Raw genomic sequence first — 72,089 nt, 5'->3', positions numbered from 1 at the left:
GGCCCTACCAGCTCCAGGGCTTTGGCTCCATCAGCATAGCTCCATGAGGCTTGTCAACATGATTGTGTAGCAGAGAGGGAGTATGTCTCACCTCCAGGGAGGAAGACAGGAGTTCCCAGAATCCTCAGGAGAAGACCATGCCAACATAATGCATCATTGGCGATGACTTGATTGACAGACTAGACTCCACCACTTCCCTCAAATTGACAGGAGATTATGTAGCTACCACAGCCTCTTTCTCTCCTCCCCACCACCACTGGTGGTTATCAGAGCTGCTTCAGGGTATTGTGCTTACCTGTGTGGGCAGGAAGTGATGGCAAGTCTCATCCTAGCCTACCCAGGGAAGCCCGTCACAGAGCAACCCAACGTGGCAGAGGGGCTGCCTGGAAGGCCTGCTGTGGACAGCCTCACAGTGCAAGAAATTCAAGTTGCCACTTTATTAGACGCTCAGCTTCCTTGAACCTCCTTTCCCTTGACATCCTCCCCTATTGCCACGTCCCACCGCCCCAGCCCTCTACCCTCCAACCATGGCCCCAGCACCCGATGGCTAGATTCTTGTCCTTGCAGCCAAGGGCAGAAGCCAGGGGCATGTGTTCTGATCCTCGGGTTTACAAGCTACCTTTTTTATTTTAAAGTTTGAAATGAGTTTATAGGTCATTAAAGACTCCAAGTCCACTTCAGTTCTCCTTTCCCTCCTTTTGTAAACACTCAGACCAGTAAGTCAATTTGAGATGTGAGGATCCTGGAGGATTTCCATGAAGCAATTTTAATTATATTTACTTTAAAATTTTTATTTCCTTTTTTTTCATGATAAACCCTATATTTTCATCCGCTCCTCTCTCCCTTCCTGTTGCAACCCCTCTCCTGGCTTCTTCATAGTAGTCCTCAAAGTCTTGTCTATTGTGCATAAACCTTTCATTCTTTGTGTTTTTTCTGTATAACAATGGTGATATTAAATGTTTATCTTTGTAAGATTGACTTTGCTTGCTCAGTGCGATAATCTCCAGTTCTTGTGGTGTTTACGAGAGTTATCACTGTTTATTATTGAGGCATAAGGTCCCAGTGCATGACTCCCAGAGCTTGCTTGTCCATTACTCTGTAGTTGGGGTTTTCATTTGTTTCAATGTCTTTGTTATTTTGGAAATTGCTGAAATAAACATAGGTGTATATATGAAATAATAGAAATAGACAGCATAGTAAAAGCCCCGAGGAATAAAATGGAAGAAAAGGAAAATCAAATCAGTAAATCTGGAAAAAATGTTCTGGCTATAACCACTGAGAGAAAGAGTAATCCAAAAGACAAAAGTAATCTGAAGAAAGCCGGAGAGCGATGTGGAACACCATCAAGAGAAACAACCTACATCTCATCAGGATCCTTCAGGATATAAGAAGAAACAAGCAAAAATTCTACAGGGAGAATTGGGCAAGAATTCATAGAAGAAAATTTCCACACTATCTCAAAGGAAGAGAACACAGGTATTTAAGAAGCTGAGAGTACCCAAATTGGGGTGACTCAGAAGAAAACCTCCAGGTCCTATCCAATTATCCACCATCTAGGAAAATGAGTGACTCCCGAGGACTGCAGGGGGGAAAGCACGGTGAGTTACAGGGAAACAAATAAGGACAAGTTCAGACTTTTCTGTAGAAAGTACAGACAAGGTTACAATGCAGTGACCAGTACCACACTGTAAAGGCGGGGAAAAACTGCCAACCCAGAATCCTCTCTTCAACAAAATTATCACTCAAATATGACCAAGAACTAAAAGTATTTCCCAACACAGAAAAACGAAGGGAATTTGTGAAAATAAGAGCAGTATTACAAAAGAACAGGAACAAGATAACTGTGGTCCATGAATCAACAACAGAAGCACACAAAATCTGAGAGCGTGACAGCACAACACTGAGAAACCAATGCATCAAAAACAGCAACCCCAAACAGCCCAGAACTCGAGGAGGAACAGGGACACCAATCAGTCCACACACAAAAACAGACATATCAAACAGAAATAAAGCAAAAGAACAATAACAAATCCACAAAAATCAATAGAAACCCTGAATGCCAATGGAATAAACACACAAATCAAAAGAGTAGCATGCTAGATTTGAAATAAAAAACCATAAGTATGCTGCGTAAAAGACACATGTAAGACTCACAAACAAAAACAGACTAAAAACAAAGATGGTAAAAAATCTACGAACCCACTGGCAATTGAAAAATTCAGGGATGGCAATATTAATCTCTGATAAAATTTACTTCAGGTCAAATAATATAATTAGAGACAAGAATTGGCATTACATAATAATCAAAGGATCAATATACCAGGAACATATAGCCATAATTAATATATATACACCCAATGAAAGACCCTTGAAATACACAAACCAAATCCTAATATAATTGAAAAGGGAAATCAACAGCTTGACAATAACAGTAGGGGACTTCAATTCCTCACTGGAAAGGAACAATAGATCATAAAGAGGAAGCTCAATAAAGAACTAGAAGAGTCAACAGGACAATCAATCAGTTCAACCTAAATCTAAAGGGTACTCAAATGACCACCTCCTCACATTAACAGCTAATTCTGGTAGAGTAATTAGGGAACTTTGCTGGGAGATCAGATCGAGAGGACCAGGCTTATATTCGTATTAGACAGGGCATTTGCACCTCTGATGGTGAGCGGCTGAGTTGGAAGATGCTTCACATTGCTTATAGACAAAGGGAGATGTTGCCAGCATTATATTTCTAAGTGGACACTTTCGACCAACTTCCCCCCCCCCCTCACCCAGTGACCCAGGCAGTGTGCTACAGACAACTCAGACCTCGGACTCTTTTCTTCTGATTTATGAAGCACCCTTCACAGACCACACCAGAAGGACCAAATTGGAAACCCCACTAAACGAACTAGGTGAGGAAATTTAACAGCATAATCTCAGACAAAAAGCACTGTAAAGTGGATTTTATCAGCTATACTTAGGCTGGAATGTAACACTTGGTTATTTTATCTCCCTCTGGATCAAATGTGAATTTATTCTTAAAGTTTAATATTCTCTGCTTTCCCTTTGTTGAGGTCTTCACCTGTTTCCTACGGCCATTGTTGATGGGTCGTGCAAGGAAAGCAGGGTGGCTGGAATTATGAAGACGGTGGTGGATTGATAATTGCCTGAGAGCATGGAAGAGGATGGGGGGGGGGGATTCGGAGTCAATAAGTATAAGAAGAAAAGGCGCCACAGTTGATTGTAGAGATAAGTGCATGACCTTCCTTGATGAAAATTGTATGTATTTTAGTGATAGTTCAATAAAATTTTAAAAATCATTCCATTATTAATTTTTATTGAATACTGATAAAATTACAAAATAGTTATATTCAAATTTTAAGGTGAACATTTCAATCCATCAACTAAAAGTAGTAGTTTGTGATTTGAATGAATTGTATGAAACTTCATCTAAATTATATTCTTTAATTATTTGCAAATAAAAAGGAGAAATGAGAAAGACAGACTAACGTAGGTGATTTCTTTTGTAGTAGAACAATATTTGGAGGGTCTTTTTGCAAGAAAATAATTGTTCAATAAGTAAAATTGCTCAAAAGTTGAATAAACAAACAAATTTTAAGATGGAGTGGTTTGTGCTCCACTACTAGTCTAAAAGTTGGCAGTTTGAATGCAGTGTGCAGCACATGGATCCAAGCACAGTACTCTACCTCCATAAAGATTAAAGCCACACACAAGCACACGCCCATCTATGAAGCAGTGCTACTCTGTCACACATGCAACATAAGCCGGAATACTTTCAATGGTAACGCTCTTATAAAAATTAGTTACAGAGGAAAAAAGAACGCATGTGAGCAAGTGAAATAGGTGTGCTACAATTGAGGCGTTAAATGTTGTACTTCACAGTGTTGCCTGAAAACGCGAGTTCGCCTAATAGTCAAGCTGCTAATAGAGAGAGAGAGAGAGAAAATATGTACACTTTCCTTTATGATTTTTGCATCATAGCCTTATTTTTGCATGATTCCATTAATAATCCATAAAGACATTTCTATCGGTAGAATGCGTTATTTATTCATTTATTTATTTATTCTGCTAACTAACAATTTAGGTCTTTTTAGTCTTTCATTTCCTTTTATTTAACAACGGAGCTAAGTACATGTCCAATTTTACTCCTCGGCCATTTAAACAGATGCAATATGCCCCAAGAGAAAGGAAATTGAGAAACTCTTGGTGGCCTTCATTGTCACGGTAGGTGTTGTGGTTTTATGTCTGTGGGTTTGTCTGGAACACAAAGAAACACTACGCCACATGCTGTCCCCTGTGAAACGCCGGATGCGCTTTCCTCCCTGCGTCTCATTACCCTGCATTCCCAGTGTGTGATGCATCCTGGTCTCAGTTTCCAGGTATGTGGACTATTTGGGGTCATTTCCAAGAATTTAACATTCTAGGCACACAGCAGTGTTTTAATAGACTTTTTCAAGGCTACAAGGAAATGAAAGTTATTCTCATAATTAATTGCCTCATATTAAACTTCTATTAATCTGAAGACTGCATTTATCTCTAACAGCATGATTTGTTGACTTTGTTCTGTCCTTAAATATGGTCAAATTAACATTTTATTTTGTCAGAGACAATATTGTTGAATAGTGTACACAATGTGTTTTATTTTGTCAGAGACAAAATAAGCAGTTTATATAAGTATCTATATTACATATATACTCTTTATTCTATATTGAATTTTTCTAACTGTAGATGGGCAGGGTTTTGTTTTTAAACAATTCAGAGGAAGGCAAGAATTGTAATAAATTGTGTTTTTATACTCCACTTAGTTTATTTACACATGCCATTTATATTTTCTGTCTGTATAAATTTATGTTTGGATAGATAAGTGTGTTTAGGGAGTTGGAAAAATTTAGAACAATAATTCTATGATTCCTATGAAGTATGCCTAATGGATGCTAAAAACACTACCATTAGTTTTGCATAACCTCTAAATAGAGAAATGATCCACACATTAAATTATAGAAAAGATGTACTTCAGATAAGTAAGCATTATCTCAAATTCACTAAGTTGGTAAAATACTAAATAACACTGATAACACTCTTAAAAAGTAAATGTACAAGGGAACTTCAAAAACTTCTGGGAAAAAATCCATTTTCTTTTAATTCTATTTTCCATAAACTTTGAGACCTGTCCTCCTATGGGGAAATAGGTGTTTAATAAACTTTGCACTGGCTTAAGTACAATAGAATTCACTCCATGGCTAATAGTTTAGACCCATGTTGCAGTTGACATCTGTTTGGTGGCATACACATAGAAACATAATCATACAAGGAAGCTTATTTTACATGCAAAGGTTAAAGTGAATTAAATGATTTGGTATTGAAAAGTAGAAAATTCACTTGTATATAATTAAATGGTGTTTTATAATGATAAAGTATAAAATATGGCACAATACAATTTATTAACAACTTGAGTTTCTAATAAACAAACTATTTGAATTTTCAAACATCTTTATCTGAAAATACCATATTTTGGGATTACAAAGACATGGGTTGCCTTAAAATTAAGGTGAGATGCATTAAGCTTTAGTTTAGTTTAATGAAACTCACTATCAATTTCTTTAGAAGGGAATTTTTTATATGTTAGAGATAAAATATTTATCCCTGACTTGTTTTGATTATTAGTATGAAAATCCATGGTACATTGCCTAGTAACATGACTCAATAAGTGTCAATATCTTATGTAGAATTTCAAATATAGAGCAGGATAAATATGAATTACTTACATTGTAAGATAAAATACATTACAATTTTGATGTAAGAATTGTTTATGCTATTTAACAATATTTCAATTTCATATATAATTTCACTTGTACATGCTGTTATCCCTCTCTATACTAACAGAAAAAATATGAATGGCTAATACTATGCTGTCTATGATAGTTTACTATCTCTATATATGCAATTAAATCCAGTCAATATAAATGTTATTCAAATTTATAGACTAACCACTCAATCTAGTGATATCGAAATGGAAGAATTCTACCAACATTTCGGTCTGAAACTGATCAACCATGCAATCCAGATGTTATCGGTGTTTGGAATGCAAAAGTTAGAAATAAAGAGGAAGGGATAGTGGTTGGAAAATATGATCTTGGTGATAGAAACGAAGCTAGAGATCACAGGATACAATTCTGCAATACCACAGAAAATTTCTATTTTCAACAACACCAGTGGTGTCTATATACATGGATTTCTCTAGATGGAATACACAGAATTTCAATTAACTACATCTCTGGGAAGAAAATGGAGAAGCTCAATATCAGGAGATAAAACAAAGCCAAGGATTGACTGTAGAGTATACCATCAATTGCTCATCTGTAAGTTCAAGTTGATGCTGAAGACGATTAAAATATCTTCAAGAGCCAAAATTCAACCTTGAGTACAATCCCACCTGAATTTTGTGACCACTTAAGAACAGTGAACACTAACGACAGGAGCCATGAGGAGCCATGAGAGGACACCCAGAACATCATCCATGAAGCAAGCAAAAGGTCATGACAAAGACAGGCAGAGCCCTGGTGACATAGGGGTTGTGTGTGCTAGACCTAAGGCATTATTTTTTGTTTGCCTCACATGAATGTAGAAGTTGGAGATTGAATAAGGAAGATGAAAGAAGAATTGATGCATTTGAATTATGGTGCAGGTGAGAAATATCACAATCCATACATCCACCCATTGTGTCAAGCACATTTGTACATGTTGCCACCATCATTCTCAAAACATTTGCTTTCTACTTGAGCCCTTGGTATCAGCCTTTGGTATCCTCATCCCTCCCTCCCTCCCTCCCTCCCTCCCTCCCTCCCTCCCTCCCTCCCTCCCTCCCTCCCTCACTCCAAAACCCTTGATAATTTATGAATTATTATTATTTTTTCATATCTGACACTGTCCGATATCTCCCTTCCCCCACTTTTCTGTTGTCTGTCCCCCAAGCATGGGGTTATATGTAGATCATTGTGATTGGTTCCCCCTTTCTCCCTTCACCTTACCCTTACACTCCTGGTATCATTACTCTCATTATTGGTCCTGAGGGGTTTATCTTTCCTAGATTCCCTGAGTTTCCAGTTCTTATCAGTACCAGTGTACATCCTCTGGTCTAGCCAGACTTGTAAGGTAGAATTGAGATCATGATAGTGGTGGGGAGGAAGGATTAAAGAAGTAGAGGAAAGTTGTATGTTTCCTTGGTGCTGTATTGCACCCTGACTGGCTCATCTCCTCCCAGTGACCCTTCTGTAAAGAGATGTCCATTTGCTTACAAATGGCTATGTGTCTCCACCCCCCATTACCCCTCATTCACAATAATATGATTTTTTGTTTTTTGATGCCTGATACCTGATCCTATTGGCTCCTCATAAGCACAAAGGCTGGTGTGCTTCTTCCATGTGGACTTTGTTGCTTCTCAGCTAGATGGCTGCTTGTTTACCTTCAAGTCTTCTTTCCTTCCTGTGTAAGTACCTTTAAAATACTTAATGGACCAGCTCTCTACAAACATCAACTCCCTCAGTCCTCATAGTTTCAGCGCTATTATCTTTATTTTAGAGATTGCAATTTGTTTTAGTTATTTTGGGTAAAACCTAGTACTGTAATCAAAACAGAAGAAACCAGGGCCTGGATTAGAACAATGCATGCCCTGGGAGCAGTGGCCTGCCTTCATCTTGGTGTTATCTTATAGGAATGGACTCAAAGTGTTTGTCTTTTTGGGATGCCAGACATAAGTAGGTCAAAGCCTTTAATCTCTCTTTTGGCCCATCTTAAAGCGGTTTCAGTTAAAACAAACAAATGAACAACCAAACATGTGAAGGGGGAATGCACACGGATCAAGACCCTGACAAAGCCCTCTCACCAAGGACCAGGGCTGTGAATAGATTTGCGGTGACACAGAATACACTAGGAGGTGGATTGGTGCAGTGTCAGGTTGCACTTTAGCATCCTATCACTTGACCTCCCTTATGAACCATTTACATTTGTTCTAGTTTTTAATATTTCCTTCTTTCTTATCAGTTGAAGTTTTTATCTGTCTTACTTTCTTATTTTTGTTAGTTAGTGGTTACTTTGTTTGGTTTTTAATGTCTTTCTGTATATGTAATGCAGAGTAGGTAAATCTATGGAGACAATAGATAGATCAATGGGGGAGGGGATAGGAAGCAAATAAGGATCAGTATAAGAGTGAAGAAAGTGTTCTAAAACTGATGGTGGTGGTGACTGTACAACTCTTCTTAATGTGATTGAACAATTGAATTGTGTGCTACGTGAATTTTATTCCAATAAAACTGTTGGGGGGAAAGAAAAGAAATAAAGATATCAAGAACAACCAGCCTTTATTCAAATACTAATAAAAATGCCCTGATTTGACTTTTTCCCCTTATGTTGATAGACTGACTTACATGCTCCTTCCTGTATTAGGCCTTCCGCTTCCCACCCTTTCCCCGTTTCCTTTTCTCTTTCACTCTTTCTTCCCATCTGCACGTCTCCTCTCTTTTCCTTCCTTCCTGTCTTTGTTATCAGGTTGTTCTTTTTTTCATTGTAGAAATCCAGTTTCTTAATTAAGGCTAGGGTACAACTAGGTAAAGGTACAACCAATTGTGATTTTTTTCCTGATCACCTGAACTAAAATATTCCTCACTGCCATTGAATTGATTCCGACTCACAGCAACCCAACAGGACAAGGTAGAGCTGTCCCTGTGAGCTTCCCAGGCTGGAAATCTTTGCTGGAGGGAAGTCTGGACTTCTCCCATGAAGCGGCGCATGCTGACCTTGCAGTTAGCAACCTCATGTGCAGCGGATGTTTTTCTTTATAACCCAGAGCAACATTATCACATTCATCTTAACCTATTGGAGAAAATGGTAATATTTATATTTAATAAAAATATGATTTATGCAAAAAATTTTCTTCAGGGTAGATTTCCATTATTACTATAGAACCTCCTCTGTGCATCTATTTTTCATGATTTAGCCTGTATTACTTTTATTATAAAAACAATCAAATTTCAGTTGATGGATCTTAATGTTACAAATTTTAATTAGACTCTTTTATAACACTATCAAATACTATTTTCCCTATACTCAATGTCACACATTATGTAATCCATCATCTTTGCTTTCCAGGATAATAGACTATTTACCTCGCTAATATTACCGGTTTCCTTACTTTTTTTCTTCTGTGATCTATGCATATCATATCAATGTATATTGTATCGCTTCCTTAATTAAATACTCTAGTAATTTTCCACTGTGCTTAAGACAAAGGGCATATATAAGAAGAGTCTGTACAATCTTATATTATCTAGCACCTACTGAGCAATAATGATCTAGCACCTACCTGGCAATAATGACTCACCTTGAGACTCTTGCTTACCCTTCACACCATTGTGATGTGATGTTAGATTTTGTATTTCTAGCTTCAAACTGAAGAGTTAAGATAGCATAATTCTGAGCTTCTCAAATATCTTTTACTCTAAAAAATAAGAAGTCTTTTTGTATTATCATCAATTCATGACACATATTTCACTGAAATAAAACTTAAAAAAATTATGAGGTAATACCTACTCTGTTTTAGCTATTGCACTCTTTTATGATCTCTCATTCATTAAATTACTAAATTGAGTCCATGAATCTTTAATGCATCAGAAGCCCTAGTGATGTTGTGGGTCATGTTTTGAGTTGCTAACTACAAGGTTAGTAGTTTGAATCTGATAGTCTCTCCTTGGGTGGCTGTCTGTCTCATAAAGATTTACAGTCTAAAATATCCAGAAGGGCATTTCTATTCTATCCTTTCGATTGGGTATGAATCAGAATAGATCTGGGAGCATTGGTGTTTTGTTTTGTTTGTTTGTTTTCCCAATGAGTCAGGATTAAGAGTTAATATTCTAGAGTCAACAAAACTGGATTCATATGCTGAATTGATTTAGTGACTGAATGTATAATCTTGGGTGTATTTATCTCTAAATCTCAATTTTTCAGCTTGAGACATATCATTATTTTAAAAACATGATTTCTGTAATGCAGTTCTTTTTTACTAGAGTGATATTTTCCAATGTGTCACACTGATATTTTATTTTATGGTCAATTCAATGTCATTCTTCGTATTTTATATGTGGTGTACCTTTTTTGATGCTTGAGACTCAAGGTTCTAAGATTGCTTTGTTAGAACCTGAGGCACAAAAGAGATATAGGCAAAGTGCACACACATATGTGCACACACACACACACACTTCAGCTGGTCTACTCTCCCTGCCTGTGATTATATTCAATCATCTTTCTGTTGCTGTGTCTTTTAAATAACACTATTAAATTACAAATATTTGCTTACCATCTGCCTCTCCTGAATAACTTAACTATAAGCTGCATGTGGGTAAAATTATAATTGGCTAACTTACTTCGGTATTTCCCACCCCAATCACATTATCTATCAGATGCTATCTGGAATGAATTAAAATGGAATGAAGGAAAAAGGAAAGCATAGTAGTGATCTAGCCTAAGCCAAATTTGTACTTACATAAGGGTCTCAGCCACTTAGGGTACTCTGTTTTGAAAAGAATGCCTGGAGAGGTTCGAGGGCATTGGGTCTATCTGGAGTGGGGGAAGATTTCTGAGTCTAGCACACTAGATAATGGCGTTCTTGGTAATCATTGCCATCATGAACACTAGTATGACCTGGTCTTATGAATATGTGCTTAAAAGCTGGACAAAGAGTTCAGAGTTAGGGCATCTTACTGAAATCTTGGTGGGAGACTGAGAGTGTAAGTCAGCATTAGCAGTTTCAACAAAGTAGTCAGAAATTTTGACTACAATCAGAAATTGTGAGAGCTACAGTGACGGTGCCTTCTACTTCAGCTATTGATAGTTTGGGACAGCCTCAGTGGTGATCATGGCAGTACTAGATATGCACACATTGACGAGGGAGTGGGACTTTCTTTTTTTTAATTTAATCATTTTATTGGGGGCTCATACAATTCTTATCACAATCCATACATCCATCCACTGTGTCAAGAACATATGTAAATTTGTTGCCACCATCATTCTCAAAACATTTGCCTTCTCCTTGAGCCCTTAATATTGGCTGCTCATTCCCCCCTCCCTCCCCACTGCCCCCTACCTCTTGAACCCTTCATGATTCATAAATTATTATTATTTTGTCATATATTACACTGTCTGACGTCTCCCCCTGCCCTCTTCTCTGCTGTCCCTCCCCCAGGGAGGAGGCTATACGTAGATTCCTGTAATCAGTTCCCCCTTTCTACCCCACATTCTCTCCACCCTCCAGGCATTGCCACTCTCACCACTGGTCCTGAAGGGGTCATCTGTCCTGGATTCCCAGTGTTTCCAGTTGCTATCTGTACTAATGTACATCCTCTGGTCTAGCCAGATTTGCAAGGTAGAATTGGGATCATGATAGTGGGGGGGGGGTGGGAGGAAGTTTATCTTCAAGCCTTTAAGACCCCCGATGCTATATCTTTTGATAGTCTGGCACCATCAGCTTTCTTCATCACATTTACTTATGCACACTTTTTTCTTCAGCAATTGTGTCAGGAAGGTGTGCATACTGAAATGCCAATTTGATAGAACAAAGTGTTCTTGCATTGAGTAAGTGCTTGAGTGGAGGTCCAATGTCCATATGCTGCCTCAGTACTTAACCTATAAATATATGCAAATAGATATGTTTCCCTACACTCATATAAATATATTTGCATATGTACATTCCAATCTTTGGACCTCTATAAATACCCTTTGTCACCTACTTCTTTCCTCTATTTCCTTTTACTTTCCTCCTGTCCCACTATCATGCTCAGCCTTCATTTGGGTCTCAGTAATTTCTCTTGGTTACCGTGCCCTTGCTGAATCCCTACCAGGTCTCTCACATCCTCCTTGCTACTTATTTTGGATCAGTTATTGCTCCCCTGTTCCAGGGTTAGTCAGTACCACCTCCTTGCCCCCTTCTGCCCCTCTCCTGTGTTCCCCCGGACCCATTGGTCCCATTGTTTTCTCCTCCACAATATTCATCCAGTCTACCTTATCTAGATAGATCTGTAGAGATAATAATATGCACCCAAAAAATCAAGTCATAGCAAGATAGGCAATGAGTGAGAACACAGCTATGACAACAAAAAAGGAAACCAATTACCCTTAGAAGAATAAATTAATTAAAAGGAAAAAAAATTAAAGAATGCAAAAGGGAGTGGGACTTTCTAAAGCAGTGATCCACGCATAGACCAGAACAGGAGCTTCCATGTCTGTGCAGTATCCTAACATTATCAAGAGGACTAAGTTTCAACTTTGTGAGATCAATATGTGAGATCTCCTGCAGAGTCCCAGAATAAGTTGAAGAAGCGTTTGGAAGTAAAATTGGACTGAAATACTACAAAATATGGAAGACAACAGAGTAGAATAAATATACTTTGGGGAGATATTAAGAAACAGAAAAACCATAATGGCGAGTAGTCAATTGGAAAAATGGGTAATATTTCTTTGCTTTGTTTTCTGAATATTCTGTGCTGTTTCACTTTTTTCTAAAGTAAAACAGAAATTAAGAAATAATGCTAGTTTTCATATTATTTCAGAGTGAGTTATTCACATAGTTGAACGTGTTGTATACAATGTATATACACAAACAAACGTGATGAAGTAATTTCAAAAAGTTCACGAAAAGATGGAGTTAAAATAGAGAATTTTCTTATGATATTTTGAAGCCCACCAGCCAACCCCCATGTGTGTGTGCACTTGTTTACACATACATATATGCGCTTTCCATATGTCTGTCAAAGAGTTCAAGATATATAACTAAATCAAAAGAGTTGTTGAAATATGTTCACCACAAAGGGAACCTAAAAATTGTCCTTTGACAAGATTTGCTCCTAAAAGCAGAAACCAGGGAAGGATAGAACCATCAGCCCTCTAATAACTAGTGTTTAGCATCAAGAAAATATGCTTCCAAATTCAGCAGGGGGAAAATATCTCAATATAAAGGAAAGCTAATGTGTTTTGTTTGTTTTTCTGTGACAAGAAGAACTTGAAACTACTTATTGAGCCAGCTAGGAGCAGAAAGGAAATGTTAAAAGATTAGAAGTTAGCACAACAGGGTATAAAAGTATCCTCGACTTCCCCACCCCTGAAGAAATTATCCAAGTGTTTTATAATTATCCTGATTTTCGCTTTCTTCTAAATTATTGCTTAGTAAAAGGCAAATACTGCAGCAATCTTTTATGCCATACCAATCACTAGAAAAGAGAGCATTTATACATTGCCTGTAAACCACAAGGGGTCAAAGCACATGATACCCATCGACTTGTCAAATTGATTTCACAAATGTTTTCCCAGTTAAAATGGAAGTAACGTGTTTATTTGAAACCCATACATCTAGCAATAATAATTTTGTGAGTTATTAAAACTTTGTCAATTTTTTAAAAGAGCATTTTAAAGAATTCTGTTGCCACTCTTCTCATTTTTAGACTTGCCATCAAATTGGTTCCGACTCGTGGCAATCCCATATGTGCCACATGATTGTTCTTCGCTGCCATCCAGTCAGTTCCTGCTCATAGAGTATATACTATCAAGAGAAGGAAGCACCGCCGAGGCCTGTAACCCCCTCACAGGTTTCCTTGCGTTGAGCCTGCTATTGCAGGCACCGGGTCAATGCATCTGTTCGATGGTCTTTCTCTTTGTTGCTTCTCCTCTACTTTACCAAGCAGGGGGTCCTTTTCCAAGGACTGATCTCATGCACAACGCATGTGAAATGAAAATAAAGTCTCTCCACTCTTGCATCTAAAGAGCATTCTGGCTACACTGCTTTAAAGACCGATCTGTAGATGATTTCTATGTGCGAAACAGAACTTCTCAATGAACTTGACTTTTATGGCTGTGACCGTTCGGTCGGTCACCAGGATTTTCTCCCAGAGTGTCTCTGGATGAATTGGAACTGCTAACACCCTTTGGCAATCCATGGTACTTTCCACATATTTTTGCCAGCACCATAATTCAAATGCATAGATTCTTCTTTGGCCTTCCTTATTCAATGTCCACTTCTCACATGAGGCGATTCAAAGACCACGGCTTGGGCCCGGTGCACCCTATTCCTAAAAGTGACATTCCTACTTTTCAACACTTTAAAGTGGTCCTGTGAAGCAGATTTAGCCAATGTAGTGTGTCTTTCGATCTCTTGACTGTGGCTTCCATCAGCATTGATTGGGGGTCCAATCATGACAAAATCTTTGACAACTTCAAACTTTTCTCTCTATTATGATGGTTCGTATTTGTCCCGGTGTGAAGATTTTGGTTTTCTTTACATTGAGTCACAGCCCACATGGAAGGCTGCAATCCTTGATCTTCATCAGCAATTGCTTCGTCTCCGCACTTCTAGCAGCCATGTCACCTGCATATGGCCTGTGGTTAATAAGCCTTACTCAGATCCTGAAGCTGAGTTCTTTTTCTATGAAGAAGAATGTCCAGGATAGAACTGCTCAAAACACGTGAGTTTTCATGACTGTGACCTTTCAGTAGGGGGTCACAGAGACTCTCTACCATGGTGTCTCTGGGTGGATTTGAACTGCCAGCCTTTTAGTTAGAAGCCAAGCTTGCAACTCTTTGCAGCACCCAGGGACTCCATTCCATTCTTATTACAGGAAGCACATGCACGCGTGTGCAGTCTCTTAAATTTGGCAGCAGCAGAATCCCTATTGCAAGACTAAAAAGATAGCTGACACTGGGACAGGAAAACGATTATTTTGGATAAATGTATTGAAAAACAAAGAAAGATAATCTGAAAATTCTTCTCATTCCATTTTCTTTGAATGTGAGTGACTTTATACATGCATTTACCTACAGTAATTATATTTTTATGAACTCTCAGAGGAAACAAAGCAAATGACACACAATCAACCTGTTCAAATAAATTCTATCTAGAATAATTCAGTAATTGCTCTCTGGCTCTTAAAGAATAGCCTCCAAACCCATGTAATCAACTGTAGGAAAATCACTGATGTGCCCCATAGGACAGCCGTCATCAGTTTCTGCGCGGACGTCCTTTTGCCATTCCTCTGGGGGATGCAGGGCAGTCACGCAGAGTATAGTCTTTCATTCTGGCTCTTTAAGCCGGCTGGATGTAAACTCATCACACTTTCGGTTGACTCTGATAAATGGGAGCTACATTTGGGAGTAGTGGTGGGAGAGAAGGGCGCTTACACATTTCTCCAGTGCAAAGAATGTGCTAAATCGTGCTCCGTGTAGCACAAAACCTGGGAGTTACTGGCACATTAAAAAAAAGAAGAAGAAAGAAAAGTAACAACTATAAATCAGCTTTTATGAAAGCTGAATTTTAAGCTGCTTAAGAATATTTTAGTTCTTGTTGCAAATAGAAACAGTGAGAGAAGTATGAAGTACACTAGATGACGTACAGCTTGCATACCGTATATAACCGAGTATAAGCCAATGTGAATACCGGCCAAGGCACCAAATATTACCACAAAAACTGCATTAAAAATGTGCTGTAAAACTTGGCTTATGCATGAGTAAATGTGGTATGTTGGTATGAATAAGAATGCTGTCATACATGTATGCTTGACCCTAAAGATTCAGGTGTCCAACTACCTGCAGTCCTCCTCTCAAAGTAAAAATTAAGCAATAATTATTATTCAGTCATAACATGTGTTTATTATCATTAAGTGTTAGTCAACTACGGGTAAATAAAAATTATCTTAATGTGTCAAATATACATTAATAGTCATATTAACTCTTTAGGTGTTATATAATTAAAATGTTAAGTGGCACATATATCTATATCTGATGGTTTTATTAATCCCATTTTATAGGTATTATTATCTTTGTTGTGATAGGTAGGTTTATTGTGCCAACCTTACTCATAGGAACACGTTGAATTAATCAGGTCATTAGAGTTTGATTAGAGGGAAAAGAGATAAAGGGCATGGCAAGGCTCGCCCCTCTCTCTTGTGCTCTGCTTTAGTTAGTTCTCTGTGAGCTACACTACCTGTGGGACAAGCCAACTCATGGATCATGTGGGTAGAGCTTGAGGTTCCTTCGAAACCTGCTTCACCACGCTGCTGGGGTGTACGTTGCTTGAGCTTGAGGCTGGTGGATCCTGTCACCTCGCACTGCATGAGTTCGATAGCCCATCTGGGCCTGCTTCACTAATCTGAGCTGCTGAGTGCGGGTGACCCGCCCTGCTGTTTGCTGCCTGCATTGCAGAGTCAGCTGTCTGCTTCCTTGACCTTGGACCCAGAAGCCTTCATGAGTTGAAGGACTTTCAGTATATTAACCATTCCACAAAAGGGAGTTGAGCTGAGCCCTCTGTACTGCTATGTGGACTAATTAGCTATTATATTCCTTTGTCCTGAATATATGTATATAATCGTAAGTGTCCTGGTTTAGTTTCTCTAAAGGACCCTGCCTAACACACTTGCTTTCTAATAAGAACATCAAGTAGTGGAGGGTCTGCGGCTTACCAAGAGAGCACAGCCAGCACACAGAAGACATGGGTTAGGAGTCAGATTTCGTACTGAAAAGCATTGTCTTTCATATGGTCTCTGGCTGTAGAGACCAAGGGAAAGAGGCCATCAGTTTTTAGGTCATTTTGGCCATAGGAATTCTTTGAATCTATTTGATGTTAAATAGGTTGGCTGACTCAGTTCCAACACTGCCATGTTCTCTTGCTGTTAATACAATTTCAGAATGACATAGCTAGGAAAATGGATGTTAGAAATTAAAGTAATATTTTCATTATTTCATATATTCAACTTGCTGAGATTTAAAGCAAATATTCTTCTTTCTTTTTTCTACATCATCCAGTCTTCAATATTCTCAACTTTTCTTTATTTTTTAAAAATCAAATCATTTTATTGGGGGCTTGTACATCTCTTATCACAATCCATAGCTCCAGCCATTGGGTCAAGCACATTTGTACATATGTTGCCATCGCTATTTTCAAAACATTGTCTTTCTACTTGAGCCCTTGGTATCAGCTCGTTCTCCCCCACCCTTTTACCCTCATGATCCCTTGATAATTTATAAATTATTATCTTTTTTCATGTCTTACACTGACTACTATCTCATTTCACCCACTAGTTCTTAAAGAAGAAGAATTATGTTATTTACCAATGTTGCTTATGTTTCTGCTACTTCACTTTTGGGCCCTAAAATAGCATGCACTCTTTTAAAATCTATTTTAGCTATCTGTTACATGTAACCTGGTTTTTCACCTTCATTCCCAATGTATTTTAGCCACAAAAAGTTTACACACTACACCTAAATATTTACCCAAATTTTACTCTATCTACATTCATTTTTAGGCTTTTGAGACTGAGACCTTTATGTTTGCTTGTTTGCTCAGCCATTCCTGGATGTGTATTTTATGAGTGGTAGCTCAAAAGCTATTTTCTTCAAAACTGCCAGATAGTCCCAGTTTGAGGTAGGTGGGTTTCACCCCATAGGCATCAGTTGCTTAAAAAATTACTATTACATAAACAAACACTCAGATTTTCTGTTTGTTCTTTTCAAAATCACCCATTGATTTATATTTTATATTCACACATTTTGACTTTCCTGACATCTTCGAAAATTCACCGGAAGGGAACCCTAGAGCTAATATCTGCATATGGGGTATTTGGAAAGAGTTAAGTTCTAAGTAAATTCAGGATTCAAAGGGAGAGAGCAGGAAGTTAGGTAACAGAAGATTGAATGTTACGGTATGAGTCTCTAAAGGCTGAACTAATAGGAAATTGATGAAAGGGAGTAGATGGAATTTCAGGGTAAAAACAGCATTACAATGGAGAGGCACAATTGAGAATATACCATGTGAAAACTATACCAGTATTGTTAAATCTATCTTGTCCAGTTTTACAAAGATTTAGAAAGTGTGCAGTGTAGAGGATATATATTCTGGTAAGTTTCAGCAAAAGAATGGTTAACAAGAAAAGAGTGGTGAATAATGAATTGCAACTAAGAATTCACAGTGGATAACTCTGAATGCACTTCAGAATCATCGACGTGCTATGATGTAAAAGGAGGACTGAGGAAAACGATTACTGCAGTAACGTACTGAGGTAGGAGTCCGGCTTATTTGTCATTTCCATGGGTACATGTTTCAATTCTTTTTATTCTGGGAAGATAAAAATACAGACTAGCAGTAATTGGTATTGGCCATAAATTTCTTTTAATAGATTTGAATCCCACATTGTTATATTTGAAATAATAGTAAATCAGATTGTTGCAATGTTTCTGCATGCATCACTGCCTTCCACATACAGTTTTAAGGAAATTAAGGGAAGTCTATATGTTTACAGTGAAATTTATGTGACCAAATTATAAAACAAAATTACTCATTTTAAATTGATATATGAAATTAATTGTTATCTTTATGCGTATACATATAAAAGTGAAAATGAAGAGAAATGATAGAACTAAGAAGTCTAAACAGCTTTCAGATTTAGATGTATTATAGTTCAAAAGCATTATATTAATATATTAATATCTTAAAGATATTAAGTATATTAAAATATATAGATATAACTAGAAATATACACTATATATCCCTATATAGTATATATAATATATGTGGTATAAATAAATATTAGAAATATAAGACATTATATTTTGATTTACTTTATATTATTTGCACTTACTATAGATTTATAGAATACTTTAAATATTTTAGTAAATATTAAAAATGAATAGTCTTAACAAATATTTAAAACATCAGAAACATTGTTGAGCATATTTGTGATTAAGAAGTTTATGCTGGGTTGGCTGATTTACAAATTGTGGCAATATATAGGATGTGTCATAAAATTAATGTGACAGATGATTTTTATGAGTCTAAAAGGGGATTTCACTGCACACAACATTAACCAAAAGGGAATCATAGGCACTTGTGATTTTCCTTTTTATATTTTTACTGTTTCCTAATCTTTATATCAAATTTTAATAAATTCACACATGGATATACATGTTTCTTTATATTCACAATTATTAAGAAATTATTAATTCACAATTATTAAGAAAAACAATGAGAAATTAGGGAAATAACTGGGTTTTAAAGGAATGTAAATCCTCAGAGATTGGGAAAACCCTGTATCTTATTAATTCAACAATGATTATCTGAGAATTTTTTATGTTTCTAGGGCTGCTGCAGAATGTGTCCAGTTTCCAAAATCATTGGGATCTAGTTCCCCCAACTAAGTATTTAAGACACATCCCTAATTAGCTATAATAGAAGATGGCATGTCATCAATTATTAAGATGGGTATAAGATACAGAAACATGGAAAGTTATTTCCTGATAAGCGTGAAAGGATTTCATGTTTCTGTATGCTTTATGAAACTTGTCAAAACTACCAAAAATATTGACTATCTGAGGAAGTACCATATCAAGAGAAGTGGACAGGTAAGCAGGCAGATGTATTTGGGGAAAGGAAAATTTGGCAAACGGGTGTACAATTCACTGCTCCCACGTTGATTCTGACTCTTAGAATCCTATAGGACGGGGTAGAACTGTCCCTGTGTTTGTCCACAACAAGCCTGTAACACTTTAGCGGTATATAAAGCTACTCTTTCCTCCTGATAAACCACTAGTGGTTTTGAACTGCTGACCTTGTGGTTTGCAGCCAATGAAGAACCACTATGCCACAGAGCTCCTCTGTGCACAATAGGATACAGGAAAAGTGTTCAATCCAAGAGATGCATCGAAGGACCCAGTTTATGTAGCGCCTAGCAAGTTAGTCCAAGGAATTTCAATTGTACATAAGTACAGAAAAGTGACCAGTAAATTTTGAGCCTGGTTGAGGATGTCAAGGTTTTCAGGGAGTGGAGAAGATAAAACATATTGTTTTGAGTAAACTGGGCTTGGGATACCTCTTATTGTACATCTCAGAAATGAGCATGAGACTGTGCTGTTTTGGGAAGAATGAAAATGCCTGCGATACTTTTGTAAAAGCAGTAATTGGAACCATTGTCATTGATGAGATTCTTTATAGAAATGATTGTGAATGAAGGCTTAGACTTTAGTAATCTAGGCAATATAACTTCCAATAAAGAAAGAACAGGGAGGGGGGAAGAGTCCAGTTAAGAAGTGCCTTTAGATCTATGTGCATATATTTTTAGGTTTAGTATTAAGGTAGCAGATAGACATTGGGCCTCCACCCAAGTACATTCTCAGTGCAAGAACTGTTTATTTTATTAAACTGGCATTCCATGGTGTTCATCTTCCCGACATGATCGCTGAAGACAAAGCAGGTACAAAGTCATATGTGGTGAAGAAAGCTGATGGTGCCAGCTATCAAAAGATACAGCATCTGGGGTCTTAAAGGCTTGAAGATAATAAGCAAGTGGCCATCTAGCTGAGAAGAAACAAAGCCCACATGGAAGAAGCACACCCACTTGTGTGATCATGAGGTGTTGAAGGGACAAGTTATCAGGCATCAAAGAACAAAAAATCCTATCATTGTGAATGAGGGGGAGTGCGGGATGGAGACACATAGCCATTTGTAGGCAAATGGACATCCCTTTACAGAAGGGTCAAAGGGAGGAGATGAGCCAGTCAGGAACCAGTATAGCAAGGATGAAAAATACAACTTTCCTCTAGTTCTTTAATACTTCCTCCCCTCTACTATCATGATCCCAGTTCTAACTTACAAATCTAGCTAGAACAGAGGATGTACACCGGTACAGATAGGAACTGGAAACACAGGGAATCCAGGAAAGATAAACCCCTCAGGACCAATAATGAGAGTAGCAAGACCAGGAGGATAAGGGGAAGGTGGGGGTAGAAAGGGGGAACATATCACAAAGACCTACATATAACCCCTCCCTAGGAAATGGACAACAGAAAAATGGGTGAAGGGATGCATCAGACAGTGTAAGACATGACAAAATAATAATAACTTATAAATTATCAAGGGTCCGTGCGGGACAGGGGTGGGGAAGGAGGGGAAAAGAGAGGAGCTGATACCAAGGGCTCAAGTAGAAAGCAAATGTTTTGAGATGATGATAACAAATGTATAAATGTGCTTGACACAATGGATGTATATATGGATTGTGATAAGAGTTGTACAAGCCCCCAATAAAATGATTTTTAAAAAATAAGTGTATATATAAAAAATGAAGCACCTGTAAAAATTAGGTTGTATGACAATAAAGTTCCAATATGTCCGCATGGTAAAAAAAATTGGTACAAATAGAAGGCAATAAAGGGACATCTCTCTATATCATCATTCTTTTTATCCTGCTTTGATATAAAATAAGATTTACCAATATGAGTTGTTGCTGTTGCTGTGTTCATAAAACAAAACAAAATTCAGTTCAATTCTATGTCGCCCTGACATTTATTACGCTTGAGGCCATTGTTGCCACCAATGTCATTTGATTCCTTGACTGCTCTTTCCACGAACATTGATTATGGATTTTAGTACAATAAAACCGGGGCAACCTCCATCTTTTCTTCAGTCTTCAGGAGACATTGTCTAGTGTTCCACTTGGGAGGATTTTGGTTCTCTTTTTGTTGAGTTATAATTTATATAGAAATATGTAACCCTTGATCTTCACACATCAGTGCTTCAAATACTTATTTTAAGCAAGCACTATTGTATTATCTGTACATAGAAGCTGTTAATAAGTCTTTCTCCAATCCAGATGCTCTGTTCCTCTTCATATAATCCAGTTGCTTAGATTATTTACTCAGCATACACATTGAATACATAAGGGGGGAGGCTACAAGGCTGAAGCACACACATGCCTTTCCCGATTTGAAACCACAGGACAATCCATTCTTCTGTTCAATAGATTGCTTCTTGGTTCATGTGCTAGTTGCTCATGAGCAGAATGGAGTGTGCCAGAATTCTTATTCTTCTCAGTTGTATCCAGAGTTTGCTATGTTCCACACAGTTGAGGGTTTTTGCTTTATCAATAAAACACAAGTAAACACCTTTCTGATATTCTCTGCTTTCAGTCAAGTTCCATTTAACATAGTCACTTCTTCATCTCAGTACTCTTTGAGTTTCTAGAAATGCCCTGTTGGTGTACTGTTGCAACCATTTTAAAATTATCTTCAGCAAAATTTTGCTTGTATGTAAAATAAATATTGTTTGATAATTTCCACATTCTGTTGGGTCACCTTTCTTGGAATGGGCACAAATGGTATAGTTGTTGGTGGGTTTTTTTTTTGTTGTTGTTGTTGTTGTTGTTGTCTTTTTTGGCTTGGCAGCGTGAGTGTTTGCAGTGCTTCATTAGTTTGTTGAAACATTTTAGTTGGAATTCCATCAGTTTCTGAAGCATAATTTTTCACAAATGCCTTCACTGCAGTTTGTACTACTTTGAGCACCATTTCCTCTTTCCCATATGCTACCTCTTGATATGGTTAAAATTCCACCAATTCTTTTGTATAGAGTGACTCTGTATATCCCTTACATATTATTTTGATTCTTCCATCATTGTTCATGTTTGACCCTCAGGATCATTCCATATTACATCTCAAGACTTGAACTTTTTCTACAATGCCTTTCGATGGAGGCAGAGTGAGTAGGTTCCTCCCTTTCGTCATTGGAATGCTAGGTCGCTGCACCTTGTATTCTAATACCATGCCAGGGTTCTCAGGCTCTTTTTCACAGTTTCTGGTCAAGCTTTTTATTTCATTATTTTTTTCCATCTACTTCAGCTACTGTACATAGAAGAATACGTTTGAGTCCCTTCTGATGTTGCTTTGCTCTTTTCTTCCTTTCTTATCTTGGGAATGGACTTTTTCTTTCTCCGTGTAGGTTGTTCTTGATGTTACATCACCGCTCATAGGATCATTGATTATCACCTTTCACTGGGTCTAACTGCTGAGATGTTCTCAAAACTCAGATGGTGTGTATTCACGTTTGTCTGTTGGCACTTGCGAACTTAGTTTGATCTTCTTCAGCTCCAAGTTGAACCGAAATGAACAACACAATATGTACCCGTGATGTCACAAACAACTGCTGAATTGCTTCTCCTCATTTTCCCCAATATTCCATGCAAAGTAGGTATCATTTCTGTACAATGTGAAAAACAATAATGGCTCCCTGCCATTCTAAATAAAGATACTAACAACAAAACGAGGTCTTTATTGTTGCTTTTGTCACTAAAATTCATTGAACAACCTCATCACTCTTCACTGAATTTACAAATGAAGGTTTACTTAATGAGGAACAAGAGATATGGTCATAACAATTTTTTCTTAGAATACAATTTTAATAATATTTAAATTGACTATTAAAATATAATTATTTGAAACTAACTAGAAAGGTTATATCAATGGTTAATTAAAATCCATCGAGTCACATCTGTATTGGTTTTCATAAGCATAATCTATCTTAGAACAAATAGGTGTAAAAAAACTTGTTAGATGCTTTCTAAAGTTAGAAATAATACAATTACATATGCTTAATTTTCACCACAATGTAAACATACAATTAGTAACGGCTAGAAATTCAATCTGCCACATTTGCTACCAATGTCTGATTACAACCTTTTTTCATCTCTGCTCACCAATATTCAGCTACCCTACTGTGCTTTTATGACAGGCTTATTTTTACAAATTTATTCTGATCCTCAAGGGACTATGCTTTAATATTATGAAATTGGCATGAGTTTCTTTGAATTATTTTGAAATTGTCAAAGAGAAAGCTTCTTGAAGGAGAATTTGAAAATAGGGTCACCTCTTCCATCATGCTTTTTCTTTCTTGAAGACGGTCGGCTTTATTTCCCTCTCACTGCAGTCTTTATCAGCTTAATTTTGAAGAACTTCAGAATTTCAAAGAACTGCACTATAAAAACGGTATTTATGGACGGCAGAGAAGCGGGGGAAGGGAGACCCCGGATAGGGCAAGATATGACAAAATAACAATCTATAAATTATCACGGGCTCATGAGGGAGGGGGGAGCGAAGAGGGAGGGGAAAAAAAGAGGACCTGATGCAAAGGGCTTAAGTGGAGAGCAAATGCTTTGAAAATGATGAGGGCAAAGAATGTACAGATGTGCTTTATACAATTGATGTATGTATACGTATGGACTGTGATAAGAGTTGTAGGAGCCCCTAATAAAATGTAAAATAATGGTATTTAAATCCCATCCTGTAGCTTACTTGTGCATGTTTCTGGTCTATGATATTGCGGGACACTGAGACTTTCTCTCTGAAGTCGTCTGGAAAGGGATTTTACGAGGTCCTCTAGGAGATTATTCTATTAAGTTATTTGGCATTGGAAGTGTTAGCCAGTGCTTCCTCATCAGCAGGCAGCCTGCCCCCTCTCCTGTGCCTTCTAGCTTCCTGCCCTGAGTTTTAATTATAGCCTCTGCATCAAGTGGAGTAAAATGAAGCAGATCTAGATTGAGTCATTTTTCCCTCTTTTATGAAGTGTTCTGTAGCATACAAACAAAAAAATCACAAGGATCTATGTGTCTTGGGATTTTCTGTTTTACTAAATATTCTATATCGCTGGAAATGTTTGATGTATTTTCATAACTCCCCGTAGGTTGCACATAATAAACTTTACCTTCTAAGTGAGTATATGAACTCTTGCCAGAATTTGAGTCTAGGTAGAACTTCTGTCAATTGTAACGTTTCATGGTTTTGGAAAAGGTGCTGCAAATAAATAAATAAATAATAAATAAATAAATAAATACTGTTGTGAACTGGCTCCTTTGACTCAATTTCCTGAAAACAATAGTTTTTAGTGTGAACGACGATACTACAGAGGTATGCGCCCCTAGAACAGTCAGCCACTTAAGATCCTAGGAGCAGCAGTTACCTGAGGACAAACCTCACAAGAAGGAAAGAAAGAACAATGGAAGTAGGAAACACAGATGAAAGTGGGATATTAATATAACAAACCTACTATGCTTATCATGCAGCTTCAACAAGAGTTTTCACTACTTGCTTCAAACCTCTTTCTTGTTCATTTTCCCTTATTGTTGCTTTTAGGAGGATTAAAGGATTCAGAAAGCATCACATTTTCATGCTAAGTATAATTATAGTTCCAGATGTAAAGTAAATGCTGAATATTTTATTCTCTGCAGTTTCTTCTGTTTCTCATCTCAAACATATTATTATCTAACATGGGTATTTTTAAAAGATGAAATTACTTTTTGGAAAAGTGGAAGTGACAGTGGCTTTTCATTTTTGTAACCTGAGAAATAAAACAAAATTGTAAAGGTAATTTGTATCATCATGAAGACTTTTTAATCACAAAGAAGGAGAAGCAAGTGTTATTGTTCCTAGGTGTCTGCAGCAACGAGGGTGTGTTCTGCTACTAATGCAGAGAAGAGCCAAGAAATTCCACACAGAAAACTTGGACGGTCCAAAGACAATTAGCCATGGCCTATCATTGAATAGAGTTGATTCTAAGAGGTGGAACTTGGTGAATCCTGCTATTCGGATAAAAACAAACAAACAAATCAATAAACTCACTGCCATCAAGTCAATTCCGACTCCTAGTGACTCTATAGGACAAAAGAGAATGGCCCCTGTAAGTTTCTGGGACAGTAAATGTTTATGGGAGTAGAAAGGCTTATCTTTTTCTCACAGACTAGCTGGTAGTTTCAAACTGCTGCCCTTGAGGTTGGCAGACCAACGCATAACCACTACACCATCAGGTTCCTTGTCCTTACCATTGAGCTAAAAACACCAGATTCCTTACCATTGAGATAAAAACACCAGAAACAAAAAGCATAGCTTGCATATTTAAAATTAATTATTACTATTGACTGAATTGAATGAATGCAACCATAGAAGTAGGTCAATCTTGACTGTTGGAGTTCAACATTTATTCCTGTTTTCCTTCATCTTTTAGAACTCCCACCCACAAGACTGGCAGTTCAGACCAGCCACTGTTCAAGAGAGAGATGTGGCAATCTGCTTCTGTAAAGATTTACATCCCAGAAAACCCTAGACAGGATCTGTAGGCGTCAGGATCGTCTCGACGGCAGTGGTGGGGTGGGTACCCTGACCCGTGAAAGCATGTAAGGATGACACTGATCACCACAGAGCCCCTGCCCCAACTCCCAGATTGGCTTAAAACAGGGTTTGAACTGATTCCTTCCGGTTTAAAGCCTGGTGAGAATTACAATGTCTACTCCAGATATATAGATTTAGAATCTATATTTGAGGTATATATCTAATATGATTTTCAGGTAATTATCTGTGTATTAGAATCTGCTGGGGATCTCACTAAAATGAATACTCTGTTTTAGTGTGTCTTGGTAGAAAGACAAATTCCCAGCGGGGGTGGGATCAACCCAGAATAAACTTTCAAATCCCTGTTTTGAAATAAGGTCTGTGAAGCAGAGGTAAAAAGCCCAAAAGTGCTAACTAAGGTCAGTTTATTTTCACTGAAATTCTTATGTTGCTACAACACTAGTCATGATGCTGCCTGTCTCCTTTCTGTTCCTTCCAGCCTTACACACCACTTCCTACTCCAGGCACTGACCAGCTCAGTCAGCTCCCGGAAGCGTGCATGTCTCAGGCTCTTTGACCGCATACCCAGATTTTGGACCTGCAGAGAAAATGGCAAAGGCACGTCGCTGCCTGTGTAACAAGGTCAAGTGTAAAGGTGGATTGGTTAGCGTGGCTGCCTCAAGAAAAATGCCGTGATTTCTCTTGATGGACTGTGGTCAAAGGTAGCATATGTCTAGAAAGCAAACATAAGAAAATACTATGTATTGAGTATAGGTTATTGGATAAACTGCTTCAGAGGTCTACAGCTACAAATGTCTACTGTCATCCTTTCTGGTTTACTGTTGGAAAGAAACCTCTCAACGGTTTACAGCAGATCATGAACATACAGAAATGCCTGCTGAATCTCATCGAGAACAAGAACTAGGTGGACCGATTGCACTGAAATAATAATATGAATAAATTAAAAATTTTGTGTTTAAGATATTTCAAAATTGCATTATGCTTCATAATGCTCCAGTGATACCTAGCATGCAAATCCAGCAGGGACTTCATAGAATATAAATCTAGAGTTACAGGATTAAAAAATCTATTTCAATTCATTTTCTTAAAAATGTGGTTTATGTTATCTGTGCACTTTATAATTATCAGAGCATATTTGAGTTTCTGAGTTTAAGAGGATTATTTACAATACAAATCTGATAGAACTATTGTAGAGATGATTAAATAATTCACAACTTATTTCTCACAAGTTTTAAAGAGTGTAAGAGGAAAGACTTTCATGAGCAATGGTTCAGGATGATATTCTAATTAATTTCTAAAGCGGCATTTGGATAAGAAGAAAGCTGGGTCTCTTTCGAAGATCTTAGAGAAGTGCTTCCCACGTAACTCACACTCTCCATTGCTGCTGTTGAGGACGTACACCAAACAAGCACGGACAAATAGAACCAGCTGCTTTTAGAATCATGGCATCTGCTTAAAGAGAGGATAAACATTATAACCATATTAAGCAAGTATTTCAAGCAAGTATCTTTTGTTAAGATAAGAGCTATTACTCATAAGGTTTTCTATAAAATATAGCTAATTCTCACAGTAACTTTCCAGAGTAGATATTGTTATCTCCACTGCTTTATGGCAAAACTTATACTCATTTAGAGAAGGCCCTGGTGAAGGTCATATGCTTCTAGTAAATCAAGATTTAAACTAGATATGTTTCATTTCAATTAACCTAAAAGAGGTTGCTATACAATAGATTTAAACCTAATATCTCAATTTTGTTATCATTTACAAGTGACATACATAATGTCAGTTAGTGAATGTTTTCATTACTTCATCCCTCCTACCTTTGATATTATGAGTCTACTTTTCTCAAATAATTAAGATTTACCATATTTAATTCCACTCATCATTCAGTCAAAAATCATGATTTATTATTTTTGCAACCTTATCAATATTTTGAATTGCTCCTTCTTATATTTTTATCTTTCATATGGAGACCAGATGAACCAAGGATTCATTTTTCATTCTACATCCTTGAAGTGGTCAAACACTAATTTATTCTATTAAAAAGCCAAAGCCATTACATTTATTTCCACAGCCAGTAGTATTGACTTTCAACATTTTATTTTTCATGTTTGTTTCATTTTAATGACCTTATGTAGTGATTGCCTTTGTCTGGGTTTACTGGAAAAAACATGTGATGTGTGTATATACATTTTGTATATTAGAATATATACAATATATATTTTATATCACAAGAGAAAAAGTATTACAGTCTTGGAAACCCACTGAAGCAGTCCTACCCTGTCTTAAAGGGTTGCTATGAGTTAGAATCCACTCTTTGACAGTGAGTTTTTTAAAATTTAATATATTAACTATTTAGGAGTCCTGATAGTATAGTGGTTACGCATTGGCTAGTTCGTCGTGGTCTGCAGTTCAAACCACCAGTAGCTATGAGGGAGAAAGTCTGGATTTCTGTGCCTCTGGACAGTTAAAGTCTTGAAAACCCACAGGGGATCACTGTGAGTCAGCACTGACTCAATGACAAGGTGCGATGATAAACATATATATATCACATAGATATGGACATTTACACAAGCCAGATGTACTAATTCGCCAAGGGTAACGAGTAATGCCCATTGACAACTCAGTTAGGAAACCTCACTCCATGCACCTTTCAGCTCTGATCTTGTACCTTCTGACTTAATTTCCCACCAAAATCCAGTAAACACTTAAAAGGAACACGAGTATAATTTTTAACGTTTGGTAAAACTGTCATTTTGATGTGGTATAAACTGAGAGGTGCAGAAAGCTTTGGAGGAAAGTTGGGGAGATGGAAATACAGTCTTCAGAAGTGTATAAACATAGGTGGAGGATCTCTCATACAACACAACTTCACAATTTGGTATTTTTAATAAAGATTTTTATGATTTTGTAACAATACTTTTTGACTTCCTCTCATACAGCGGTGTTGTTATCTGGAACTTGTATAACTTGGAGCTCACACCAACTTTCTGAGCCCAGTCGTCAATTTCCCAGCGTTCTTTACACGTCATTCTGCAGGCCCATTACGAGTGATTTGGGATGTCATGAAGCTTTCCAGCTACTCTCTCCTTGTACTTTCTGGGGGCTTCTTATCTCTATTTCAGTTTCTCCTTATTTCCTCCTCCTTTACTTCCTCTCTTGTCCTGCTCTTCCTCTTTCTTCTTTCCTTCTGATTCATCGGATTTAGATGAGTTAAACTCCTAATGCTCTACAATTGGGTTCATTTTAAGACCTTAATAAATATTGATTAAGTAAACAGATGAAACTCTTCAAAGTTCATGAAGGAAGTAAGTACACTGTGATTCTGCTAACAAAACGGTTGTAGGTAGAAGCCATGATGCCATTTTCTCCGGGCTCTACACCAAGTTCTGGTGACCCCAGGTGCTATAATAGAACTATCACCTTGAGAGAAATGAACAGATGGTTTTTCAGAAGTAGGTTGTTAGGCATGTTTCCTAAGATGCATCTCGGTGCTCAACTCTAACCCTTTGGTTATCAGGTTAACCATTTTCCCCAGTTTTTGTTTTATTTAATGATTCCTATAAATCATGATACATTTAATTGCCTATGAGTTAAAACTAAATTCCAAGTTATATATTATATTAATGTTGATAAATATACCTCTTCAGGGAAATTACAACACACCTATGTAGGAGTTATTTGAATTATGACAATCCATTCAACCATAGATCATATTCTTTAAAACAAGTCACCCTTTTGCACTCTAGCTATGACGAGCTTTGAAAAGTTTGTGGGAAAATTCCATTTCCATTTATCTTTTAAGTCCATTTTTAATGAATTCCTTTAAAGTTAGTTATATAATAGCTGTGGTGAAGAAAGCTGATGATGCTCAGCTATCAAAAGATAGAGCATCTGGGGTCTTAAAGGCTTGAAGGTAAACAAGCGGCCATCTAGCTCAGAAGCAACAAAGTCCACATGGAAGAAGCACACCAGCCTGTGTGATCATGAGGTGCCGAAGGGATCAGTTATCAGGCATCAAAGAACAAAATATCATATCATTGTGTGCTCACCTCCCTGATACGATCACTGAAGACAAATGGGTGCATAAGCAAATGTGGTGAAGAAAGCTGATGGTGCCCGGCTATCAAAAGAGATAGTGTCTGGGGTCTTAAAGGCTTGAAGGTGAAAAAGCGGCCATCAAGCTCAGACGCTGAAAAGCCCACATGGAAGAAGCACACCGATCAGTGCAATCACGAGGTGCCAAAGGGACCAGGTATAAGGCATCATGCAAAAAAAAAAGATATATGTGTGTATATGTTTATATATATATATATGTGTGTGTGTGTGTGTGTGTATACATATACCATATTGAATGAAGGGGTAAGTGCAGAGTGGAGACTCAAGGCCCAAGTGTCAGCCAATGGAGATCCCCTCACAGAGGGGTTCAGGAGAGGAGATGGGTCAATTAGGGTGCGAGGTAGTACTGATGAAGAACACAGCTTTCCCCCAGATACTGGATGCTTCCTCCCCCCAACTACCATCATCCGAATTCTACCTTGCAGGGCTGGATAGGGCAGAGGTTGTACACTCGTACATATGAGGGCTGGAGGCACAGGGAATCCAGGGTGGATGATATCTTCAGGACCAAGGGTGTGAGGGGCGATGCTGGTAGAGTGGAGGGCAAGTGGGTTGGAAAGGGGGAACTGATTACAAGGATCCACATGTGACCTCCTCCCTGGGAGAGGGACGGCAGGGAAGGGAGGGAAGGGAGACTCCGGATATGGCAAGATATGACAAAATAACGATGTATAAATTACCAAGGGCACATGAGGGAGGGGGGAGCGGGGAGGGAGGGGAAAAAAAGAGGATCTGGTGCAAAGGGCTTAAGTGGAGAGCAAATGCTTTGAGAATGATTGGGGCAGGGAATGTATGCATGTGCTTTATACAATTGATGTATGTATATGTATGGATTGTAATAAGAGTTGTATGAGTCCCTAATAAAATGTAAAAAAAGAAAAGAGGAGAAAAAAAAGAAAATGATTAGGGCAAAGAATGTACAGATGTGCTTTATACAATTGATGTATGTATATGTATGGACTCTGATAAGAGTTGTATGAGCCCCTAATAAATTGTTTAAAAAAATTTTTTTTCCAGCACTGAATCTTTATGTATTGTTTGACATGTGTTGTAAGAGCTATGAATTGTTTATGTTTCAACAGCCTCACAAATACTCTTAGAACCATTCACTAAAGATGATTATGTAAATATTAATGAAAACAATATGTATGCATTTGGGTGATATTTTACTGGCATTTTTGCTCTTCTTTACTTTTAAAATTCTGTGGTTGATTTATTTATTTTAACAGTTAAACAATGTACATTTACTATTTCATTATTTCTTTAGATCAGAAATCCAAGCCCAGTTTGATTGAGTGTCATGACTTTTTAAAAAATTTAAATAATTTTATTGGGGGTTCTCACAGATACTATAACAATCCATAAATCAATTATATTGCACTAACTCGTACATCTGTCGCTATCATCATCTACAAAACGTTATCTTTCTACTTGAGCCCTTATTATCAGCTCCTCTTCCCCCCCCTTACCCTCATGAACCATTGATAGATTATATATGACTATTATTTTTAAAATATCTTACCTCATCTGCTGTGAAGCATCACCCGCATTTCTGTTATTTGACCCCGTGGGACAGTGTGTGTGTGTGTTATACATCCGTCATTGCTATGGCTCCCCTTTCTCTGCATTTCCCCCCACCCCCTCTGTACTCTCAATTTATCACTATTCTCATTACTGTTTCTGAGGAGTTTATCTGTCCTAGTGTCTGTGTTTCGAAGGCTCTTATTTGTACCAATGCACATATTGCAGCCCAGGAGCATGTATGAGGTAAAACAGGGGTCATGGTCATGAGGGGCAGAAAGTGTGCAAAAACCAGAGAAATGCTGTGTGTTTCCTAGGTGCTAAAATCCATCCTGGCTGAATGTCCCTTCCATGTGACCCTTATGTTAGGGGATGTCCAGTTGTCTACAGATGAGCTGTGGGTCTCCACTCTGACCCCTCTCCTTTACACAATATAATTGTTAGTTTTTGATCTTCTGATACCTGATCTTGTCAACACCTCGTGATCACACAGGCTGGTGTGCTTCTTCAATACACATATTTTTACACTAAAATACTGTCTTGTTAAAAATATTCCTGATGCAAGTTAATAAATACGTAAAGTTAATTCAAGTAGATTTACTTGTTTAGAATAACATTTGCTTGCTTCACTCGTTGTCCTTGAGTCGATTCTGATATAGTGCCCCTATAAGATGGTGTAGAACTGCCTCTGTGGGTTTCCAAGATTATCACTCTTTACAGGAGTAGACAGGTTCACATTTGTGTTCTTTTGAATAATTTCAAATTTATTGGACCATCAAGCTATATTATTTCCACTGTATAAACATTTATTTTTCTAGGAAAACATATAACAACAGGCAATGAAACTATGTAATTCATTGCAGATGATACTTTACATAGTGTATGGAAACCTCTCTATCAATGTACAGAGAGCTTTGGAATGCGCTGAGTGAGGTATTTGAAAAAAATCGAATAAATGACACACCTCTCTGGTCATGCTTGCACATGAGGTGTCCAGAGTTATTCTGAACAAATATTTTAGGAAAAAAATATAGTTATAGTTGTCTTATTTATGTTCGTGGTTCTTATAAGTAGGTACAGTACTTTCTTTGAAAATGCATAGAGGTTTATGTTAGTTCATTTTATCTGGTCATATTGAAGAATAAGTTGTTAGTAACTTAAATTGTATCTATGTTTTAATAAAGGGAACATATGAACAATAAAATAAGGTACCAAACTAAGTACCTACAAACATTCAAGTTTATAGGATTTCTAAATAGCAATTGAATCTAGGATTTAATTTTACTTTACAGGTAAAGTGATATTTTAGGGTTACCCCCCACCCCAAAAGTCTCTCCTTATTCAAGCTCTGATTTCCATGAAAATCAAGTGTATGTTTCCATGTTGAGTTTGGAACAATGTGGTTTCCTTTCTTTTATTTTTTTCTTCAACTCGTTTGGATTTGAAAATAAATACCCAAACATATTTATATACATGTGGTAGAGTGGAATGAGATCTAAAGTTTTGAATAAATTGGGGCAGCATTCCCACTGATTTAACTGCTTACACACCAGAAATCAATTCTAATTCTAGCCATCTGTCAGATTGGCATAATTGTGATCAGAATCAACTGTGTTGGGTTATATCAATATAAAAATGATCAGAAAATATTAGAGAATAGTGCTTTATCCATACTCTTTTTAAAATTTTTTATTCATATCCTTTTAAACTATGGACTATGTGTAATTATCTTTTAAAGTTTTTGTCTGTGGCATGTGGTCAGATACACATAGGAAGAAATACTTATTATCATCAGTGGACTTTAAAATATAATTACATTTAAATGAATAAGAAAATGTAACTACAAAGGTTATCATATATATTGAAAGAAATTTTAGTCTGCCATCCTGAAATTATCATAAAATTCATCCCATTTTAATACTCATCCTGTGTTTCATTGGTTAAACGTCCAACAGGTCTTTGCAACTTTATTTTTAAATTTTAGAACTTGCAAATTAAGTCTACAACATTCAGAAGGGAAGATCTGCAATACGGATTTTTTTGATAAAAGATATCCAGCATTTCTTGCAGCTGTTGGGTGGAAATACTGCCTAATACAGCTTTCACAAGTTTTTCTTTATGATTGGGTAAAGATGGATGTAGTGTAGCTAAGTTTAAAACAATGAAGAAGATTGCTAGATGCTTTCAAGGATAAAAAATATTTTTCAGCCTTGGTTTTGAAAAGATTACAGTGTTGATTACTAACCATATCTGAATTCCTTTAGTCATTTAATACTTTAGTGGTGAGTAACTTCAAGGCAAAATGTTCTAATCTCTTATTCGGTGTGCAGTCACATAAAGATCCTAAATCATTAGCAGTTTCAATTTATTATGAATTATACTATTAATTTTTTTATTAATCTATAACTCATGGTTAATTAAAGGGAGTTACTGCTCTATTGGATTGTTATGTCACAGTCTGTGCCATTCCAAATAAAAAGAAAACACATTGAGTCAATTCTGACTCAGAGAAACCAATAGAATAGAGATGTGCTCCCAAGGATTTCCGAGGTTATAAATCTTTTTTCCCCTTCAAGATTAAATAGTTTATTGATTACACATAATAATGGATGATACCTGAGTTCCAACTCCATTTATAATTTTATCTGCTACCATTATTCAATTTAGATCTCTTACATAAAGGGTGCCAGCATCCATTTTTTATAGACCCAAATAAACTCTGCTAATTAACTTTCTTGGGTGACCATTTGTAATGGTGAACTTTGCAGCAACTGTTAATTAGTTCAACTAGCAGCCAAGGGTTCTGGAAACAATGGTTCCTCTGCCCCCAAGTAGCATTTTAAGTTTCTTTGTACGGATATTTCAAATGACCTGGCATCACCTGGCATGCTACTCTCCATGCTGGGGGGTAGTTTATCAAGGTGGCTTAAGAATCTACTAACTTTACACAGCACATTTTAAAAAGACACTTATCCAGTGCTATGGGGAGACTCTTACATTTATGTCAACAACATGGTGGGGAAAAAGGAAATGAGAAGAAAAGAATAAAACAACATTCAGACCCTTTGTTCGAATGCTTCCCACTTTTCACAGAGCAGAAATGAAATAACCGGTTATGCAATGAGTCACAAATACTGTCTGTACATTCTTTTGCCCATGCATATGAGTACTGTCTAAAGCACCTTTTCAAAGTAGCAGCTAGGCCCTGCCACCACGGGGTTTGGCTGAGTTTACAAATCTGTTGTAACTTGTAGTTCCCCTGTCCCTTTTCTGGCTCTCCTCTCCTAGTGGTCATTTAAATCTTCTGCCATTGCCAGAGCAACTGCTATTGCTTGAGCTACCATAGCCAGCTTGGTTTCATGGTTTGGCAAAGTGTTGACCTCCACCACCACAAGGGCCCGAGCTTCTGCCTCCAAAGATTCCCCTCTCCATTGGTCCAGAATTGGAAGACTGATTGTTGCAATTGCCAAAATCATTGTAGCTTCCGCCACTTCCAAGATTGCTTCCATGATTACCAAACCCATTATATAACCATCCCTACTACCACTATACCCACCACTGTCCCAAATGCCACCAAAGCCACCATGGCCACTAAGTTTCCACTCCAACCAAAGTCATCATTCCCTCCAAAACCATCTCCTGGACCACCACGAAATTTCCAGAACCACTTCAACTTCTGGCTGGAAGAGGCCCTGCCATCTCTTGCTTCCACAGGGCTTTCCTTACTTCACAAGTGTGGCCTTTCACAACATGCTGTTTCTGAATGACAGTCTGTCTGTGGCATCATGGTCATCAAAAGTCACAAAAGCAAAGGTTCTCTTCTTGCCACTACCTCCATCAGTCATGATCTCAATATATTTTCCCATTTTGCTCAAAATAACATCACTGCGGTGCTCTTCGGTGTCTTCTTAGCTGATGCCCATGACAAAGGCCTTGTTCGCAGGTGAATGGGACCCTGGTCTTTGAGCGTCTTCTCATGAGACAGCCATCCTTGGTTCCAGGACTCTCCCATCCACCATGTGTGGCCTTCCTGGCTGCACCCACCCTCCACAGTAGAGTAAGTGACAAACCCAAAGCCTCTGGAGCACTGGATGCTTGCATCTCTCATGACACACCATCCGTGAGCATCCCCATTGCTCAGAATGACTCCACAGACTCCCCTCTGTTCCTTCAAAACTCAACTCTCCAATGAAGAGTTTTCATAGCTGTTAATCTCTTTAGGAGACTCTGCCCGACATGACAGCAGAGGGGGCGGGGGGAGGTGGAACAACTGTAAGGATGCTTCCTCAGTGGTGTCCACGGGCAGAAAAGAGCAGACTCAGGAGCATGTCTCGGTTGTACATCTTTTTGAAGGAAGACTACTTCATGTTTCTCCTTCACAGCAGCTAGTGGATTTCAAAGGCCAGCATTTTAGTTAGCAGATCAATCGCTAACCCCCTGTGCGGCCAGAGATCCTTCCTTCTAAACAGCAGTTTCTGGTTTATTTAAAACCACTGGTAATTAATCTGTGTAGGCTCATACATTTTGAGTCTTATTAAAGTACAGTAAAAAATCACTGCCATCAAGTCAATTCCAGCTCAAAGCAATTCTGTGGGACCGAGTAGAACCGCCTTTCTGGGTTTCCATGGCTGGATATCCTTCTTATGAAAGCAGAACATCCTTATGAAAACAGAAAGCCTCGTTGTTTTCCAGCACAGTAGCTGGTGTGTGCGAACTGTTGATCTTGTGGTGAGCAGCCCAACTCCTAAACCACTACACCACCAGTGCTCCTTCATCAAAGGACACCTCATTCTGTTGCCAAATTATAAAATAAAGTGACAGTGACTGTAGGCTTTTTTTACTTATTGCAATCTATCAATATTTAAAAGGGCTACTCTGTCCTTGGCTTAATCCCCGGCCCCTAAACCATAGATGCCAGTCTCTTAATTCTTAGATTGACAGAGACTCCTGGATAAATATGTTTGTAAATATGAGGACGATAGAAAGAGGGCCCACTTTATGAATCCACAGACAAAACAAAAAGCCTAGACAGAAGAGGAAGAAACAAACAAATAAACAAAAACTGGCACACGTGTTCGCAATTTGACCCAATAGAAAATCCCTGTTTATGCAAAGAATTCTTAAACAAAAGCATTAAATGGCATTGATTGGCTTTGGGACCTCGATACCAGAGGCTCAGAACAAAATATAATCTTTTAAAGGAAGCAATTAGCTAAATGTTATGGCCTTTATTGATGTTTTTATCGTTAGATGCACGAGTCCATTCTGATTCCTAATGAAACCATGCACAACAGAGCGAAATACTGCACGCTCCTCATGAGGCTCACACTTGTACCTGTTTTTGAGCCCATTGCTGCGGCCATGCTGTCAGTCTGTCTCCTTGAAGCGTTTCTGTTTTCAGCTACCCCTCCTTTTCACCAATCACAGTGTCCTTATTCGGGGACTGATCTCTCGTGATAATATGTCTCAAAAGTGTGTGCATAAAAGCATTGCCATCCTTGCCTCTAAGGAGGACTCTGGCTGATCTTTCCCCCAGGTAGATTGGTTTGTGCTTTGGACAGTTCATGGTACTTTCAGTATTCTTCTCCAGCACCACAATTCAAATACAGATTCTCCTTTGGTCTGTCATTGGTGTTCAATGTAGCAGATCGGTTTTTGAGATACTCTCAAAAATCAGGTGGGGCATGCTCAAGGTCATATTTTGGCTCCTGTGGACTTATTTCAGTTTTCTTTATCCTGAACTTATGTATGAACAATTGATGGTCTGTCCCAGAGTCTCTCCTAGTTTGGTTTTAGCTGCTGACAGCGAGTTTCTCCAATGCATTGTCCTGCAAATGTAGTCAATTTGATTTCTATGTCTTCCATCTGGAGAAGTCCGTGTGTATAGTCATCTTTGTATTGTTGGAAAAAGCCATTTGCTATGAAAAAGCCACCGGTCTTACAAAATTACATCATGTGATTTCCAGCTTAGTTTCTATCACCTAGTCCATGTTCTCCAACAACTATTCCTTTCTCTATGTTTCCAACTTTTGCATTCTAGTCGCTGATAGTGACAAATGCATTTGGATTGCATGATTAATCCATTTCAGAAAGAAGTTGTTTGTACAATTTTACAATGCCTTCTACATTAGCTTTTATGGTCAGTATATAAATTTGAACAATAGGTGTATTGTTTTGATTTCCTTGAAGGTAAGTAGATGTAATCCTACCACAGACAACATTATTTTGCAATATCCTTTTTGATAATAAATGCCACACCATTTCTCTTGATTGTGTTATTCCTGGCATAGTAAATCATAAATTTTTCTCATTCAAAATGGCCAATACCTGTCCATTTGAGCTCACCAATGCCTAGGTAGCAATCTTAATATATTACATTTCATTTTTGATGCCTTAAAATTTTTCTAAATTCATACTTCACACATTTCCATTTCTGATCATTTTCACATATTTGCAGGAATTTTTTCTTATTTTGAGTCTTACCCATCAGTAAATGGTGATCTCAAATGATCCACTACCTTAAGTTTTTTTCCTACTCATGTGATCATGATCCGCTCCACTCCAATAAATCAGTTCCTCGTCATTCATGTATTGAATGTCTTCTAACCTGCTGGCAGCCTGCTGGCCTGTCTTCTGGCACCATCTCTGACGACATTCTGCTTCCATTTATTAATCTTCTGTATCTGACGATGTTTCAAAGCTCTACAGAAGGTTTTCAGTGACGCCTTCAGAGTGGGACCCAAGTCCTTCTGCATTGTTTGTGGTAGTCTGAAGGCCCCCTGAAAGCTGTTCGCCTTTGGTAACCCTGCCGGCATATGAACCACCAGTGACGTCGCTTCTAACACCACAGCAACACAGAAGCCACCACACTGTGACAAACTGACAGACAAGTCATATGATGTGCCTTTATTGACTTCAAGGATCAAATTACACTGCATGTGGGCAGCCCATTAAATTTAAACAGATTTTTTTATGTCTTTAGGGACATTATCAAACATAAACTATAGGGAAAATAGATATATCTCACTTTTATTATTAGAATTTTATCCCAATTTTTGTAGCTTACATTGGGCTATAGAGATCTGCTTATGAACATAGATATAGTAATCCAAATATGATGCCTTGTGAGGTTTGATCAAGGGCAATGTAGCCAAGAGGAAATACTGAAACCCTAAAGAAGCCTGAACGTGATAATGGGACAAGCGGATAGTAAATGGAAACAGAGAAAAGACTAGGAGGCAACTGACATTTATAGAGGTCTATATTTATATATAAATAGGGAAATCAATCTATGTATATATGTTTATATGTCAAGTATTTAGGTAGCAGGCAGACATTGGGCATCTACTCAAGTACTCCCTCAATGCAAGAACACTTAATTTTAATAGCCTGGCATTCTGTGATGCTCACTTTCCTGACAAGATCACTAAAGACAAAATGGGTGCATAAGCAAATGTGGTGAAGAAAGTTGATAGTGCCTGACTATCAAATGATATAGTGTCTGGTGTCTTAAAGGCTTGAAGATAAACAAATGACCATCTAGCTGAGAAGGCAACAAAGCCCATGTGGAAGAAACACACCAGCTTGTGTGATGATGATATGTTGATGGGATCAGGTATCAGGCATCAACGACATAGAACAAAAAAGCATATCAATGTGAATTAGAGCGAGTGTGGAGTGGAGACCCAAACCCTATCTGTAGACAATTGGACATCCCCTTACAGAAGGATCACAAAGAAGAGACGAGCCAGTCAGGGTGCAGTATAGCGCCTATGAAACATACAACTTTCCTCTAGTTCTTTAATGCTTCACCACCACCACCACCACCACCACCACCACCACCACCACCACCACCACCACCACCACCACCACCACCACCCCCGCTATCATGATCCCAGTTCTACCTTACAAATCTGGCTACACCAGAGCATGTACACGGGTACAGATAAGAGATCTATACACAGATAATCCAGGACAGATAAATCCCTGAAGATGAATAATGAGAGTAGCAATAGCAGGAGAGTAGGGGGAAGGCGGGTGGAGAATGGGAACTGATCACAATGATCAACATATGACCCCCTCCTAGGGGGCCACACTACAGAAAAATGGGTGAAGGGATAAAGCAGTCAGTGTAAGACATGAAAAAATTATAAATGATCAAGGATTCATGAGGTAAGAAGGGTGGGGAAGGGGGAAAATTGAGCTGATATCAAGGGCCCAAGTAGGAAGAAAATGTTTTGAAACTCATGATGGCAGCATACGTATAAATGTGCTTGACACAAAGGATGTATATATGGATTGTGATACGACCTGTATGATCCACAATAAAATGATTTAAAAAATATATTATAATTAATTATACAAAACCTCCTTAAAGAAGCCATTGCCCCATTGTTTCTTTTTGTTTGTTTTTAGTCATTTTATTGGGGGCTTATACAACTCTTATCACAGTCCATACATACTTCAATTGTTTAAAACACATTTGAACATTCATTGCCCTCATCATTCTCAAAACATTTGCTCTCCACTTAAGCCCCTGGCATCAGCTCCTCATTCCCCCCTCCCTCCCTTTTTCCCCCTCCCTCATGAATGCTTGATAATTTATAAAATATTATTTTTTATCATATCTTACACTGTCCACTGTCTCCCTTCACCCACTTTTCTGTTGTCCATCCCCCAGGGAGGAGGTTATATGTAGATCCCTGTAACCGGTTCCCCCTTTCCACTCCAACCCTCCCTCCATCCTCCTGGTATCATCACTCTCACCCCTGGTCCTGAAGGGATCATCTGCCCTGGATTCCCTGTGTTTCCAGTTCTTATCTGTTCCAGTGTTTCTTCATTTAACAGTCAAACGAAACTCTTTTGAAGTACAGAAAGTCATCACATTGCATCATTTCAATCATAAGATAACATTACACTCAACATCATCGGAATGACTGACTCCATACTATCAGCAATTACTAAGTACTTGGCTGTTGTAGATTTGGCTAGTATGTGCTGTTCAATCTTTATTTGTATCATAAATGGTTCTACCTTGGAAAGAACACAATCAACTTTTTACCTTGCTACTCAAGCCCCAAACATACTGCTGTCAAGTGGATTCTCATCCGTACCCCCAACCCCGCCCACCCCAGGACAGAATAGAATTGTCTTATAGGTTTTTTGAGGCTATAAACTTCACAGATAGACTGTTGCATCTGTCTCCTGTTGAGCAACTTGTGAATTCAAAACCAAGTGCTTTGATCACTGTTTCAACAAAGTATATGTTATTATACTTCCTAGACCCTATCTGAGTAACCTTACCATTACACGTAATATTGGTAGACAAGACAATATTTCCCCAGGAATTCAGGTGTGAGAGGTTATTGATGATCTCAGCTCCACAGCTGTGTTTACTGCCAACCACACCCCCAGAGTGACCTCAGCTTTACAGCAGAATTCACCCCTGATAATGACCTCAGCTTCCAGCTGCACTCCCCCTCCACCATGACCCCTATTCTAGATGGATTCCGACACAACCATAAACCTTCATGAAATGTTACGCCTCAAATATTCCTTTTCACTCTTCCTGCATAATTCTGTTCTGATTCAGCAGCAGCTATTTTTATGTCCTTTCTTCTCCTTCTACAACCCTTTTGATTTCTACCACCGAGATATCCAATGAAGGATATAAAAGGGTGCTTCAAAAATTTCATATATACAGCACATTATCTTTCCATTTGTTTTTCCCAAGAACTTTTTGGACGTATCTCCATATGTGCCCTGGTGTGTCTAAGTCCCAAGAGGTTGACACAGTTTTCATTTAGCCAAACTGTCAATGCAAGAAATGACCTGAAGCCTTTTTTGGTGACTTAAAAGTAGCCCATGTAACAAGTGAAGCTGACTGTGATGAAAAAGCGTTTCCTTGAAGGGACAATTCAATTATTTTGATGTGAGTGCAAGTTTCCATAACATGAAAGAGCAAGGAAGAGTTATTTGTAAGACTTTGGTAAGCAAAGGACTTACTGTATTTTCTTATCATCACCCCTGATACACCATTACATCAGGTATGAAAACATTACAGGATCATTTTAATGTAAGCATCACTGAACAGGGAGTTCAAATTTTATATGATCCTTATTATTGAATATGTTGTAAATCATCCTCTCCTTTCCTTGGCTTTATGATAATAAATGCCATTGACTTTAATGTCTTCTTTTAAAAAGCACATTCAAGCTACTGGCCACATCTAAAAACATAAGTGCCGAGTGCTCTCCTGATCTTGCTTTTGAAAGCCTGACACCAGCAGCTGTTCAGAATGGCCTCCGATGACGCCCTGATCTACGTATTACTGTTAACATATTAACTATTGGATGCTGATGCAAAATGATAAAATTAAGGTTTTATCTGAAGGTTGTTGTTGCTTTCTTTTTCTCCCTAAAAACACCTTTTGTATTTATTATAGCTCCACCTCAGACTTCCCATCTCAATTTGAATTTTATCCTAAACTTGTGGGTTAATAGTTACATGTTGGGCTACCAACTACAAGCTCAGCAGTTTGAAACAACCAGCTGCTCCAAGCAATAAGGAAGAGGCTTTTTACTCCTTTAAGGAAGCTTTCTATACCTGTAAGGAGTTACAGTGTGGAAACTCACAGGGGCAGTTCTACCCTGTCCTATAGGGTCATTGTGAGTCAGACTCAACTCAATAGCAGTGAGTTTGTTTTTTATAGCTTTAATATTTTTCTGAATATATTAACATCAATATGCCCTGTAATAAATTTGAATGCACTTGATGGACTGGCAAACATGTGACCTTAAGTATATGTCAATGGAATTTAGAGGCTAACTCAAGAATATATTTGATGCATTGAACACTAGTTACCAAAGACTTGAAACGTTGTGGGATGACGTCAAAAGCATCACGCATGCACGCTGTGGTTGACAGTGAAAGTCCCACAGGTATTTGCGGAGTCCTCACTCAGAATAAGACTCGGAGAGGCCCCCGGGGATTACTTAGGGCTGTGACTAGCATCATTCTTAGAATGACATCATTGAAGAAGGGACTAATGTAGATGTAGTTAGGTTAACATTTAGCAACATATCATTTGTTTTCCCTTTTGACCCATTTTAAATTTGTCGTACTTTGTGTTATTTTCTGGTATCTTTCCAACAGGTTTTTCAATGTTTTATTTTTATGTTTTTTGTTTGTTGTTTGCCTTTTGTCTTTGTATTTCTTTATATAAAATCCAGGATAGATACATAGATAGAGAAAGTAACTGTGTTAATAAATTCTTGGAATGATGGCAGGGGACATTAGTGGGAAATGGAGAGCTAATAATAATAAGTATGAGAAGAAGGAAATATTCTAAAATTGATTGTGGTGGGGCTTGGGCTACTAAATACAAGATATATAATGTGAATTATATGTCAATAAAATTAAAAATTTTAAATTACAAAGTAAGGAGAATCAGAATACAACATGCATAAAGAAAGCAAAAGAAATTTCAAAGAACAAGAAAGAAAAATAATTAAAAGAAAAGAAAGACCAAAATGAATGTCACTTCGAAGACACTCTGAAAATTGCTCCTGAATGTGGAGTAGCTAAAGCTTGTGGAAGACATGATGAAGTAAAAGAGCTGAACAGAAAATTTCAAAGAATAGCTAGGGGAAAAAATTAAAATATATTGAAATGTTCAAAGACCTAGAAGTAGAAAGACAAAGAGGAAGAACACATTCAGCATATCTCAAGCTAGAATAATTGGAGAAAAATTCACATATCAAGTTGCAATATTAAAGAATTAAAGGAGTAAAATATTGAATGATGCTGGAAGCATAAAATATGGAAGTAATATATAGAATGGGTTGACATTCAACCATCTGATCAAACTGATGGTATTGTAGAAAGAAATTGAAGCCACACTGAAGGAATTGGCAAAAAATAATGGACAGAATGTTAGCTGAAATGTTTCAACAAATTGGGTTAACAATACCAATTGAAATGGTTCAGTAAATTGATGCCGGTCTGGAGGCATTTTCTACTCAATGTCTAGAAATTTGGAAGACAGCTGCCTGGCCAATTGACTGGGAGAATTTCATGTTTGTGTACATTCCAAATTAAAGTGGTGACTCAACTAAATGAGGACATTATTGAACAAACAATTAAAGACGATTCAAAAATAGTTGCAGTACATTGCACATTGACATAGTAGATTGACAAAGAGCTGCTGGAAACCCAACGTAGAGTTGGAAAAGGACATGGCAGGGGGACTGTTATTGCTGATATTAGATAAATCTCAGCTGAAAGCAAAGAATATCAGAAAGATATTTACTTGTGTTTTATTGAAAATATAAAGGCATTTGATTGTGAGGATCATAAAAATATATGGATAGACTGGAGAATGGGAATTCTAGAACATTTCAGTGTGCTCCTGGAGAAGCTGGAGATGAATCAGAAAGCACTCACTCAAACACAAGAAGAAACCATCCTCTGGTTTAAAGTCAGGAGAGCTGTGTGTCAGGGTTGTATCTTTCACCATACTTAGTCAATCTGTGCACTGAGCAAATCTTCTGGAAGCGTGACTATGTGAAGAAGAATGTAGCAACAGGATTGAGGCAAAGCTCATTCACAAACTCTGAGATGCAGAAACACAATCTTGCTTGCTGAAAGCTAAGAATGCTTGAGGCTTTCACTGATGAAGATAAACAATTATAGTCTTCAGTATGGATTGCACCTCAATATTTAAAAATGAAGCAAAATCTTCACAACTACACCAATAGACAACATCATGACAAATGCAGAAAAGATAGAGGTTGTAAGGATTTTATTTTACTTTTATCCACATTCAAAGTTTATGGACGCAGCAGTAAAAGGTTTATTAGATGGGGCAAATCCATGGAAAAGGGACCTTCTAATGTATTAAAAAGCAAAGTTATCTCTTTGAGGACCAAGCTGTGCCTAATCTAATTGGGATATTTTCAGTTGCTCCCACATATGCAAAGGCTGGACAATGAATAAAGAAGACAAAAGCAGAATTGAAGTATTCGAATTGTGATGTTGGAGAAGAATATTGAGAGTACCGTGGACTTCCAGAAGAACAAACACATTTCTCTTGGCAGGAGTACAGTCAGAATGCTACTTATACATAAGGATGGGAAACTTCAACTTCACGCACTTCAGACGTGTTTTTGGGAGAGACCAGTCTCTGAAAGAAAATATAATCCTAGGTAATGGGGAGGGGTAGTAAAGAAGAGGAAAGCGTCCAACAAGATGGATTGATGCTGTAGCTGCAGCAATAAATTCAAACAGACAAATGTGAAAATGTTGTTTGTGGTGGTTACACAATTTCACATCAACTTGATAAAAGAATGAAGGGGTGGAGTCTAGCCTGTCAATCAGGTCATAGTCTGGTGATCCCTCCTTCTGGACATGGACTTCTCATGAGGTTTCTGGGACTTCCTCTCTTCCTCCCTGTCTCTCTGCTACACATTCCTGTTGACAAGCCATACAGCCAAATGCCTCTGATGGCAGCCAGAGCCCTGGAGATCTATCCATCCACATTGGAAACAGGACTTTCTACCAATGGGCCTGTGATCTTCCTGCATTCGGCATCCTTGCATGTGCTGCTTGAGTCTAAAGAGGGATTTATGGACTAGTATTGGACATATGGGCTGATGTCAGTCTTATGGACTTGATCTGGACTGGATTGAGAGGTTTTCTCAATATACAATTCTCTTTGATATAAAGCTTTTTCTTACACACATGAGTGTCTCTGGATTTGTTTTTCTAGACAACCCTGCCTAACCCAATGCTTAATTAGGCAGTTTCATTCTCTTGTGCATATGACCAGTAAAAATTGGAATCCACCTGATCAATCTTAACAACAACAATAAATGTGCAAACAATTCACTAGTCTGGCTTACTAGCAAAAGAATAAATTCTTATTGCTAAATTAGTGGTCAAAATAAATGGGGGCAAGCCAACCATTGGATTTTATCTGATTCCACTCCATATATAGAAACATATTTGGTTCAGATAATTTGTTTAAACTGTTTGACAACTGCTCCCGATATTCTACACAATGTTTGAAGCCCTTGGTTTCCATAGGTCCTGCTGGGTTTGCTTCGCATTTCTGCCCATCTCCAATCTTCTCTGAATGCCAGGAACCTTGGCATTACATTTCACCAGTTTCTTTATCTTCTGTAAGTATTTGATTATCTTTGTAGCCCTGATGGCATAATGATTCGTAACAAGCAAGGTCAGCAGTGTGAAACCACAAGTAGATTTTATGCCAAGTGTTCTTGATGGAATGGTCCAGTTTGGGCTCTTTTATTTCTCCAAAACCACATGCTGCCCTACCAGTCACACTCAGATGATCAGCCACACAACTTTACCTGTTTCAAATTCAGCATTATAAATGGATCTTTGAGCATAGATACTGTCTCCAGTGGCATCCACACGTACAGAGGTTGCCTACTGAAGTTACCCACCTACTGGCATTCATTTCTCTTATAAAAATATCATACTTTTCTATGAAAAATAAATGTTTCCAACCTTAGCTTATATGGTTGGGAAAAGGCTGATATAATTTTTTTATCCAACCTCCTTAAAGAATAGGGAGTGAATTCAGGAAGATGGATCAAGTTTACCAAAACTAGTACTGTAGCTTCCTGATGATTCTTCTGCCTCTTAAAAGTTAGAATAAATGCTAGTGGATACAATTTTTGCTATTTTAAAATATTATTTTAAAATGAAAAATTGGCTTTGTAGTTCATATTCATGGATGGGACAATGAGAAGAATTCCCAGATTTAAAATGTCAATGAAAGCATTATTAAAACATAGATTTTTGCATGTTTAAAACCACAGACCAACCCCAAACATCCTATTAGCTATGCCAAGTAACATGGTAAAAAAAATTGTCAACAGAATGCAAAATAGTTTCCACACATAGGAAGGTCCTCTGAGTTATATGTAATGAGAAGGTATATGAAGAGTGTAATTTCCAAAGTTTAGCTTTCTCCTTAAGTATTCTATACTCTAAAAGTTACATTTTTCCCTCATCAAGTCCGTTCATTCCATTAAAATTTCATTCCTAATCTTACCTGGTCTCAGATACCTGTCAGGAACAAAGGTTACACCTGTCCTATAAACATCTTCTTAGTGTTATTCCCATTGTTAAAGAGAGTCATAAAACAAAGAACTCTGAGTTGTGCAAATGACAGGAGGAAGATAGCTGCCTTGGCTCAGGTAATATGAGAGTAATGCGTTTAGAGATGTATCTGCCTGCTTTTGTCCTCTTAGACAGGCCAATGCCATGTGGGCCAAAATATAAGAGAGAGAGAAAGAGGGAGGGAGAGAGAGCATGACAGCATTTCCACTTCAGACATAAGCCATGTGGGTTGAAATTCTGGTTCTGTTCGTATTTAACTATGTGACTGTGGGCAGGTTACTTTTCCTCTCCATATCTGAATTTGAACAAAAATACCTTTTCATAGGGCTATAGGATTAAAAGATTTTAGTACATATAAAGAATTTAGAATAGTAGGAAATAGGGTATAAATCTTGCTCTTATTGCTATTATAAAGATATCTATCTCTCTTATAATCATATTCCCAGTGCTTAGTACAACAAGGGCAGAAAGCAGATACTGAAAATATCTATGTATTGAATGCATAAGACTATGAAAGAATAAATGATCATGTCTTTATATTTGTGTGCATGTGGGTATGCTTCAACACTATCTATATAGGAGTTGATGTCTACATATTTATATGGATATTCATAACGGTGCTAGTGTGGTTATTAATGTAGTGACATTCAGGAAAATGCATTTAAAATGTACAGTGGTGAAATTTTAAATGTTTAAAGTCATAAAATCATTAATTTTTGAAGATGTCAGATGTTGAAAAGAAATTATCAGCGAAAAGGCATGTAGAGATTTTATGTAATAGGGACAAAAGGACAATGGAATGGCATTTAGTCCTCGGCCTGTCATTTTGGCTTTATGTTTACCTGCTTTACAGACGGCACTGAAGCATACAATCTTCTTCATGAGAGCCTTCCTTGAAAATGAAAGAGAAAACTGAGTCTTACACACTACACCAAGGGCACAGCAAATCCAACAGATTGACGGGGGAAAGGAGAGAATGAGAAAAGGAGAAATAATACCTTATTGAACAATCAGTAACTGTGTACTTCCCTGAAGTTGGCAACTAAGGTGATCATTGGGCATTGTTTTGTGCACCACTCTATCTGATGGCTCTTTGGATTACATACATGTTTCTAGTATTGGAAAGTTAGTGGACAATGATAACCAGTGAGAGACTCTGCTAAATAAATCCCCCACATGCTGGAACTAGAAAGAAAGTCAGGTCATCTTATTCCCAATTCACTGTTCTTTCTCTACGCTATATTTCTCAGCTTACTCCACTCCAGGAATTTATGAACTACCAATTGAAAGGCTTTGCCAAGCTGATGAAGCACGTGAAGAGGTCTACTTGGCCAACTGGTTGGAAGAGGTCTACAGAGTTCGCCTTTTCATAGTATGTATTAGGTTAGATACAGGCTTTTAGTAGAGAGGAAGATTACCTGCAATTCTTAATTTGCTGACAATTTTAAATAAGCCCTGATATAGATGTTAACATTTTTCCACTGCTTTTTTAACATTAATATGATCATGGTTTGTTTACTATTCAGCTTGTTATATGAAGGTTTATACAGCTTGATAACAATATAAATTAGCCTTGCATCTCCAGAATAAGCTGTACTTATGATAATGGTGTACAGCTCTTTTTATATATTTTCCTGAGTTCTATTTGTGATGTTTTGGCAATGGTTTTTATTTTTATATTCATGAGGTGATGTTAATCTTTATTTCTCCTTTATGCATTGTTAGTAATACTAACTTCATAAAATAACTCGAGCTATATTTTCTTTTCTCGATTTTTGAAAGAGATTATTTATAACTAATGTTAATTCATCAGATGTTGGTAGACTAACCTAGTGAAGCCATTTGGTTCTATTGTTGTTGTTAAGTAATATTCATTCATTTCTGATTCATAGTTACCTATGTTTAATAGAATGAAACATCACCTGGTTTTCAGCCATCCCTATAATTGTTGTTATGTTTGAACCTATTGTTGCAGCCATTGTATCAATTCATCTACGATTCTAAATTATTGCATTATAAACATGATAAAACTATGGAATTTAATATTTTTCATTTCCCAAAGTTTATAGTTTTAGTTTAATTTTATCCACATAAATATTTGAATCTCTTAAAATTCTAGTAACATGGTAGAACAATATTTTTGTACTTATTTTGTAGAAAGGGAAGGTGACAGTGACTTTTTCAAAGTCTAAGAATATCAGTAGAGAAGTTGGTGAGCAAAATCAAGATTTCAGATCCACAATTACTTTGTCTGCCTCTTCATGCTATCCTCATAACATGGAACAATGATATGTGCTGCATATCAGAGAAGGGAGACACCCATTCTGAGAGCACTTTTCTGCTGAAGTAATTTGAGTTAATGTAATCAATTTAGCAGCATATCAGGTCAACTTAAAATTCCAGGTCCTTTTTCTCACCTATGTAGGCAGATATAATGGTGCCTCTCTCCTGGAGAAAGATGAGGCAATGCGTTTTAAAAATAAATATTAAATACAATCTTGAAACGAAGCTAGGGTCAAATTGAGTGAGAAAACTGCATTTCATCACTTAGATCTCACTGTTCCTGGCAACAGTAAAATACACTGTTAAAATACCTCAAGAAGTAAAATTATATAGTTTGACAATCTAACGTCCTATACTAGATTCCTAAACATTGTTTATGTAATGGATATTACTGAGCCAGAATATTTTTTCTCTCTTTGCCAAGTTGTAACTCAAAATGATTTCACACTTAATGGACTTTAATTTAAAAAAATACAGATTCAGACTTATGAAGACATGATTTCAATGAAATACTTTGTGAAATGACTCCATCAAAAGAGCTGTGGTTCTTAGGAGCCCACAAGTTGAAGCCCATTCATAGTCACCCCATGCACAAGGGAACAGCACGAAACGCTGGCGATTATTGTGCCATCATCGCAATTTGGGTTATGTTTCAGTTCATCATGGTCCTATTTGCTATGTCCTTAACTGTCCCGAGTATTGTGTCATTCTCCAGGGACTGGTCTCTCCTGACAGTATTTCAAAAGTGCGTGAGATGAAGTCTTGCCACCCTTGTCTTTAAGCAGCTTTCTGGTTACATGTCTAACAAGAGAAAGGAGTTTGTTCTTCTGTCAGTCACACTCCTTTCATAGTCTTTGCCAACGCCCTCATGTAATCTCATCAATTGTTTTGCAGTCTTCTTTAGGCAGTGTTCAATCTCTCATGCATATGTTTCAGATGTGATTGAAAATGGCTTGCCTTGGGTCAGGCACACCTTAATCAGAAAAGTGACAGCCTTGTTCTTCAACACTGTGATCCCATCTTGTGCTGCAGATTTATCTTATGAAATTCATTGTTTGATTTATCGCCTGCTGCTTCTATGAGCATTGATAATGGGTGCAAACAAAATTAAACCTTAACCATCCCAATCTTCTCTCCATTTATCATAATGTCTTCTATTGGCAAAATTGTGAAGATTTTGGTTTTCCTTACATTGAGTGGTGATTCATACTGAAGGCTATAGTTCTTGATGTCATAAGCAAGTTCTTTGAATCCTCCTCACTTTTAGTAAGCAAGATTTATCCTCTGCATATCAAAGATTATTAATAAATCTTCCATCGAGCCTGCTGCCACCTTATGCTTCATATAGTGTAGTTTCTTGGAATATTTGCTCCGCATACAGATTGAATACATGTGTTGAAGAAATAAAACCCGGACAGAGACTTTTTAAATTTTTAAATCATACAGCATTTCCTTCTTTTGTTTAATGTCTGCCTCATGGTCCTGCATGAGCACAGTGAAGTAGTCTGGAATTCCCAATATTCTTAATCTTATCCATATTATCTTGTGATCAATGCTGTCAAATGACTTTGCATAAGCAGTAAAATGTAAGTAAGCATCTTTTGCTATACTCTTTTCCAATCAAGATCCATCTGACATTTAAAATTATGTTTCTCATGACATATATATATACATAATTTTTTCCTTTGCTTCTTAATGATGATTTGCTTTCTTCATTTTTCCTTGATGCCATCATGAAGCTCTTCAGTCTTAAATCATTACTGTCCATCTAAACAAAACTGTTCTTGAAATTCAGGTGGGACATACTCAATGTTGTATTTTGGCTTTACTTGACTTATTTTAATTTTCTTCAGCTTCAATCTGTATGAACACATGACCAGTTGTTGATCTGCTCCTTAGTAAACTCCTGGACTCATTTTGCCTGTTGATATTGACCTTTTCTATTGTCTCCTCTCATAGAAGTAATCTTTCATTATTGTTTATGGAATCTTGCAGGGTCCTGGCATACAGTTGCCATTTATGTTGTTAAAAAGGCTTTTACAATGGAGCATTATTGGCACTGCAAAATTCTATTATGCTATTTTCAGCTTTGTTTCTATCACCAATTAATTTTTCCTTCCTATTTGTTTCCAACATCTGCATTCCATTGGTCAATAATTATCAATGCATCTAAATTGCATTTTTGGTAAATTTCTGACTGAAGATGTTAGAAGAGTTATTCATTTACTTTGGCGGTTAGTGTATACATTTGAATTTTAGTTTTATTAACTAGACCTCCTTGTAGGCATACTTCAAAATGTACTTATGGATTTTGAAATGTCCTTTTTAACAATGAATATGATACCCTTTCTCAAGAATTTGTCATTGCTGACACTGTAAATCATATGATTATCAAAATGATCAATATCGGTCGATCGAAACTCATTATTGCCTGCCTTATCAATCTTTATGTATACCAAATTTTTATTATTTCTAAATTTTCCTAGAATATATTTTGTACATTTAATATTCTGGTAGTTGATGGATGTTTGCAGCTCATTCTTCTCAGTGGGAGTCATCTCCTATCAGCAAGTTCAGGTTTTGAAAGTTTGACTCCACCCATAATACAGCTCTCCCTCAGTTGTGTTTTGAGTGCTTTATAACCTGAGGATCAGAGCCCTGGTGATGTAGTGGTTACACATTTGGCTGTGTTCTACATGGTAGGCAGTTGGAAATCACTAGCAGCTCGATGGAAGCAAGAGTGGGTTTTCTGCTCCTGTAAACAGTTACAGACTCAGAAACCCACAGAGGGTTATGATGAGACAGCATTGATTAGATGGCAGTGGGTTTGGTTATAACCTGGGGGTTTCTTCCAGCACTATATCTCACAGCGTTCAGCTGTAACAAGGTTTTCAGAGTGGACAGCGTACTCCTTCTTCCCAAATTGGTCTTCACCTGGCAACACAGCTGAAACCTGCTTGTCCTGGGTGACTGGTAGTATTTGAAAGACTGGTGACCAGACGTTCCACTTTTGGAGGGACATTCCCGAGTCTTAACAATTTTTTCCCGTGTCCCGTGGCGTTTTTAAAAAGTCCCGATTTTTGGAGAGAATGCACGACAAGCTAGGGTATATAGTTTTCGGCTGCCATGTGGCTATTTTGTCAGGATATGAGTTTTATCAATGGTGTCCTGCCTTTCCAACGTTAAAATGTGGTCATACACGCCTCCATGGTGAGACAAAATGATAGACAAGTGGCACATTAAAAGGGCACCACGGTTAAAGGATAGATTGAAAGAATTTTGATTTACCCCTCTCTTTATTCTTCAGAAAATATCTAGAAAAACTCAATACCATCAAATCAATTCTGGCTCATACTGACCTTACAGCACAGAGTAGAATTGTCCCTATGCATTTCTACGACTGTAAATTTTACTTGGAGTAAAAAGCCTCACCTTTTTCTCTTGGAGCAGCTGGTGGTTTTGAACTGTTGACCTGGCAGTTACCAGCCCAATTTATAACATGCCATACATACCACAAGGGCTGCTCAGAAACTCTGTATACTTCTTTATAAGTTAACAGATAAAGTTAAATAAGTGCTTTCAAAATGGAAAAAATGGGAATATTAATAGCACATTGAGAATAATTTATCTTGGCATTGCACAAATTTTTCAGAAATAGTTTATGTATCGTCTAACACTCTATGCAATATGAACCCTCATGGCACAGTGTGCTTTTGTACCAACCTGAAAAGGTGACCATTTGATTTTACCAGCCACGCCATGTGATCTACTTCTCTATACTTTCCTTTGACACGTTTGGTTGTAAGGTTATCAATATTACCCACTTAACTTGACTTCTCAGGCCTAGGTGGTATGTCTGCTGGTTCGTGCTCTCGAATCTTCTCCTGTGGGTCATGCACTTTGCAGGCTATGGATCCCACAGGAAGTTTGAGAAATATTGAAGATCTTTCATTGCTTATCTTATGCACTGTCTACTCATTAGTGTGGTATTAAAGAGCATTTAATAAAAATTTAGGAAACTACTCCTAGCTAGTTCTCTTACCCTGTGACTTTCTTTTTAAAAAATAATTTCATTGGAGGTTCTTAACGCTCTTATAAAAATCCATGCATACAGTCATTGAATCACGCACATCTGTTCATATGTTGCCATAATTATTTTCAAAACATTTTCTTTCTACTTGAGCCCTTGGTATTAGCTCACCCGCCCCTCCGCCCAGCCCTCTCTCTCACATGAACACTTGATAATTGTACATTATTATATCTTTCATGTCTTACACCAATGGCTGTCTTCCTTCACCCACTCTTCTGTTGTTCATCCCCCAGGGAGGGGGTTATATGTTGATCATAGTGATTGGTTCCCCCTTTCTCCCTCACCTGCTTCCTCCCTCCCTGGTACAGCTACTTTCATTATTGGTCATGAGGGGTTTATCTGCCCTGGATTCTCTGTGTGGCAAGTTCTTACCTGTACCAGTGTACATGTTCTGGTCTAGCCGGATTTGTAAGGTAGAATTGTGGTTGTGATAGTGGTGAGAGGGGAGAAGCACTACAGAACTAGAGGAAAGTTGTGTGTTTCATCAGTGCTATGCTGCACCCTGACTGGCTCACTTCTTTCTTGTGACCCTTCTGTGAGGGGATATCCATTTGTCTACAGAGGGCTTTGGGTAACTACTCCACCATCCCACTCATTCACATCAATATGATTATTTGTTCTGGGTCTTTGATGCCTGATATCTGATCTCATCGACACCTCATGATCACACAGGCAGGTTTGCTTGCTCCTTGTGTGTTTTGTTGCTTTCCAGCTAGATGGCCGCTTGTTCATCTTCAAGCCTTTAAGACACCAGTTTCCTTTGATAGCTGGGGCACCATCAGCTTTTTTCACCACATTTGCTTATGCGCCTATTTTGTCTTCAGTGATTGTGGCAGGGAAGGTGAGCATCACAGAATGCCCGGTTATTAGAACAAAGTGTTCTTGCATTGAGGGAGTACTTGAGTAGAGGTTCCATATTCATCTGCTACTTTAATATTTAACCTATAAATATATGTACATAGATTTATTTCCCTATCATTATATATAAATATAAATGCAAATGTACCTGCCTGTATTTAGACCTCTATAAATGCCCATTGCCTCCTAGTTATTTCCTCTATTTCTGTTTACTTTTGTCTTCTCCCACTATCATGTTTTGCCTTCATTTGGGTTTCAGTAATTCCTCTTGGGAACATTGCCCTTGATCAAGCCCTTGTCCCTGGTTTGTTGGCACCCCATTCCTTTCCCCCGTTTCTCATCTTCCATGTCCCCAGGAACCATCGGTCCTGTTATTTTCTCTTCCAGATTGTTTATCCCACCTATATTATCTAGATAGACATGCAAGAACAATACTAAGCACAAAACAAAAACAAAACAACAACAAAGAAAAGCCCATAAATAGTTCTAGGTATGTTTGTTGACCTTTAGGAGTGGTTGCCAGTGGATTCTGATGGGATGCCACGCCCTGACCCCAAAGTCTATTTTGGTATTCCCCTGGGACGTCATTGCTCTTCTCCCCTTCATGTTCTGTTGCATGCCCTTAGTGTTTCACCAGGTGTGGTAGGGTGAGATCGGGCACAATTCCCACACTATATCTTCAGTGTTGTCCCCCATAGCACTACGGGTCAGTGAGGGATGTCATGTCTTCTGATGGGACCAGCCCTATAGTCCCCTCTGTTTATTGGATTTTCCACGCCAGAATATCATACTTGGGGCTTGGTGTCCCAGGATGTGTTCCACTCTCTCTTTCTCTCTCTTTCCCTTTGGTTTGCTTCCCTCTGCTCAGATGTGCTCCTCACTCTGACCTGTAGCTTCACTGCTCTTCTCTGTGGTGCATTCTTCTGGGGAGTGGGTGGGAGGTCCATGATGCTGAGGTTGGGGCCGGTCACGCTGACCTCTCTATTGATTCACTGCGGCATGCTGGTATGTTGTATTCATGTCTTGACACATCGGGTTGAAGTTCGGTCCCTCTCTCCCTCTCCTGTGGAGATATAAACAATACTCTACCCTTGGGTGGGTTAGTGCCCTGTTCCCCTGCCTTTTTTGCTTTCTTTCCTTTCCCTTCATTTTTAGTTGGCTGCCATATGTATCCCTGCATTGGATCTGACCCCTGCTGTAATATCTGGACATCATGCCAAGAATGTAAGCATATAGCAGCTTTCCCCATTTGCCTCTTTCGTTTTCAAGCTTACCTCAGTGGACTTAGGTTACACTTGCCCTTTTGTGCTTGGCTTACTTTGCTTAGCTTAATTTCCTCCAGTTCTTCCCATGCAGTGATGTGCTTCATGTTTTTATCACTGCTTTTTAGGCATGTGTTGTGCTCCATTTATGTATGTCCTAGTTTTTAATCCATTTGTCCGTTGATTGAAATGTGACTTGTTTGAAACTCGTTCCAATTGTGAATTGTGCTGTGATGAAAATTGGAGCACAGGTGTCTGGTCATGGTTTGTTTCTTGCTTCTTTCTTGCTTCTTCTTGGTATCTCAGTAAGGGGATTGCTGGGTCGTAAGGTAGCTCTATTTCCATCTGTTTTAGATAGTGCCAAATCGATTTCCCTAGTGGCTGTACATATCTACAGGTCCACCAGCAGTGGACAAGAGTTTCTGTGTGACCACAACCTCTCCAACACTTGTTACTTTGTGATTTTTTGAGATGGGCTATCTTTGAAGGTGTTACATGGTATCTCAAAACTGTTTTATTTGCTTTTCTCTTATGGCTGATGTTCGGGGTCATTTTCTCATATGTTTATTGGCCATTCAAATTTCTGCCCTTGTGAAACTTCTGTTCAGGTCCTTTGCCCACCTCCTCAGTGGGCAATTAGTTTTTTGCTTTTTGTAAGCTAGGAAAGCATTCCAGGTTTTATTAATAAGGCCTTTGTCTTATGTGCCATTGCTAAAGATGTTTTCCCAATCAGTGGACTCTCTTGTCAATCTATTGGCGAATTCTTTCGATGTACACAGGTGTTTTACTTTCAGTATGCCCCTCTTGTCAGTCTGTGCCTCTTCTGTGCTTGTGTCCTTCCCTATTTCTAATTGCCTATCTATTCCCTGCACCAAAGTTCTCAGGTTTGTCCCCATTTCCCTAATTAATAGCCCTAATAGTTTGGGGTTTTACCTGAAGGTCTGTGATCCACCTTTAGTTTTTTTCTTGTGCATGGAGTAAGGGTCTTATTTTAATGCCATTAGATATCATTGTTTTCTAGCACCACTTGTTGAAGAGGGCATCCTCTTCCCATCTGATATTTCTGGGTCCTTATCAAAGATCATTTGTCTGTATGCTGATGATTTATTTCTGGGTTTTCAGTTCTTTTCCATTGGTCTGGGTATCCTTCATTATACCAGTACTACATAGTTTAGACCACTGTGGCTGTATAATAGGTGCTAAATTCAGGTAAAGCAAGCCCTGTAAGTTTGTCCTCCTTGAAGAGTTCTCTGCTAATTCTCAACCTCTTCCCTCTCCATATGAAGTTGGTCATCAGTTTTTCCAACTCTTTGAAGAAAAATGATAGTATTTGTATCGGGATAGCATTAAACTTAAATAGTGTTTTGGGCAGAACTGACATCTTTACTATATTGATTCTTCTGATGCACAATCATGGGATATTCTTCCATTTGCTGAGGTCAAGCTTGGTTTCTTGTAATAGTGTTATGTAATTTTGCTTGTAAAAATCTTTTATTTTTTCAGTCAGTTATATGCCTAGATATTTCAATTTGTGTTTGGTTATTGTGAAGGGTACTACCTCATTGAACTCATCTTCTGTGTTCTTGTCCCATGTGTATGGAATTCTGATAGACTTCTATTTGTTGATCGTGTATCCTGCCACTCTGCCATATTCCTTTATTGATTCCACAACCTCCCCTTGTGGAGCTTTTGGGATTTTCCATATATAAAATCATATCATCTATGAATAACTATAGTTTCACCTCTTCCTTTCCCAGACATTTAATGTCTTTTCTTTCCCCTTCTGTTGTTAGCTAGGACCTCCAATATCATGTTAAATAAGAATGGGGACAGGGACATCCCTTTTTCAGGGGATTGTATTTATTTTTTCTCTGTTCACTACCATATCAGCTGTGGGCTTTATATATAGCTTGTATTATATTGAGAGATTTTCCTTCCATCCCTATCTTCTTGAGCATCATAAACAGGAATGGATTTTGTATTTTGTCAAATGCTTTTTCTGCATCTATTGATATTATCATGTGGTTCTTATAATTTTCATGTCAATGTGATGAATAATCCTAATGGTCTTTCATAGGTCGAACCATCTCTGCATCCCTGGTATGAATCCCACTCTGTCATGGTGAATTATTTGTTTTATTTGCCTTTTTATTCTATTGGCCAGTATTTTATTAAGGGCTTCTGCACTGTTGTTCCTTAGGGATATTGGTTTGTAGTTCTCGAGTCTTGTGTGATTCTTGACCACTTTAGGTACCAGAGTTATACTAGCTTCATAGAAAGAGTTTGGGAATTTGCTGTCTTTTTCTATGCTCTGGAAGATTGTGTGTAGCACTGGTGTCAGCTCTTCCCTGAATGTCAATTCTCTTGTGAAGCCATCTGGCCTGGGGGATGTTTTGTTGGTAATCCCTTGATAACCTTTTCTACAGCTATGGGTCTGTTGAGATTCGTAATGTCCATCTAGGATAGTCTAGGGAGGTATTGTTTTTCCAAGCATTTGTCCATGTCTTCCAAGTTGTTGAATTCATTGGAGTACAGGCCTTTGTAGTACTTGATATTTATCTTTTATATTTCAGTAGAGTCCATTGTAATGTCCCGTTTCATCCCTCATCCTTGCTATTGACATTTGTTCCTTCCTTTCTTTGGTAAAATTTGCCAGCGGTCTGTCAATTCTTTCAAAGACCACATTTTTAGCTGCATTAAATTTTGTATAGTTTTGTTTTCCCTCTCCACCCTGATTTTTATTATTTATTTTCTTTTGGTATTAGTAAGATAGTCCTGTTGACCCTGCTCTAATGGCTGAAGTTTTGTGCTAGTATATCAATCATAAGTCTTATTTCCTTTTCCATGTGTGCATGTATTGCTATCAAACTTCCTCTGATAACTGCTTTTGCTGTCTCTCAACGGTTTTGATGCGTTGTATTCTCATTCTCATTGGTTTCTAAAAATTTCTGAATTTCTTCTCTGATCTGGGCCAGTACCCACTCCTTTTGCAATAGAATGAATCCTCCTCTACATGTTTACCTTTGTTTTCTTAATCGAACTTTTGTTGATTTGCAACCTTATGGCATAGTGGTCACAGAGGGAAGTCTATATGATCTCTATGCTTTTGAATTTACATAGATTTGACTTGTGTCCCAGCATGTGGTCTTACAATGTGGGCTTGGGAAGAATGTGATTTTTTTACATTTGGGTTGAGAGCTCTGAAAATATCAGGTCACGTTGTCTAATTGTAAAGTATAGACCTGTAGCCTCCTTGTTAAGCTTCTTTCTCTGTGATCTCTTTCTTGGAGAGCAGTATATTAAAGTGACCTACTATAATTGTTGAGCCTATGATTTCTTTATTCATCTTTTGGAGCATTTGACTGAAGAAATGTGCAGAGTTAGGCATGTATATTTATTATGCTCACTGGTTTATTCTACTGTTACTTTGAGCATTATTTACTGGCCCTCTTTATCTATTATTATGGCTTGCATCTTAGGATCAATTTTGTCCAAGATTAGGATTGCAACCCCTGATTTTTTGGATTTTTTAAGGAATATTTTTCTCCAGTTTTTGTTTCTTCGTCCATTTTTGTGTGTAAGCTTGAGATGGGTCTCCTCCTGTGAGCCACGGATCGATAGGTTGTGCTTACTAAGCCAGTCTGGTAGCCTCCGTCTTTTAATGCCTGAGTTCAGTCCATTGAGATTCAGGGTTATTACATCCATCTGTGGATTCCTGTACTATTTGTGTTGGGTGTTTTTCTACCTCCCTTTCTTATCAGTGCTTTGTACAGGTGTGTGCATGTGTTTAATTCTTGCCTTCTTTCCACTGCTGAGTCAGTGCTATTTTGGGGGCAGTTTTTTCTTTGTTGACCTCTAGGTGGCATTCATCTATGTGGAGGTCTCTTATTCGTGCTCAGTGGGTGTTGTTCTTTTTTCAGACTGTGTCGGTAAGGATGTTTTGTAGGGCTGGGTTTATTTTAAGATATTCTTTGAGTTCTCCCTGTGCTCGAAAACTTTTACTTCTCCATTTATCTTGATAGATATTTTGTCTGGATAGAGTATTCTGGGTCTGTGCTATTTTTCTTCCATTTTCAGAATATGTTACTCCACTCTCTCCTCTTCTTCATATTGTCTGCTGAAAGGTCAGAGCACATTGTTATTTGGGTTCCTTTATAGGTGACTGCTTTTTCCCCCCTAGCTGCTCTTATGATTTTCTCCTTTTCCTCAAAGTTGTATATTTTAACTATTATATGTCATGGTGACCTCTTCTTGGGATACAGTTTAGCTGATGTTCTTTAACCTTCTTGCCTGGTTGCCTGGTTTTCATTAATTAAGTTGGGGGAATTTTTCTCTAAGAATTTCTCGGTATTTTGACTTCTTCATGTGTCTTGTTCAGGTAGTCCAATTATTCTAATGTTGTGCCCCTTCAGACCATCAGACATGGTTCTCAGATTTTCTTCAGATTCTATGAGTATCTTGTGTGACTGTCTTTCCCATTTGTTGAAGTCTGCCTGGTGTCTTCTAGGTCACTGGTGTGATTCTGCCTCCTCAAGTCTGTTGAAGTCTTTGAAATTGCTACTGGCTTTTGTTATTTCATCCCTTAGCTCTTGTATTTCCCTTGGGTGTGTCGTCTTTATATCCTCTATAATTTCATCCCTTTCCTGTACTGCTACCCTTATCTCCTGTATAGCTCTAAGCAGCATTCTGAATATTTCTTTCTGTGGCAAGTCAATGTCTACCTCTTCTATGACTGTTGTTAGATACAGGTCATCCTCAAACATTGGATTTTATTTCTCCTGTTTTGGCTGTTTCTCTTGTTGATTGCTGTTTATGTGTCATTTTGGAGAAAGTCAATGCCATTTTCCCTGGAGTCAGAGAGCCCTCGTCTCTCTCTTGGAAATTTGGTATGAATGCTTCTGCAGGCTGGCCTCCAACTGCCCTGAGGGGTTGTGCTTCACCTTTGTCCCACAGGGATTTTCCTCTCACACTAGCCTTTAGGGAATCTGTTGTTTGGGAGCCAGGTTAGATTTCCCTCTCAGTTGTCAGGTTCTGAGGTCAACCTGCGTTGTACTCCAGCAACTCACAGGCTTCCATAGGAGCTGTTCACAGTGGTTGAGGCCACAGTCTAAAGTAAAGGGCTGGCCCATGCAGGGAAGCACGCAGCTCCAGGGGTGGATATAAGGTGGGGGTGTGGGCCTTTTGCTCCTAGCCAGAGCCACTGGGGATAGGTTGGCAGTTGGGGAATACGGCCTAGCAGTGTCTTTCAGAGGGTCAGGGAATACTGGGCAGAGCAGGGAAAAGGCAGAGCATGCCGGTCTTGCCAGTAGGAATCTGCCAATGGGCAGTGGGAGGGCCCATGCCATTTGGGCTATCAAACCACAGCTGTGTGAGCCTCCGCTGAGCAGCTGGTAGGTTCAGGGTGCTACGGCCCACTGAGGCACAGTAGTCTACAGCAGTGTGGGTGACTCTGGCCAGACCAGTTTCTGTGGTAGGCCCAGGTTCCTGGGACCCTGCAGCAGGTATAGGAGATGGTGTGGGAGTTAGCTCCTGCCTCACAGATGTGCCCCGTACTGTTGCAGGGATTAACTGACAGCCCTGGAAGCCCCACTCTGACCCCAGATCTCCCCACTCACTGATGTCCACATGAAGCTCCCATTGTGAACTCCCTGCCTGGTGGCCATCCTGCCGCTTCTCCTCTGACCCTCTTCTTAAAACAAAGTACCCAATTCTGTTAACAGTCCCCTTATTCAATGACTGTAGGTATGGGTGTCAAGATGCTGTCCCAAAAAGAACTGTATCTTGAATTATTTATGATCTTTAATGGTGTGTTACAGTACAAAAGTGACCCACTTACTTCCCAAAATGTCTCCTCTGTGACTTTCTTAATGTCTCTGTAGTTTGTATTTTTTATTTGCAAAGTTTGTGCTACATCACTCATAACAATGACCTCAATTCTAAATGTTTAATTTTCCAATTTAAAATTAATTTAAATTATTAGACCAAAATAAGCATTATAATTCAAAGTACTATGTTCACAGAGAGTTATTGTGAAAAAGCATAAGATACATATCATGAGGTCTGAAATTTTGTTTAGTGACATTCATTTACATTTAAATGTAAGCATAACACATTTCGTTTACCAACTGAAGGTCTGATTACAGAATTTGTATCACAATACAATTTAAATGTACATTCTTTCAAGCTACAGATTCATCCACCAAATAGTTAAGCAACAGCTGACTTGCAAGCTGTGCAGGGAATTAAGATACTTCTAGGTTTTGAATCAAATTTTGGTCACAATATGTGTGTTACATCTACAAAATATGTTCCATGAACACACCTTATTTAATTAGCTTTTAAATAAACATTCTCTTTGTATTTCCCTAGCTGTCAACAAATTAGGAAAAATCAAGTATTGTGTTTTATAATTTAAAATAACCTGTAGAAAAATTTTAAAATATAGAGTTTTCATGTAAGTTCTTATAGCTTTTCTCTCCAATATAAATAATTCAGTAATATTTTAAGTATGGAGAACTGACTGTACTTTGTTTTTCATAATATTATAAATGATTATATTTTATAATATTTCTGTAGTGATGTATATATTGCATTAACTTACAGTGAAGCAATTTCAAAGATAGAGTTACAACCATAGAAGCCTAATACAGATGAAATCTAATAGCTCCCAAATGTATGGAAGCTACATTATACACCCCAACCATCATTGCCATCCACCCCCCAAATAAATTATAGACTTTTCCACAAAGAATATACTTTTCAAATTTAAAAACAGTATTGCATTTTAATATTTCATTAACTGTGATATAAGAATGTATCTTAATATATACCCACTAACCAAAAGTTTTAATATTTAACCCAGCTGCCATTGGATTGTAATGATTTATGGGAAAAATCTGTTCATAATTAACTATTTCTGGTTGTTAATACCAATATAAATAAAATAAATTACAGTATGTGAATCTTTAAGAAGTCTATGTTGGGTTTTTTAAAGATGTTATGATTTCTTGATATTGAGCTCATATCATCTTGACTAGGGATTCGATTTGCTGAGTTACTCCCGGCTCTGTGTGGCACAAATGGGCAATATTTTATATCAGTGCTCAGTGTTTATGAGGAAATTAGTTCTGTTGTAAGATTAAGTTACACATATAGTAAATTACTAAAAATAAATGTTTCCAGTATTTACTTGTGGTAATACTTCATCACACACTTTAATTATATAAGCTTTATATTACAAAATCTCTGACTCTTCCCGATGTATTTGTTAACATTTCACATGTCAGTCAGTCTGGACTGTCTAACTGGATTGCAAACCATTTTTATTTTATGAGTTTTGTGTTAGTCTCGATAGACTAGAAAAAAAATTCATGGACACTCCTATGTGTGTAAGAGAAAAAATTATATATCAAGGAGCAGTCGTACATTAAGAAACATCCCAGTCCAGTCAGATCAAGTCCATAAGCACAGATTAGACCATATGTCCATTACCAGTGTATAAATTCTTCTTCAGACTCATGCATCACATGCTATGATGCTGAATGCAAGAAGAAAGATCAGGGGCCAGTGGGTAGAAAGTCTTGTGGATCCACTGGCAGTGGAAGCATCTCAGCACTGGCAGGGGTTTTGACATGACTCTGTCAGGGCTCTAGCGTAACTCCATGTCCTGTCAACAGGAATGTCTCACAGAAAGTGTGCCTGTGTTTCACCTCCAGCATTCCTCCTTTGAGGACCTCAACCAGCGACCTGACTGACAGGGTTAACTCAACCCCCTTACTCCTCAGTTTCCAATTGACAGCAGGTTATGTAACTTCCTCCAGGTTCTAAGGAAATAAAAGAATATAATCAAATCTATGGTATTTGAAGTTGTTTCCCTAGAGACAAACCTATTATTTCAGAAAAATGCAATTCTCACAACTTATAAATGAGCCTGGTGTTTGTAAACTATGTTATACACCTAAACCATCATTGCCCCTTGATGATGGCCAATTTTATGTATAGTCCATATTTTGTTTGTGATTTCAAAATAAGAATTCATAAAATCCCACATATAATCACATTGACTTAATTAGGTTTCTTAACAACAATGAAAAAGACCTGGACTGTTTACTTACTTTATATTAAAGTTAAAGGCAATAAAGTGGAGAGCTGAGAAATGATGAGTTAACATGAAGTTTTTATTTTGTTTTCCTAATGGGTAACCAAGAAGCTGTTGAATTGTACCCAAGTTCGTTCATGCCATTTACACTGATTATTTTAGTTATATAATCTAAATAATTTTGCATTAAACCAACAAAATTATATTTTAAATGAAAGATAAGACAAAAGCTTTAGAAACCATATTACTAAGATTAGTTGCTAAAATTATAAAATTATCTTTGGTTAGATAATTGCAAAGTGTACAGGAGAACACCATAAAGTCTTCAATATATCTGTATTCAAAGGTTTCAATTATTCATAGTTTGTTCATACCTAACAGTCTGGTAATTGCAAATGTCGCTTCCCAGGTATAATTAATGCACAAAGACAGTGAGGACCCAAAGCACTGAACTAAATGTCTAATAATGTTAACATTATCAATTTCCATTGATAAACAGGAAGGAGAATGGAAACTCATCCAGTAAAAGAAACACTAAAACTTAAATTCTCTTTCAAAAAATAAATAAGCCATACATTTACATATATAAATCTGATTTTATGTGTCCAGCCATGAGAGTACAACAGTTACTGGTAGGGCTGCTAACCGTAATGTAGGCAATTCAAAACCACCAGCGAGCTCCATGGTGCTTTCTTCTCCCACAAAGAGGCCTAGTGTCAGAAACTCACCGGTGGCAATTCTCTCTGTCCTAGTAGGTCACTCTGATTTGATATTGACTATATGGAAGTGAGTTCTTAAAATCTTGTTTTGGTGTGCATCCCTGTCTATGTGGATGTATGTATGTATAGGCGACATGGTGGCATTGTTTTCAAATCTGTGTATACATTTATATAAAGGAGATTTGGTGGCACTGTTTGTAAACATTGGTAGGCAGTTCATTGGTAGCCACTTCTTGTGAAAAACATAAGTCGTGTGTTTCATAATATGGATATATTATGGATAAAATTGTGTATCCTCAGGATGCACATTATATATCTTAACTCCTTTACTTGTTATAATCTCATTTAGAAATTGATTTTCTCTCTTATGTTAAGAGGCTAATCAGTGTAAGATGTGTTTTAAGACACTTTTGAGCTAAAAATGGAGCAACTAAGTGGAGAAAAATAAGCAGTGATAGAGGAAGAGAGTATTGCACAACATGCAGATAATCAGAGAACCAAAGATCAAGGGTCTTCCTCTAGACCTGAGAGAGAAAAAAAGCACCCTTTAGAGCCTTGGTAGTTATGTAATCTGTTGTCAATTTGAGATTTAAGAGTGAAGGGGTGGAGTTAACTTGTCAGTCAGGTCATAACTTTATGACCTCATTTGGAGTCACTGAGGAGATAAATAGCTTGCTGGAGGGGGCACACAGACACGCTTCCTGTGAGACATTCCTGTTGAGAAGACACATGGAACTATGCCTCCTAGGACAAAGCTTAAACGTTTAGGTGCTAATCAAAATGCTAATAACTCAAACCCATCCAGCATCTGCTTCTATAGAAATTACAGTAAAGAAATCTTGTGTTGTAGTTCTATTCTGTGACATGGGTTACTATGAATCAGTAGAGACTATATTGCATGACATCATACTTCCATACATACACACATGACAGATGAAATAACAGTGCTTAGGAAAATTATTCCAAAAGTGATTTTTAATACATCTCTCTCTGTTTCTCTAGGTCTGTATCTTAATGTTTTAATCAACAGAAACTACATTCTGACCCTTGATTTACTATATCTCAATGCAATGTATCAGTATGCTAACTTAACTACATTAAAACATGTCAATAATTGTTACATTTTTCCCTTTATATAAAGAATAAGGAGAAATTAGAGTTGCTTATTTTAATATGGTATAGGTAGGCTGATGCTGTAACAGATGGTACCTGTTTTGTTCCACGTGCATGACCTTGTCCAAGAAAGCTCTGTGGTATGCTTCCATCAACCCACCCCTGGTCAGAGGTCTCAGGTTCTAAGACTCTCTTTGGACAAAGTTATCCTTTCCCAGCTGTGCTGGATCTCTGACCCCTGCCATTCAGCACTTTGGGGAAAAGAGGCTGCAAGGCTGCCAGCAGCTTCAGTCACAAGGGTTCTGACTAATTAGAGGTCTACTTTTGGGTTCCTTTTCAAATGATAGGGCTTAAAGTTTGGATACAAAGTGGTAGTTTCACTTACCAATGATGTATTAATGGAGGTCCATGAAAATCATAAACCAAGCCCATGCAGATAAGTGGACCCCAATGTATAGAAACAGTGGGGGAGGACGTAGAACTGTCTCTTAGGGTTTCGGATACTGTAAGCCTTCATAGAAGGAGCCTGCTATTTCTCTCTATGGAAGTCAGGATTGTGGGTTCAAATCATTGACCTTTTGTTGAGCTGTCAAGCACTTTTACCCCTGTGTCAACAGGGACTGTAAATTAAAAGTAATAAAATTTTAATCAATTTGTAACTAGAAGTTAAGCAAAGCAGATTATAACATACCATATCATATGTCAATTAATCAGGTAACTGGTTAACAGATAATTAGCCATCATAAAATGTAGGGAGATGTCATGCTCCAGAATTGTAAAGTTTTCAAAGTAAGCAATGCTTTCATTTCCCATTTTTGTATATATTAAAATATTATGATGGTAGAATAATTTCTCAAGCTCTATTTTTATAAGGAAAAGAGTGCTATTAATTGGTTTTACAGGATTTGCAGCATTGAAGAGGTAAATAATTCTCGATAAATGTTGTTCTTGTATTCAAAAGAGGAGTCACTCTTCAGTTAAATTTTTCAAGGCAATGACCAGCAGTTTTTAACTATAAAACACAAAGTAACCTATAGAACTATAGATATATTCCATTTGGTCTACCCTGATATTTAAAATGTAATTAAAATTAAAAGGATAACTTTCAATGAACACCTGCATGTGAATTAGTTTGGCATATATACATTGCAATAAAATTTTAAAAATGACTTCTGAACGTTAATGCTTATTTCTATAAGGCTTGCTAAAGGTATGAAATATACTGAAAACCTATGATTTTAGTAGTAATTTATATTTAATAATATGGAAAACTGTTTTCACCTCATCCTGTTATATATATTTGCTTAAATATTATTTAATTCTAGAATACAAAAAGACTTATCAAACTGACAGACAATTGTTGGTAAGTGTGAATATTGATAGATAAATAGTATGATCAATTAATCAGTAGAATAAACAATAGAATTATCCAGACTGTTCATCTTGCCTATCTTATCTAGATAGAACTGCAGACATAATATGCAACAAAAAACAAGGCATAGCAAGACAAAACAGCAAAAGAAAACACAACGATGACAATAAAAAATAAAACCAATGACCCAAACAGAATAAATTAATTTAAAAGAAAGAAAGAAAAACCTGTAAATAATGAAGCGATGGTTCCAGGGGTATATGGGAGAGGGGGAGGCAGGGGAAAGGAGGTGGTGTTGACCAACCCAGGGATAAGGGAGCAGCAAGTGATCCAAAACTAGTGGCAAGGAGAGTGTGAGAGGCCTGGTAAGGATTCAAATGTAACTGAGAGAAATTACTGAAACCCAAATGAAGGCTGAGCATGATAGGGGGACAAGAGGAAAGTAAAAGGAAATAGAGGATAGAACTAGGAGGGAAAGGGTACTTATAGAGGTCTAAATATAGGCATGAATGTATTTAAATATATTTATACAGGATGGTGGGGAAATAGATCTATGCACCTATATTTATAGGTTTAGTATTAAGGCAGCAGATGAACATTGGACCTCCACTCAAGTACTTACTCAATGCAAGAACAATTTCTTCTATCAAATTGGCCTACCATGATGCACATCTTTCTGGCAGGATCGCTGAAGACAAATGGGTGCATAAGCAAATGTAGTGAAGGAAACTGATGGTGCTCAGCTATCAAAAGTATAGCATCTGCGGTCTTAAAGGCTTGCAGGTAAACGAGCAGCCATCTAACAGAAACATCAAAGTCCACAGGGAAGAAGCACAACAGCCTGTGTGACCACGAGGTGTCGAAGGGATCAGATATCAGGCATCAAAGAACAAAAAATCATATCCGTGTTTGCCCACCTTCCCGATATGATCACAGAAGACAAATGTGTGTACAAGCAAATGTGGTGAAGAAAGTTGATGGTGCCTGTCTATCAAAAGATATAGTGTCTGGGATCTTAAAGGTTTGAAGATAAACAAGTGACCATCTAGCACCGAAGCAACAAAGCCCACCAGTCTCTGGTATCACGAGGTGTGGAAGGGATCAGGTAAGAGGTATCGAAGAACAAAAAAATCATATCATTGCAAATGAGGGGGAGTGCAGAGTCGAGACCCAAAGCCCATCTCTAGGGAACTAGACACTCCTTACAGAAAGGTTGCAGGAAGAAGACGAGCCAGTCAGGATGCAGGGTAGCAAAGGTGAAACATACAACTTTCCTGTAGTGCCCCCCACCCCCCACCTGCCACTATCATGATCCCAATTCTACCTTACAAATCTTGGTAGTCTAGAGGATGTACACTGGTACAGATAGAATCAGGAAACACAGGAAATCCAGGACAGATGAACCAGTGGTTGAGAGTGGCGATACCGGGAGGGTAGGATCTACATATAACCTCCTCCCTGAGGGATGGACAACAGAAAAGTGGGTGAAGGGAGACAGCAGTCAGTGTAAGACATGACAAAATAATAATAATTTATCAGATATCAAGGATTGATGAGGGAGTGGGGAGCGGGGAGGGAGGGAGAAAAACGATGAGCTGATATTAAGGGCTCAAGCAGAAAGCAAATGTTTTGTGAATGATCATGGCAACAATGTAGAAATGTGCTTAACACAATGGATGGATGGATGGACTGTGATAAGAGTTGTATAAGCCCCCAATAAAATGATTTTTAAAAATAGAATTATCAATTAATAATTAATATAACATTTATATGTATTATGCCTATAGACAGATTTTTACAGTTAAGGATTGATTACATAGCTCCAAGGGCAGGCAGATAGGAAGAAAAGATTTCCAGGGAGGAACTCCAGTGACACTGGAGTGGAAACTCGAGGTGAAGGGAAAGGGCTTGCTAGCTCACTATTGCTTGGAGCAAGTTTTGATTGAGACAGAACTGAGGACTGAACGTATAATACAACTTCCAGCTAACATTTTTCTTGGTGTCTTGGTTTTTAGGGATCTTTCTGGGGTTGTTTTGTGTGCTGAATTCAGGGAATTTCATTGGATAGACTACATCAGCTCTAGTTTCTTTGCTATGGTGTTCCTCTCTGTAGCCAGCTGTTGCATTATACAGTTTATTCATTCATCCTCCTAATTTTGAATTTGAGAAGAATTCAGACCCACAAATTACACAATAAGAAATGTTGGAAAATAATTTGGTGTTAATGAACTTCCAAGGAATGCTGTCTATTGGCCCATGGCGACTAGTTGTTTACCCATCAAGCTGCCAATCATGAGGTCAGTGGTTCGAACCTACCAGTCACTCTGCAGCCTTTAAAATATAAAAGAGGAAGCGTCCTATAGGTTCACTATGAGTTAGCATTAATTTAGATGGCAGCAGGTTTTTCTTTTTGGTATGAGAGGCTATGCAGTATATACATAGAGTACAAATTGGAGACTATAAAGCCAGAACACAGTTTGAAAAGAGCACAAAATAAACAAGAAAATTGAAAAGGTACTTATATGGAAAGTGTAAGGGCAATTTACAGTGCCCGAAGTGTAAGAATTTATAGAAATTTTCATCTTTTTAATATCTAATTTTTTTCTTCTTCAAATTATGCAACGAACCTTTCAAAGCAAATTTTAATATAGAGAAAAATAGATAATTCATGTTAAACTTTTCAGAGATGAGGTTGACTCCAAACTTCTTTATTAAAAAAATCTTAACTTTTAAGTTTCAGTGCACCGATGGAGAAGCTGTGCTCTCTTATAACAAGACTGGAACATTTAATTTTAAAAAGGAGTTTGAACTTTTACAGACCCATTAGATTTCAGAACACTTGATTATTTATTATTCCAAAGTTAGTTAAAACTCATATTGACCAGCAAGGACAGACTGGCACTTCTCTGGTGAGTTGGTGGAGCTGTAGATTTTAGTGGGAGCAGGAAGTCTCATCTTTCTCGTGCAGTGCAGGTGGTGGTCTCAAAGAGCTGACCTTGTGGTCAGCAGTCAAACAGAAACCCAGTATCCCATCAGGGATCTTTATTTGTCATTCAGTAACTCTTATCTCTGACCTCCATTTAAGATAACAAATTGAAATTGCCTGCTTTTCAGTTCCTAATAAAGGTGAAGTGATATTTGGTGAAAATTCAAAGTTCATGTGATTTGCACTGTTCAAATGTATCTTTGCATCAACATACACAATGTGAAGCATAACTTGACTTAGATATTTAGTACAACACTAACTCTTTCAAATAAAGGTAGTGTGTTCTTCCTTTATATCAGGCTACCTAACACTGAATAAAAATATCCTAATTGTTTTAATTTTAATTTTTATGGGAAAACAACTAGAGTAGGTGGGGGAAATTGGTATTTAAGAAATTAATTCAGTAGGTTAAATAAACCCAGAAACAAGACTAACATTTGAAGCATCAGCATGCATGTTGGTCAGTGTAATAATCTTTTTCCTTAAGTGAACACATTCATCTCAAAGATACCTTTCTGAACACACACCCCAACCACAAAAATGTTACTTTCACTATTTTAGGTTCAATGATAATATTTAGATTATGAGCAATCCATTGAACGAGTTACGTTTGATTTAAGTCTGGCACCCCCATATGCCAATTGCTTTGTAAGCACATGGCTGGTAAGGGCACCATTCATTGGTTTGACAAGCAATGTTGCACAGCTGCAGCTGTAGCTAATGATTGCAGTTAGGAAAAATCATTCACAGACCAGTCAGAGATTTCTACACACTTGACCTCGTCCACGTAATGCAAGCTGTGCTGATGGAAGTTGTGAGACATGCCTAGTGATTGACAACGTTTGTAGTCAGAAAATTGAAACAGCTGGTTAAGTTGCACCTAGTTCTGAACAGTTTGATGTAAGCAGACATTTTCAGGTGAGTGTAACAATTTTAAATGTGCATTATTCACATACTTAGATGTGAAATTTAAAGAAAGAGAAAATAGCATATACTTTTTCGATGAGTCCAACACTTTATTAAATTTTTGTTTGGATGTTAATAATTATCACATATTGTTTGTACTTATATGTTTATGAATATATATGTATATATCATCATCATTCATATCACTCACTGCCATCGAGTCAAATCTGACTCATAATGACCCAATAGAGCAGGGCATAACCTCTAACCTCTCCTGTGGGTTTTTGAGACTGTAACTGCAAGAGTAGAAAGCCCTGTCTTTCTTCCACAGAGCAACTGGTGATTTCTAACTGCTGACTTCCAGGGTTCCTATGGTCTCTCATAGGATGCAAATAGTGTTGCTTTACTTTTGTGGTTGTTTAAGGAGCACCATCGGTGGTAGTTACATAATTGCGCATCAACTTGCCGTGCAGGGGTAGAGTCGGCTCTGTCAGTCCGGTCACAGTCTGATGGTGCCTCCTTGTGGGCATGGCCTTCTCATAGGAAGGTCCTGGGAACCGCCCTCCCCCCTCTGCCTTCACCTTCTGGTTGACACCAGGTGGAGATCTGTATAAGACCTGGGGATTTGTCCACCACCATGGATTCAGGGACTTTGCACTCACCAGCTGGGGATGTTCCTGAATTCTGGTGTCCTGAGTCTGGAGAAGGACATATGGACTAGTATCAGACTCATTGTCTGTATTGGGCCTGTATACTTGAGTTGGACTGGGCTGTCATGTTTTCCTGATATGTAGTAGCTTCTTGATATGAAGGTCTTTCATACACATATGTGTCCGTAGATTTATTTCTCTAGTCGATCCTGCCTAATATACCATCTCTCTTGACAGTGCTAAACACACACTTCCTGCACAATGCAGACTCTTTTTTTTTGCTATTGACAGAGCTGGAAGAACAAAGGGGCACTATGGATCTCAGAGAACAAAACAAAAACAAACTCACTGCCATAGACTGGGTGCCAAATCATAGGGACCTTCGTGGCCAGGGTAGAAGTGCCCGTGGGAGTTTGTGAGACTGTACCTGTTCACGGGAGTAGAGAACCCAGCCTTCTCCCTCTTCGCAGCTGTTCTTTTTACACTCCTTCCTTTCTGATTAACAGCCTAACTGAACCATTGCACCACCTGGGCTCCCACGAACCTGTAATGGCCAAGAATTTAAATAAAGGTAATGGAAATAAATAAGAGGAATATCAGGATGTACAGATAATACAGCCTTGCTTGCTGAAAATGAGGAGAACTCGAAGCACTTGCTGATGAAGATCACAGATTGCAGTCTTCAAGGATGACAGTTTCATGTCAAGAACACCAAATTCTTCACAACTCGACTAATAAGGTAACATGATGATAAACAAAAATGTTTGAAGTTTTCCAGGATTTTGTCTTGCTTGGAGCTTCAATTAATGCTCATGGAAGCAGAGGTCAACTGATCAAAAGACATGTTGCATTCGGTCAATCTGCTGCACAAGACTTCTTCAGAGCATTGCAAAGCAGGGAGGCTACAGTGAGGACTGAGGTGTGCTAGACCCAGGCAAGGTCTTTTCTGTTGCCTCGTATGCTTGTGAAAGTTGGACAT

Source organism: Tenrec ecaudatus, chromosome 7 (assembly GCF_050624435.1).
Source record: "Tenrec ecaudatus isolate mTenEca1 chromosome 7, mTenEca1.hap1, whole genome shotgun sequence".
Lineage (NCBI taxonomy): Eukaryota > Metazoa > Chordata > Mammalia > Afrosoricida > Tenrecidae > Tenrec > Tenrec ecaudatus.
This window is presented reverse-complemented; position numbering follows the sequence as displayed.